At 39.8% G+C, this 59,577-nt stretch overlaps 1 pseudogene; it reads right to left on the bottom strand.

Annotated features, from left to right (window-relative positions):
- Nucleotides 1-272: 272 nt before the first annotated feature.
- LOC149768575 (uncharacterized) lies at nt 273-52,411 on the bottom strand (annotated as a pseudogene).
- Between the last annotated feature and the right edge of the window lie 7,166 nt (nt 52,412-59,577).

The following is a 59,577-nucleotide window of genomic DNA, read 5'->3' on the forward strand; positions in this document are numbered from 1 at the left end:
CCATTTGTCAGGATTAAACATTAAAAATTTAAGGACATATTTTACTTCAGCTGTTTTTGACAGGGTAAAAAATCCAAAACTGAGAAGATTTAGCTGGTTGTGTGCACATAAATAGACAGACACTTTATACCACGATATTAAGATAGGATAACTCCTCCCAAGAAACCAGACCCAAATTGATGTACAAGGCATGTATGAAGGTTAAATTACAAGAATAAAATAATGCATAAAAGGAACACCCAAATCTAAGTACAGAGCTTCCACATGATTAAGGTGCCTGCAACTAACATAGCCAGATACTAAAAATGTTACACCAAGCCACAACCAAGTAATGGATTCCTCTCACATACATGGAGCACATATCTGGTAAAATGATTGCTAAGAGGGTTGGTTATGACGCAAAACCTTAGAACCTCAAGAAGACAGGGGAAACAACTTCAGAAGCATGCTTGTAAATAGAAAACCAATACAAATTTTATTTGTTATCACTATTATTTATCAAAATACCATAAATTCATGTGTTATGACATTCATGATATGTGAAAACAATAGTCTTCCAAGAACATCATAACAACCACTAAAGCAATTAGATGGATAAGCAAAAAATGGCAAGGTTATAAGGGAAAAATAACTTACATAACCGTATCCTATATGTCAGCATGTGCGCTTGTTCCAACTTCCAACCATTTGATGCTTGGTGTTTATAGAGAAAGTCCAGCATCCTACCTCCAGATTATGCGCTGGCTGGATCCATAACTTGCCCACCATACAGCACTGGATGGGGAATATGTCATAACAGACAAGCCAAATCCTCTGTACAAACCCCTGATTCCATCAAATTTGAGAATTTTATGAGCTACATCCAGTCCACCATTAGACTTTGCATAACCAGAGTATCCTTGTGTTGGGAATCCGCCCATGCAGAAAATTAAAAAAAAATTCAGATGCAGCGGAAGTGGCATGCGTGGGATCAACGTTCATCTCATGAATGTTATTCAAAAACCGTCCGTAGATAGATTAGGATTAAAAATTTTTTAACTAATTATGAAGATCAGATCTTCACCTTGTGCGGGTAGATAATCACCGCAAACTGAAGTTCGTGGTTTAGAATGAAGGTTCGCTTGAAGCCGTTCACGCGTCCGGCCTCTACGGGTATCCACACGAAGCAGAGGACCAATCCAAACACTCCAATCTTCCTGGGGTGCTAGCTCCCTTGCAGAGATTGGTTTTGATGGCTAATCTCCTCCCTTTTGATCAACCCTTGATTGTGCTTGGGAGGAGGAAGAAGAAGGATGAAACTTGAAGAAGGATCAAAGCACCTTGCAGCCTTTTTCTTCCCCTTGCGTTGGATGAAGGAAGGGAAGAGGATGAGGCTGCCAACACCACCTTGTTCTTCCTCCTTGCTTGCGGCTGATCCAAAGGAAAGGGAGAGGGGCTCACGGCTAAAAACAAGAGGGCTTGAATGCCCTAGGTGCTGCCCCTTGATCCCTTAAATAAGTAAGTGGAGCTCCTAACTTTTAGGAGCTCCCTTGAAAATTTTCCAAGAGGGGCGCCGGCCCCTCTTGTGTTGCCGCACCAAGGAGCCCCTCCCTCATGGTTAACCCTAATCCTCCTCTAAGGAGGATTGGGATGCCCTAATATGGCTAAGCCCTATCTAATTAGGCTTAGTCCAAGGGTGAACCAATTTTGGGTTTGATCCATGCAATGTCCTAATCCAATTAGAACTCATTGAATCATGACTCAATTGAACCCTTCAATCCTAATCTAATTAGGAGTCATCTTGATTCATTAGATTAATAATTAATTGGGATTTAAAAAATCCTAATCCAATTAGAACTTATTTAATTTTAGTCCTAATCCAATTAGGACTCTAATTTGTATCCGAAGTCCTAATCCAATTAGGACTTCTAGGAATCCTATTCTAAGTAGGAATCCAAATTAAATTCAAAATCCTAATTCAATTAGGATTGTAGGAATCCTACTCCAAGTAGGACTCCCAGTCCTACTCCAAGTAAGACTCCCAGTCCTAATCCAATTAGGACTCCAGGAATCCTACTCCAAGTAGGATTTGTATTTAAGTTCAATTAATTAATTTCTATTGTTCCTTCTTCTACTGATTATCAATTGAATTGATTACTCGTGATTCATAATCACATTTCAACCATCGGATCTGTCAATACCTCTACTATGTGTGACCCCGTAGGTTCTCTTCTGACTGGTAGTGAGATATATTGCGATCTCTATCACAATATCATTGAAAACTCCTTTCAATGGGTTGGAACAATTCCAACTCAAGTCATCAGGGTTTATCGATCATCAAGATATTTCCTGTGAGTCTCACCATCCACCAGTGACACCTAGCAGCATGTAGTGGCTACCTAGTAGAATGGAATGATGAACCTCTAGGTGCAGTTATCGTATGATACAGTCCTTCTACCGTAGATCCCTACAGGATGGAGGTCATGGACAACTCGTCAAACCCATCGTCTGTCATATGTCAAGATTTATTCGACTTAAGTTCGAGAGTGGAAAACTCTTTATCCACTGTATATACTGCCCTGGCTGAGGTCTTACGAACTCAGTCTTATAAATCACATAGAATCTCTCGTTATCTACCAACGTCGATAGATTCCATATAGGTGCATACCCTACTCCTATAGTGAACCTATTGCAGCCAATCCACACTGCATGGACCCGTATGTCTAGAGACCATATATACGTGCAGTCAAACTGCAATAACCTCACTGTGAGTAGCCAAAGCACCGCAGGTCAAAAGACCAATCACACTACTGCAACATCAAGCAAGTCACTGACGAGTGGATAGACATCCAAGTGACTTCTTGTCTTGGTCACGCTCAGTACCCTTGTTCTTTAACAAGCACCTGCACTATTACTTCAGTGTCGCCACACTGTGGACTCGAGTCTTGTCCATCCCCAAGAAAAGCAATGTGTGCACTGATCTCATTGGATCGATCACCATCTTTATGATGATCCATCGATCAGGAGCATTTAAAAATTAATCACCAATGATGTTGGGAACCCGCCCATGCCGTTGATATTTCAAAAACAAAATCAGATGGCAGCGGAATCGGCATAAGCGGGATCGACATTCATCGCATGAACGTGTTTCAAAAACCGTTCGTAGATAGATAAGGATTAAAAACTTTTAATCTAATTAGAAGATCAGATCTTCACCTTGTGCGGGTAGATGATCACCGCAAACTGGAGTTCATGGTTTTAGGATGAAGGTTCGTATGAAGCCGTTCACACGTCCGGCCTCTACGGGTATCCACACGAAGCAGAGATCCGATCAAAGCTCTCTTGTCTTCCCGGGGTGCTAGCTCCCTTGCAAAGACTTCTTTTGATGGCTGATTTCCTCCCTTTCAATCAACCCTTGATTGTGCTTGGGAGGAGGAAGAAGAAGGATGAAACTTGAAGATGAATCAAAGCCATTGCAGCCTACTTCCTTTTCCCTGCATTGGAAGGAGGAAGAGAGGAGGAGGAGGCCGCCAATGGCTTCTTCTTTTCTTCCCTTTGCTTGCGGCTGAACCAAGGAGGAGGAGATGGAGGCCACGGCTTGGAAGGGTGAGGATTCAATAATACTAGGGCGCCGACCCTTGCTCTCCTTTTAAAACCATCTAGGGCTCCTACAATTTAGGAGCCCTAGAGTTATTTCCTAAGAGGGGGCGCCGGCCCCCTCTCTTCATGCCGCACCAAGGAAGCAAAAGGGGAGGGGCTTGCGCCCCTCCCTCTTGGTAAACCCTAATCCATATTAAGTAGGGTTTGAAATGCCCTAATGTGGTCAAGCCCTAATCCAATTAGGCTTAGCCCAAGGGTGAACCAATTTGGATCCAATCTAGGTAAGTCCTAATCCAATTAGAACTTAAATCAATTTTGACTCAGTTGAACTCTTCAATCCTAATCCAATTAGGAGTCTTATTGATTTATTAGATTAATAATTAATTGTGACTTAAGAAACCCTAATCCAAATTAGGACATATTTAATTTTAGTCCTAATCTAATTAGGACTCTTATTTGAATCCGAAGTCCTAATCCAATTAGGATTTCTAGGAATCCTATTCTAAGTAGGAATCCAAAGATGAATTCAAAATCCTAATCTAATTAGGATTGTAGGAATCCTACTCCAAGTAGGAATCCCAGTCCTACTCCAAATAGGATTTCCAGTCCTAATCCAATTAGGACTCTAGGAATCCTATTCCAAGTAAGATTCGTGATTTAAGTCCAATTAATCAATTCTCATTGTTCCTTCTTCAACTGAATATCAATTGAATTGATTACTTGTGATTCCTAATCACTATTCAACCATCGGATCGGTCAATACTTCTAGTGTGTGTGATCCTATAGGTTCTATTCTGACTGGTAGTGAGATATATTGCGATCTCTTATCACAATATCATTAAAAACTCCTTTCAATGGTTTGGAACGATTCCAACTCTACTCATTAGGGTTTATCGATCATCAAGATAATCCCTATGAGTCCCACCATCCACCAGTGATACCTAGCAGCATGTAGTGGCTACCCAGCAGAATAGAATGGTGAACCTCTAGGTGCAGTTACTATGTGATACAGTCCTTCTATCGTGGATTCCTACAGGACGGAGGTCATGGACAACTTGTCTAACCCCATCGTCTGTCATATGTCAAGATTTATTCGACTTAAGTTCGAGAGCGGAGAACTCTTTCTCTACTGTGCAATCTGCCCCGGCCGAGGTCTTACGAACTCAGTCTTATAAATCATATAGGATCTCTCCTTATCTATCAAGGTCGATAGATTTCTTATAGGTGCATACCCTACTCCTACAGTGAACCTACTGCAGCCAATCTGCACTGCATGGACCCATATGGCTAGAGACCATGTATGTGTGCAGTCAAACTACAATAACCTCACTGTGAGTGGCCGAAGCACCGTAGGTCAAAGGACCAGTCACACTACTGCAACATCAAGCAAGTCACTAACGAATGGATAGACATCCAAGTGACTTCTTGTATTGGTCACGCTCAGTACCCTTGTTCTTAACAAGCACCTGCACTATTACTTCAGTGTCGCCACACTGTGGTCTCGAGTCTCGTCCATCCATAAGGAAAGTAATGTGTGCACTGATCTCATCGGATCGATCACCGCCCTCATGATGATCCATCGATCAGGAGCATTCAAAAATTAATCACCAATGATCCATGGCTCAAATTCTTGACTCTTAAGAATATGCATCATCATCTTATTAATTTTTGGACGATTCATAGACACATAAACAATATGAATGAAAAAGATGCCTTTTATTTATTCAATAATAAAGTCAAATACAAATTATGTCCCCGAATTAATAATGTGTCAGCCAAAATTGGCTTCTAGGGCATACATCTAACAATCTCTCACTTGCACTAAAGCCAATCAGTCATATATTTTAGTCCCATCTTCTCAAGGTGGACTTCAGTCTTTTGCTGCTATTTAGTGAACGGGTCTGCCACGTTGTCCGCGGAGTCTACTCTCTGCACTTCGACATACTTCTTCTCAACATAGTCGCGTATGAGATTGAAGCGCCGCTCTATATGCTTGGACTTCTGATGAGACCTTGGCTCCTTAGCAAGAGCTATGGCGCCATTATTATCGCAGTAGAGTGTTATGGCATCTGATGACATTACATCCAATTCCGCAATGTATTACTTGAACTAGAAGCCTTCCTTAGCAGCTTCAGAGGCGGCGATGTATTCAGCTTCCATAGTAGAATCAGCAATGATCGGTTGTTTAGAACTCTTCCAATTTACCGTACCACCATTGCACAAGAACACATATCCAGATGTTGACTTCCTATCATCGACATCAGTCATGAAGTCTGAATCTGTGTATCCTTCTACCTTCAACTCTGATGATCCTCCAAAGATCAAGAATAAATCTTTAGTTCTTCTCAAGTACTTAAGAATATTCTTCACAGCTGTCCAGTGTTCTTCACCTGGATTTGACTGATATCTGCTTATGACACTCACAGCAAGAGCTATATCAGGTCGTGTACACAGCATGGCATACATGAGGCTCCCTATTGCCGATGCATAGGGAATCTTGCTCATGCGTTGAATCTCTTCAGATGTGTTGGGGCACATCTTCTTGGAGAGATGAATTCCATGCCTAAGGGGTAAGAGACCCCTTTTGGAGTTTTCCATGCTGAACCTTTTCAGCACTTCCTCTATATACATTTTCTGTGATAGGCCAAGCATCCTTTTAGATCTATCTCTATAGACCAAAATATAGGATGCTTCCCCAAGGCCTTTCATGGAGAACTCTTTTGACAACCAGACTTTGACCGAGGTTAGCATGGGAATATCATTCCCTATCAGGAGGATGTCGTCCACGTACAGTACGAGAAATACGACAACGCTCCCACTAACCTTTTTGTAAACACACGGTTCCTCTTCGTTTTTGATGAAATCAAACGTTTTGATTGCGTCATCGAAACGAGTGTTCTAACTCCGAGATGCTTGTTTTAGTCTATAAATAGACCTTTGCAGCTTGCAAACCTTGTGATCTCTATCACTGGAAGTGAAACCCAGAGGCTGTTCCATATAGATATCTTCTTCAAGATATCCATTTAGGAAAGCAGTTTTCACATCCATCTGCCAGATTTCATAATCATGAAATGCTGCAATGGCAAGCAATGTTCAGATGGATTTCAGCATGGCTACAGATAAAAAAAGGTCTCCTGATAGTCAATGCCTTCGCGTTGACTATATCCTTTCGCCACCAGCCTTGCTTTATAGGTCTCTACCTTTCCATCCGAACCTATCTTCCTTTTGTAGATCCATTTATATCCAATAGGTACAATACCTTCTGGTGGATCTACTAAGGTCCAGACTTTGTTGGAATATATGGAGTCTAATTCTGACTTCATAGCTTCTAACCATTTTTCGGAATCGATATCAGATATCGCCTCGTTGTAGATTTTGGGATCCTGTATGTGATCCCTATCTCCCACTAGGAACATTTCCTCGGTATCCTCTTCTAGTATACCTAAGTATCTATCGGGAGGATGGGAGATCCTACTTGATCTTCGAGGTGGTTGAGGGACATCGTGTACTGGCTCTGTATTAATGGGTTCGATAGGATCCATGACTCGTTGCTTTTCAGGGACTTTCTCTTCAAGCTCAATTTTCCTCCCACTGCCTCTATCAAGGATAAACTAGTTTTCCAAGAAGATGGCATGACGGCTCACAAATACATTGTGCTCCTCTGAGACGTAAAAATTGTATCCTAATGACTCTTTAGGATATCCTATAAAACGAGCACTTATGGTCCTAGCCTCTAGTTTGTCCGCCTGTAGTCTTTTGACGTGGGCCGGACATCCCCAAATCTTGAGAGGGCCATGACTTGGTTTCTTACCATGCCATATCTTATACGGTATGGTAGGAACGGATTTAGAGAGAACTCTATTAAGTAGATATACTGCGGTAAGTAAGGCATCTCCCCAAAGAAACATCGGTAGATCAGTGAAGCTCATCATGGACCGGACCATATCCAATAGAGTCCGATTTCTCTTCTCTGACACCCCGTTGAGTTGAGGTGTACCCGGAGGAGTCCATTGTGAGACTATGCTATTGTCCTTGAGATTGTCCCGGAATTCTCCACTAAGGTATTCTCCTCCTCGATCTGATCGAAGAGCCTTAAGGAGTTTTCCAGTTTGTTTTTCTACTTTATTTCTGAACTCTTTGAACTTTTCGAATTCAGATTTGTGTCTCATAAGATACACATACCCATACCGTGAATAATCATCGGTAAAGGTAATGAAGTACGAATAACGTCCCCTGGCTAGCACATCGAATGGGCCACATATATCTGTATGTACCAGGGTAAGTATTTCAGTGGTCCTCTCCCCATGTCCTACAAAGGGCAATCTGGCCATTTTTCCTTGAAGACAGGACTCGCAAACTGGATATGACTCGAAAGTCAATGAGCCGAGAAGCCCATTTTTATCCATTTTGTTCATTCTGTTCTCTCCAATATGGCCAAGCCTGAGGTGCCACAAATATTTTTGGTTTATCTCATCCCTGGATCTTTTGGATCCTTTGGCATTCACTTCTTGCTCAGACACATATATAGATACATCCATATGCAAATGATAGAGACTGTCAATCATAAAACCACGTGCGACTATTTTATTTCTGAAATAAATAGAACAGCAGTCTTTGTCAAATGTAAAAATATGATCTTCCTGTGCTAGACATGAAACAGAAATCAAATTTCTGCTAGCAGCAGGTACATAATAGCAGTCTCTAAGTAATAAACTAAAATCAGACGGTAGTCGCAGATGGTAGGTGCCCACAGCCACAGCAGCAACTTTTGCCCCGTTGCCTATCCGAAGGGTTACTGCACCTTCCGCCAGCCTTCTATTTTCTTTAGACCCTGCATGGTAGTGCATAGATGAGCACTAGAACCAGAATCTATAACCCAACTAGAAGTAGAAGAAACCGTTAGATTAGTTTCAATTACGAGCAAGTCTATACCTTCTGAAGGTGTGTCACCTTTCTTGTTCTTCAGGCTCTCGAGGTATGAAGGACAGTTCCTCTTCCAGTGGCCGTCGATATTGCAGTGGAAACATTTTTCTTTGTCATTGGCCCTTTTCTTTTGAACTTCCTTCTTTGGCTTCTTATCTTTCTTCTGCTTCTTAGCAGGCTTCTTTTTCTTCCAAGCAGACTTTCTCTTGGAACCAGAAGTCAACTCAGCAGCAAGGACATTGCCCCTTAAACCTTTCAAGGCTCCCTCAGCAGTTACCAACATATTTATCAGTTCAGTCTTAGTGCATTCAATCTTATTCATGTGGTAGTTTACTATAAACTGACCAAATGAATCAGAAAGGGATTGAAGGATCAGATCAACTTGCAATTCCTTGTGCATGTTCATACCGAGCTTCTCAAGCTCCTCTAGGTCCTTGATCATAGTCAGACCATGATCATTGACGGACTGCCCCTCGCGCATCTTTGCTTTGAAGAGCCTCTTGGACACTTCAAAACGAGCTGTGCGACTCTGCTCACCATACAACTCTTGCAGGTGTGCCAGTATGTCCCTAACAGTCTTCATATTTTCATGCTGGCATTGTAGTTCATTGGACATGGATACCATGATATAGCACTTGACTCTAGTGTCATCGTCTGTCCACTTCTCATGCGTCGTACGCTGATCAGCGGTCGGACGTGCTGGTAATGCGGGGATGTCATTGTCGAGCACATAGCCTATTTTCTCGCAACTCAAAACAATTTTGAGATTCCTAAGCCAGTCTCTGTAATTGGTACCGGTCAATCGGTTGGTCTCAAGAATACGGGTCAAAGGGTTTGAGGCTGACATTATGATCTGCAGAGAGTAAAGATTCTAGTTAGACTTTTGTACTTGATCCTAATCTGTTCTAAGATCTTTTAGAACAAATGTAACTCCCACTATTTTCTCGAATTCCTCACACTCCCCTGGTAGGAAAACGGAAATCCCACACGACTAGGGTTTCTAGTGGGTACTGCAGTCCCACTGATTTACATGCCACCTCACCTAACAGTTATTGGTGACACATAGATTGATGAATGTACAACTCTTGTACAATGCTTCTCAAGCATGTTGCAGTGCAACTTGGTCTCTAAGCCATGAAAACCTCACCTAACAGTTATTGGTCCCATTTCTTAGTTAAGTCAGACCCACCGTATAACCGTAGGAATAAAGTCGTCATTGGGTCCTCACCTAACAGTTATTGGTGCCCAACCCCACCTTTATCCTACAATATCTCATGTCTATAGAGAGGTCCAGTCCCCCGATGCAACTTGTCCACTGTGTCCAGCCGAGACAAATCAACATCAGAAAGACCTTAGCAGCTCTACTACAGTGGAAGACCTATTGACTTAATATTGGTTAATCAGATCTTAGTGTTTGCAACTTGAGCTCTTCATAAGAGGTAATCGAACAATTGGCCAGGTAAGCAGGTGGGAGGCTCCCCTTACTCAGAGAGTAAGGTCCTAATTAAGTAACCACCTTTCATGCTTTTCTAGACACCAATTAGATCAATTAATCTAATATGACTCGCTCATGTTAGTTCACTCTCGACTTGATTGAGGAGGTTTTAATTTAGGTCTCAATTAGGTTTGCTACATCACATGTAAACCTATCTATCCGACTCTTATTCACATCACATGCAAACGGCACATTGCAGGCAGTTATAATCGCAGCAATAATTAAAGCTAAACTTTAAATGGATGATGATCATGGATTCTAATTAGGTCGTATTACAAGCACATGCACGTCAATCGATCAATTGGTCTTCAATTCTTGAATTGGTTCCAAGCCTCCTTGATTCGATCCTCGACCAACTCTTGATCCAATCGCCATCAACCTCTTAGACCCCTGTTCATCTCATGCATCATCTTTGACTTGATCGTTGACGTACATCACATCACAGAAATACAACCAGATATAAAATAAAAATAATAATAAATTACATCTCCCTTTTAGGAGGCACGCAGGCCTCTCAAAATATTAAATAAGATGCATGCAAGCATCTGAAAAATTACATGACATTGCAGATCACATCGCAGGTCTTTACATTTAATACCAAAAGGGTTTGAATCCTATGATCATCACCATATGCAACAATTATAATTTTCAGATCTGAAAATTAATTGATTATCTTATGACATAGGTTGCTGATCATGCTAATCATGATTCTAAACTTTGTAATCCCATTAACAATGCAATTAGAATCATCTTTTTATCACATAAAAATCAGCATGCAAAAATCAGCACCCTAGAAAAAATATGCATGCAGAAAATTTTCAGCATGCATGATCATTCAATTTTCAGATCTAATAAGCCTATTAATAATTAATTCTTACCTTAATCTACGATGCCTAGGCTCTGATACCACTGTTGGGAACCCGCCCATGCCGCTGATATTTCAAAAACAAAATCAGATGGCAGCGGAATCGGCATAAGCGGGATCGACATTCATCGCATGAACGTGTTTCAAAAACCGTTCGTAGATAGATAAGGATTAAAAACTTTTAATCTAATTAGAAGATCAGATCTTCACCTTGTGCGGGTAGATGATCACCGCAAACTGGAGTTCGTGGTTTTAGGATGAAGGTTCGTATGAAGCTGTTCACACGTCCGGCCTCTACGGGTATCCACACGAAGCAGAGATCCGATCAAAGCTCTCTTGTCTTCCCGGGGTGCTAGCTCCCTTGCAAAGACTTCTTTTGATGGCTGATTTCCTCCCTTTCAATCAACCCTTGATTGTGCTTGGGAGGAGGAAGAAGAAGGATGAAACTTGAAGATGAATCAAAGCCCTTGCAGCCTACTTCCATTTCCCTGTGTTGGAAGGAGGAAGAGAGAAGGAGGAGGCCGCCAATGGCTTCTTCTTTTCCTCCCTTTGCTTGCGGCTGAACCAAGGAGGAGGAGAGGGAGGCCACGGCTTGGAAGGGAGAGGATTCAATAATACTAGGGCGCCGGCCCTTGCTCTCCTTTTAAAACCATCTAGGGCTCCTACAATTTAGGAGCCCTAGAGTTATTTCCTAAGAGGGGGCGCCGGCCCCCTCTCTTTATGCCGCACCAAGGAAGCAAAAGGGGAGGGGCTTGCGCCCCTCCCTCTTGGTAAACCCTAATCCACATTAAGTAGGGTTTGGAATGCCCTAATGTGGTCAAGCCCTAATCCAATTAGGCTTAGCCCAAGGGTGAACCAATTTGGATCCAATTTAGGTAAGTCCTAATTCAATTAGAACTTAAATCAATTTTGACTCAATTGAACTCTTCAATCCTAATCCAATTAGGAGTCTTATTGATTTATTAGATTAATAATTAATTGTGACTTAAGAAACCCTAATCCAAATTAGGACATATTTAATTTTAGTCCTAATCTAATTAGGACTCTTATTTGAATTCGAAGTCCTAATCCAATTAGGATTTCTAGGAATCCTATTCTAAGTAGGAATCCAAAGATGAATTCAAAATCCTAATCTAATTAGGATTGTAGGAATCCTACTCCAAGTAGGAATCCCAGTCCTACTCCAAATAGGATTCCCAGTCCTAATCCAATTAGGACTCTAGGAATCCTATTCCAAGTAGAATTCGAGTTTTAAGTCCAATTAATCAATTTCCATTGTTCCTTCTTCAACTGAATATCAATCGAATTGATTATTTGTGATTCCTAATCACTATTCAACCATCGGATCGGTCAATACTTCTAGTGTGTGTAACCCTATAGGTTCTATTCTGACTGGTAGTAAGATATATTGCGATCTCTTATCACAATATCATTGAAAACTCCTTTCAATGATTTGGAACGATTCCAACTCTACTCATTAGGGTTTATCGATCATCAAGATAATCTCTATGAGTCCCACCATCCACCAGTGACACCTAGCAGCATGTAGTGGCTACCTAGCAGAATAGAATGGTGAACCTCTAGGTGCAGTTATTATGTGATACAGTCCTTCTATCGTGGATCCCTACAGGACGGAGGTCATAGACAACTCGTCAAACCCCATCGTCTGTCATATGTCAAGATTTATTCGACTTAAGTTCGAGAGCGGAGAACTCTTTCTCTACTGTGCAATCTGCCCCGGCCGAGGTCTTACGAACTCAGTCTTATAAATCACATAGGATCTCTCCTTATCTATCAAGGTCGATAGATTCCTTATAGGTGCATACCCTAAATCTACTGCTGCCAATCTGCACTGCATGGACCCATATGGCTATAGACCATGTATGTGTGCAATCAAACTACAATAACCTCACTGTGAGTGGCCGAAGCACCGCAGGTCAAAGGACCAGTCACACTACTGCAACATCAAGCAAGTCACTGACGAGTGGATAGACATCCAAGTGACTTCTTGTATTGGTCACGCTCAGTACCCTTGTTCTTAACAAGCACCTGCACTATTACTTCAGTATCGCCACACTGTGGATTCGAGTCTCGTCCATCCATAAGGAAAGGAATGTGTGCACTGATCTCATCGGATCGATCACCGCCCTCATGATGATCCATCGATCAGGAGCATTCAGAAATTAATCACCAATGATGCATGGCTCAAATTCTTGACTCTTAAGAATATGCATCATCATCTTATTAATTCTTGGACGATTCATAGACACATAAACAATATGAATGAAAAAGATGCCTTTTATTTATTCAATAATAAAGTTAAATACAAATTATGTCCCCGAATTAATAATGTGTCAGCCAAAATTGGCTTCTAGGTCATACATCTAACAAATGATACATGGCTCAAATTCTCAACTCTTGAGAATATGCATCATCATCTTATTAATTTCTTGGACGATTCATAGACACATAAACAATATGAATGAAAAAGATGCCTTTTATTTATTCAATAATAAATAGTCAAATACAAAATTATGCCCTAGAATGAACAATATGTCAGCTAGATTGGCTTCTAGGGCATACATCTAACAATCTCCCACTTGCACTAAAGCTAATCAGTCATATATCTAAGTCCCATCTTCTCAAGGTGGGCTTCAGTCTTTTGCTGACTCAGTTGCCTAGTGAACGGGTCCGCCACGTTATCCGCGGAGTCTACTCTTTGCACCTCGACATACTTCTTCTCAACATAGTCGCGTATGAGGTGGAAGCGTCGCTCTATATGCTCGGACTTCTGATGAGACCTTGGCTCCTTAGCAAGAGCTATGGCGTCATTATTATCGCAGTAGAGTGTTATGGCATCTGATGACATCACATCTAATTCCGCAATAAATTTTTTGTACCAGAAGCCTTCCTCAGCAGCTTCAGAGGCGGCGTTGTATTCAGCTTTCATGGGAGAATGAGCAATGATCGGTTGTTTAGAACTTTTCCAATTCAACGTACCACCATTGCACAAGAACACATATCCAGATGTAGACTTTCTATCATCGATATCAGTCATGAAGTCTGAATCTGTGTACCCTTCTACCTTTAACTCTGATGTTCCTCCAAAAACCAACAATAAATCTTTAGTTCTTCTTAAGTACTTAAGAATATTCTTCACAGCTGTCCAGTGCTCTTTACCTGGATTCGACTGATATATGCTAGTGACACTCACAGCAAGGGCTATATCAGGTCGTGTACACAGCATGGCATACATGAGGCTCCCTATTGCCGATGCATAAGGGATCTTGCTCATGCATTGAATCTCTTCAGATGTGTTAGGGCTCATCTTCTTGGAGAGATGAATTCCATGCCTAAGGGGTAAGCGACCCCTTTTAGAATTTTCCATGTTGAACCTTTTCAGCACTTTCTCTATGTACATCTTCTGTGATAGGCCAAGCATCCTTTTAGATCTATCTCTATAGACCTTTATCCCCAAAATATAGGATGCTTCCCCAAGATCTTTCATGGAGAATTCTTTTGACAACCAGATCTTGACCGAGGTTAGCATGGAAATATCATTTCCTATCAGGAGGATGTCGTCCACGTACAGTATGAGAAATACGACAGCACTCCCACTAACCTTCTTGTAAACACACGGTTCCTCTTCGTTCTTGATGAAATTAAACGTTTTGATTGCATCATTGAAACAAGTGTTGCAACTCCGAGATGCTTGCTTTAGTCCATAGATGGACCTTTGCAACTTGCAGACCTTGTGATCTCCATCACTGGAAGTGAAACCCAAAGGCTGCTCCATATAGATATCTTCATCAAGATATCCATTTAGGAAAATAGTTTTCACATCCATCTGCCAAATTTCATAATCATGAAATGCTGCAATGGCAAGCAATATTCGGATGGATTTCAGCATGGCTACAGGTGAAAAGATCTCCTGATAGTCAATGCCTTCGCGTTGACTATACCCTTTCGCTACTAGCTTTGCCTTATCGGTCTCTACCTTTCCATCCGAACCTATCTTTCTTTTGTAGATCCATTTGCATCTAATAGGTACAATATCTTCTGGTGGATCCCTAAATTCCAGACTTGGTTGGAATGCATAAAGTCTAACTTTGACTTCATAGCTTCCAGCCATTTCTCAGAATCGATATCTGATATCGCCTCGTTGTAGGTCTTGGGATCTTCTATGTGTTCCCTATCTCCCATGAGGAACATTTCCTTATTATGATCTTCAAGCATACCAAAGTATCTATCAGGAGGATGGGAGACCCTACTAGATCTGCGAGGTGGAGGAGCAACGTGTACTGGCTTTGTTTGAATGGGTTCTATAGGATCCATGACTCGTTGCTTTTCAGAGACTTTCTCTTCAAGCTCAATTTTCCTCCCACTGCCTCTATCAAGGATAAACTATTTTTCCAAGAAGATGGCATGTCGGCTCACAAATACATTGTGATCTCTGAGACGTAAAAATTATATCCTAATGACTCTTTAGGATATCCTATAAAACGAGCACTTATGGTCTTAGGCTCTAGCTTGTCCACCTATAGTCGCTTGACGTGGGCCGGACATCCCCAAATCTTGAGATGACCAAGACTAGGTTTCTTACCATGCCATATCTCATACGGTGTAGTAGGAACGGATTTAGAGGGAACTCTATTCAATAGATAAATTGCGGTAAGTAAGGCATCTCCCCAAAGAAACCTAGGTAAATCAGTGAAGCTCATCATGGACCGGACCATATCCAATAGAGTTCAATTTCTCCTCTCTGACACCCCGTTGAGTTGAGGGGTTTCCGAAGGAGTCCATTGTGAGATTATGCCATTCTCCTTGAGATAGTTTCGGAATTTCCCACTAAAGTATTCTCCTCCTCGATCTGATCGAAGAGCCTTAAAGGGTTTTCCAGTTTGTTTTTCTACTTCATTTCTGAATTCTTTGAACTTTTCAAAAGATTCATATTTGTGTCTCATAAGATACACATTTCCATACCGTGAATAATAATCGATAAAGGTAATGAAGTACGAATAACGTCCTATAGCTAACACATCGAATGGGCCACACACATCGTTATGTACTAGGATAAGTATTTCAGTGGTCCTCTCTCCATGTCCTACAAAGGGCAATCTAGTCATTTTTCTTTGAAGACAAGACTCGCAAACTGAATATGACTCGGTAGTCAATGAGCCGAGAAGCTCATCTTTATCCATTTTGTTCATTCTGTCCTCCCTAATATAGCCAAATCTGAGGCGCCACAAATATTTTTGGTTTATCTCATCCCTAGATCTCTTGGATCCTTTGGCACTCACTTCTTGCTCAGACACATTTACAGATACATCCATATGCAAATGATAGAGACTGTCAATCATAAAACCACGTACGACTATTTTATTTCTGAAATAAATTATCACGCTCCGAACCCAGCATCCGGGTCCGATACGCGATCGGCCGCATAAGCCCTAGAGCAGTACCCTAAAGATCATGCAAGGCCTATGATTAACAAAAATTCCAACAAATCCATAAGAAATTGATAATTCAAATAGACAACTCCGACATGTCCAAATAAACAAATTAGTTCAATTACAAGATCTTCAAATGTTCATCAACATCAAAGAAGGATAAACAAACTAACAACTAATGACTATGGTACTTGCACTCTGCGCCCATTCCATCCAAATCTATGCATCCTGCAACTCTGGTAAAGAAAAAAAGAAGAGGAGGTGAGCTTTACAACCCAGTAAAATCCCTACACATCCATACCAATACAATAATAATATTAATTTAGAAACCACGACAAACCTATACCTGCACATATCATAAAATCATATACCGACTATCGAAAGCTCGAATAATCAGTATGAATATGCAAGTCAAATGTCAATAAAAGTCCAGCCACTCAAGTATGAGACGTCATACGATATCTCAAAATCTTCAATTAATGTTTTCAATGCTTTTTCTTTACATTCTCTATTAACTTGATCCGGATCAATTATCTTTCCGACTTTGGGCTACATCCCGATCACGTTTCCGGCTCGTGACGGGGCAATCGATAGTATCACATTTCCGGCCGGTGATGGGGCAATCGATAGTATCACATTATCGGCCTGTGATGGGGCAATCGATAGTATCACATTTTCAGCCTGTGACGGGGCAATCGATAGTATCACATTTCCAGCCTGTGATGGGGCAATCAATACTAACGAGATAAGCCCAAAGTCCCTACTCATTTAACCAATTCACATACACACATCAATTCCTTTTTCCATCTTATATCCAGCCTAGACTAACCAAGGTTACGTTTCCGGCCCGTGACAGGGCAATCAATATAACATGGTTAGTCCATCCACCATATCCATTAGTCCAATTATTTAAATGTAAATTATGCTCAGGATTGTATCCGTCATAATATCAATTACAAATAAATATAACCAAAATACAATTTAATGCCATCATATCATAGGAACCCCATTTATAATTCCAAATATGCAGGTATAGGTTATACGCATACATGTATCCACCATAGTACCAATCATAAGACAACACGATCAAAATATAATTTAATATAAAACTATTTCTGCTTTGTCTGGATCATAGCATATCAAACATATATGATGTAAAAATATTTATATCATGCAGGATTGGCGTACAAGGATTCTTACCCCTTGTTGAAAACTCAGACAACTAATCACCCATCCTCACGGCGATCTATGAACCGGAATGCGCAGGACTCCGCTTAGCATCCTCTCGTCCAATAGATTGTCCCCCTACAGAACCAAATCATCATTAAAAAAATTACTCAAGATATATGACAACCCAGAACCCTCAAAACAATGAGTCAATAATTTTCTATGAGGAACTACTGAACTCAATCACTTGTTGCCGTTACTCAACAGTTGATCTCTTCGGATCTAAGTTTAGGGAGAGAAACCCCAACAGAGAGATGAACTATAGAGAGAGAGAAGGGAAAGCCAAAGAAAGAAGAGAGCACTGAGTGGCTTTTCCTCCCTCCCTCTCTCCCTCCTTCCTTCTATTTCCTCCCCGTGGGTGTGCTCGATCGGTGGCGGCAGTCCCTGTGGGCGACGACCCCAGCGATCCACGGCCCCAATGTGGTGTCGGCCATGCGCCGCCCAATGACGGCAGGCCATGTGCCACCCCTGGCGATGAGCCACCGAACGGGAGGAGAAATAAAGCGGCCACTCCTTGTCTCCAAATCCAACGCTCGCCGGCCGGATTCAAGAGGAACAAGGATCCAAAGATTGAGAAAGGAGGAGGGACGACTCACCTTGCCTCCGGCGAGATCCTCCCGGCCGGATCGACGGCGACTGATCCGATCGGGGGACTCCCCCCCCCTTTTTTCCTGTGTTGGGCCGCCCTTACTCAGAGGCCGGCCCAACCCAATGTGGGCCTTCACCTTCCCCCCCTAAAAAAAAAAATTTCGTCCTCGAAATTGACATACATGAGGTTTCAAAAAGCTGCGGATACTTGACTTTCATCTCTTCTTCGAGCTCCCAAGTCGCCTCTCTTTCCGTATGATTATTCCATTGTACCTTCACAAAAGAAATGGTTCGATATCGTAGTACCTGATCTTTTCTATCCACAATTCGTACCGGAAACTTCTCATAGGTCAAATCCTCCTGAAGATGTAATGGCTCATATGCTACCACATGACTCGGATCTGGGACATATTTCTTCAACATTGACACATAAAAAACATTGTGCACACTGGATAAAGTCGGTGGTAAAGCCAGTCGATACGCCACCTTCCCAACCTTGTTCAAAATCTCAAACGGACCAACATACCTAGGGCTCAATTTGCCACGAACCCCAAATCTCATCACACCTTTTATAGGTGACACTCTCAAGAAAACATGATCTCCAATTTGAAATTCCAGTTCTCTCCTTCTATTATCAGCATAACTCTTTTGGCGACTCTGAGCTGTACGGAGTCGTTCTCTGATCACTTGTACCTTATCAACAGTCTGTTGTACTATCTCTGGGCCTAACAATTTTCTCTCGCCCACGTCATCCCAACAAATAGGAGATCGACACTTCCGGCCATACAACGCCTCAAAAGGAGCCATTTGTATACTTGCTTGATAGCTATTATTGTAAGCAAACTCTATTAGTGATAAGTGGCCATCCCATGCTCCTCCTAGATCCATAACACAGGCTCTCAACATGTCTTCCAAGATCTGGATGGTTCTTTCTGACTGTCCATCGGTTTGGGGGTGGAAAGCTGTGCTAAAGCTCAATTTGGTTCCAAGAGCCTTATGAAGACTCTTCCAAAACTGTGATACAAATCTATTATCTCTATCTGACACAATGGTAACTGGGACCCCATACAACTTCACAATATGCTCTATATATAAGCCTGCCAATCTCTCTAAGGAGAAACCAACTCTGAAAGGCAAAAAGTGTGATGATTTGGTTAGCCGGTCAACAATTACCCACACGGCATCATTACCTCGTAGGGTTTTTGGCAAGCTAGTCACAAAGTCCATGATGATATGCTCCCAGTTCCATTGAGGAATAAGTAGAAACTGTAACGGTCTCGCAGATCTCTGATGTTCTGCTTTTACCTACTGACATACTAGACACTGAGCTACAAATTGAGCAATATCCTTTTTCATACCACTCCACCAAAAATGTTTCTTTAAATTCTGATACATCTTTGTGCCTCCTGGACGCATCGTATAAGCCGAGCTATAAGCCTCCTCTAAAATTTCATTCCTTAATTCTGGAACATTAGGGACGCACAATCTGCCACCGAATCTTAAGGAACCATCTTCATGCACATGAAATTCGCTTTGGACACTAGATTCTACTGTTCTCCTTACCCTCTATAATTCTGAATCCTCTTTTTGAGATGACTTAATCCTCTCAATCAAGGTAGGCTGTTGATGACCCAAAGATTGATTTAAAGATTGATTTTGATGATCACAAAATCTTGAAGTATAAATACTAATGTTTGTGTTGCAAGAAGAAAGATTATTTATTTTGCAAGGAACATAGCAAGTTGGAAGAATTCAAGAAGGCCTCCAAAGCTCTCAAGAAAAGTTAGAAGAAAGCCACACCTCATTGGCCCAAGATTCAAGTTCAAAGGCTTCAATTTAGAAGAGCAAGTTTTCAGAAAAATTCAAAGGAAAGGCACTCGAGTCGACTCCTACAGTTCCGAGTCGACTCCAAGGAGCAACAGACAGCCGGACAGAAAGATTCATCTCAGAACCTGTCAACGAGTCGACTCCTGAAGAGCGCGAGTCGACTCCGATGCTTGCCGAGTCGACTCCAGGGTAGTACGAGTCGACTCCAGGGAGTCACAGACAGAAAGACAGAGAAGTTATTTTGGACCCTGAGAGCCGAGTCGACTCCGGAGGAACTCGAGTCGACTCCAATGGTTGGCAGGTCGACTCCAAAGAAAGCATGAGTCGACTCTCAGCGGAACACAAAGAAAAAGTCAGAGAGCATTTTTGGGACTCTGAGATTCGAGTCGACTCCCGCAGTACGCGAGTCGACTCCGAGACTCCGCGATCATCAACAGACAGAAGATCAAGTTACTGCCTCTGAGATTCGAGTCGACTCCCAGACATCTCGAGTCGACTCCAAGACAGCTTCACATCAAAAGGCAGAAGACCAAGTTTCGGAAACTGAGAGCCGAGTCGACTCCGAGGAAATTCGAGTCGACTCCAAGACTGGACGAGCCAAAAGACAGAGGATTGGGAGTTCGGGCTCTGAGATTCGAGTCGACTCCCAGGACAGTCGAGTCGACTCGAGTGGACAAAATTCAAAATTGGATCCACGGACTTCAGTGGATGAGCCGACTCCAAAATTGCCAAGTCAGCTCCAGAAGTTGGCGAGTCGACTCCAGGTCAAGACGAGTCGACTCCCAGTCGTGAAGGCAACTTTAATTCAAATTTGGAACAGTTGCCGAGTCGACTCCGGAAAAGCTTGAGTCGACTCCCGCTACAGCCGAGTCGACTCCTGATCGCGCGAGTCGACTCCAACCCACCAACGGTCATATTGTCAGGAAGTGCAGACTGTGTCCAACGGCTCTATTTTTGTCTCTAACGGCTAGATTCTTGTTTTCACGCCATCTAAAGCTATAAAAACAAGAGGAGAGCTAGGAGAGAAGGTATGGAAGTGGGAGAAAATATTTAGGAAAGAGATTACAAGGGAAATCTCCCATAAGCACAAAAAGGGCCATTCAAAGTGAAATAGAGAGAAGAAGAGCATCCAAGTGAATCCCAAAGCTTCCTCTTCATCCGTGTGCTGCCTCGGAAATCCTCTACTTCGTGCCAAATCAGAAGAGGGTCAAGTAAAGAAGAAGCCGAGCTCCTTCATCTTCAAAACTCGGTTGAGGGCTTCTCTTTACACTATTTTATTTATATTGTTATATTTGCTTGTGTAAGAAACTTTGATTTGTTTTAAACTTTGTTTTTAATATCTTGTAACTTGATTCAATCAAGGGATTGAATCAAGGGGTTAAGGTTTGTTGGTGAGCCAAAAGGAAAACCAACGGTAATAGGTTTGTTGGTGAGCCTAGGTTGAAACCAACGGTGTAAGGGTTCGATTGTGATCCCGGAAAAATAATCGGGATGGTTCTAGTCGGTGAGCCTGGAAAAACCGACCGAGTTCGTTGTGACCTCGTAAAACAACAAGTTGGGTTGTGAGCTTGTAAAACAACCGGCTGTAATCTGTAGGATTATAGTAAAATTTCCAAGAGGTCTTGGGGAGTGGATGTAGGTGCTGGGGTGCACCGAACCACTATATGTTTCTTGTATTTGTAATGCCTCTTGTCATTGTCTAACTAACACACTTACTTACTTAGATAAATTGCTTGCTTAACTCTTATCCGCACATCCTTTAGTTGCAAGCATATTCAATCAAGTCACATTCTATACATCAAACTGCTGCTAAGTTTAACTTTCACTGTGCATCTATACAACTTAGCATAATTAATCAAAAACTTTAAGAAGTAGGTTAAAAGATTTAAAAGACCCAATTCACCCCCCCTCTTGGGTTGTATCTACTGGGCAACAAGTGGTATCAGAGCAGGTGCTCTATAGTTTCTTGCCTTGTGTTTGACCTAACCGTCAAAGAGTCAAAGATCATGACAACTCAAATAGATAGTTTTCTAGGAGAGGGACAATTAATTGATAGACCTCCACTATTTAATGGCATAAACTATACACATTGGAAAGCACGCATGCGCATTTTTATACAATCACTTGATTATAATTTATGGAGCATTATAGTCAATGGAACACACACAAACACTAGTCATAATGAAAAAATGGTTCAACAAAATTCAAAAGCCATGAACCTATTATATTGTGCATTAGATAGGAATGAGTTTAATTGCATATCTTCTTGCATGACTGCTAAAGAAATATGGAATATGCTTGAAGACAAATATGAATGCACTAACAAATCTAAAACATCATATGTAGAAGAAGAGCAGTATCATATTGCAAGTTCATGTTTCATGGCACATGAGGTACATGCTGAAACTGAAAGCAATTTTACATTTGATGAACTTCACGATGTCTTTTCTGATTTGTATTTAGAATATAAGAAACTTATTTGTAAGAACAAGAACTTGAAGAATGAAAATCAAATTCTAATAGATGAAAAACTGAAACTAACTAGTAAAATTAAAATCTAAAGAAAATCAAGAACTAAATCAGAAAAACCAACTTCTCACTGAAAGCCATGATAAACTTAAGAAAAATAATGAATTGCTTTTAGAAGATAACAAAAGATTAACTAAAGAAGTTGACAAATTAAAACCTGTTGTTGAAAGATTTACTTTGAGCTCTGAAAAGTTGAATCTAATGATAAATAATCAAAGAGCTGAATTTGATAATATTGGATTAGGATGTCAACCTTGGTACACCCAAAAATCTTTCAAGAATATGTTTGTTAAAACAGTTTCTAATCATTTTAAAATAGATTCTTATAATGCTGATAAACAGGAACAAAGGTTATGCAAAATCTCTTTTGTTCCTAAATCTGTACATTACAAATTTGATAAACCTAAAAGGCGAAAACAGAAAACTGAAGGATTATCTACCACTCATGTTAAATCCATGTTTGTTAAATTTAATAAGAAGATGCAGAAATACACTTCTTGTAGTCCTAAAATCTGCAAGCCTATGGACAAAATAGCTATTAAGAAAATATGGGTTCCAAAAGGAACAATAATAGCTAACCTGCAAGGACCCAAAAGAGCTTGGGTTCCTAAGTTGAAAATCTAAATATTTTCTGCAGGTGTGTCTAGCACTCAAGGCTCCAACAAAAGATGTTAAATTGGACATTGGGTGCTCTAGACATATATTAAAGAATGAAACTTAAATGTAATCAAGAAAAATAATTAAAATAGAAGAAATAACTTCAAATTTCTCCATCTTTCTACATTATACTTTACTTATTGTTGGATAAGTTGCTAGATGATTAATCAATTTATTAAGAATAACTCTATGAATTCTCTATATGCTTGATTGAGAGCTTTTATCCATGGCATTATTGTTTATTGATCATAGATATGAAAATGTGTACTTGGTATGCCTTTGAATATTGCACTATAAATACCAAGATTAAAGAAACCATCATTGGCATATAATATCAACTCATGCGAGTTTGGATTTAATTTCAAAAGACTTTGGCATTGGCTTACTTAGAGTATCTTCTGAAAGGTCAAAGTTTGCTATGCATGTTAACTAAGGAAACAAACAAAAATCATTTCTAAATCTAAAGATGTTGTTTCCATCACTAAGTTTTCTAAAGCTTACATTGGATTTGTTCTTGGAAAATAAACTTGAAATATTTTCTGTATTTGCTGAATCGTGTGAAAGTGCTTCAAATGATAAAGGTTTCCAAACTATGAATCATGGCACAGTGGTGAAAACCAAAATCCTGATAAAAGTTATACAGAAAATAATATTAAACTCGATTATTTCAGCTCCAAGGACATCATAAGAAAAATAGGGGTAATAGAATTCTTGAAGAAATGAAAAAGACAATTGTGTATGATAGTCATCTACTTAAATAATTTTTTAAAAAAAAAAACTATCATCACTGCTTGTCATACATACGATTTCTATTAGATCCAGTTTTGATGAAAACTCCTTATGATCTTCTGAAAAATGAAAAATGAACCATTGCATATCTTTCATATTTTTCAGTCGTACATACTATACTTGATATGCTCTTATGAAAATAATGCCAAATCTGATAAAGATACTTCTATCCTTGGATATCATTCATCAAGCAATGCATATAGAACATTCATGAAAAATTCTAGTTGTAGAGGTATCAATTCATTTTATTCTTTATGAGACTAATGATTTATTATCAAAATACTAAAAACAAATTATATATGTATATGGTTAATCTTTTACATATAACAATCAGAAAAACTTGTTAATAATTAGAACCAAAATTGGATTTTTCAGATATGCACTTAATGAAGAAAAATTGATAACTACTAAAAGACTAAATCAAGAAAAGATGAAATAGATCTTGATAAGATTTTTGCATGATTAGAAGTAAAGATCACCATTATCATTTGTTTGCTTCATGAGCTTTATAATCTGTCAAATGAATGTGTAGAATTCACTCCTATGTGGTTATTTCATTAAAAAGAAGATCTATGTGAAATAACCACCATATTTAAAAATTACACATTACATATATGATAAAGCAATATGTGATTTGGAACAAGCATCAAAAGCATGATATATAAAAGCTTAAGTAACCTTTTTGATAGAAAGTATTAGTGATAAATCTATACATCAAAAAGAAGGGCTTGTGGCATCTAATTTGCTCAAAGTATGCATTGATGACATCATTTTTGGTTCTACTAATGAAGAGTTATATGAAGATTTTACTTAGCTCATGTAAGGTGAGTTTGAAATATATATGATGAATGAATTAACATCTTCTCTCAAACTCCAAATTAAGACAAACAAGAAAAGGGAGATCTTCATTGACCAAAGTTAGTCCACAAGAAAAACTCTTATAGAAGATTGGCATGAAGAAGGTATATCTATGACCCCATCTTGTAGAATTTGAAAAGGATGAGCAAAGTAGATCTATTGTTTAAAGCTGTATTGAAGCATGATAGAATAATTATTTTATCATACAGCTAGTAGACCTGAATGTATGCTTATTATGTGACCTTATGCAAGACTTCAATCCAACTTTAATGAATCATATTTTGAAAGAAACAACCGTTTAAGATAAGTTGATTAGAACTTAGCTAACATGTCTTATTAATAATTATCTTAAGCAAATAGAATCTAAACTAAATTGATTTTGAAAATAAGAAATTAATTTGACCTTGATAAATCTTTCTATTGACTCACATGCTTATCCTTGAACTATCTTGGTTAATGAAACTATCTCTTTAGTTCAAGTGATATGTACTTACTTATATTTAGGCAATCTCTTGAGTAAAGTGACTCAATATTCAACTATTGTCTTATCTTATATTGAGTCATCTAGTTAGAAATATGTTAGATGAATGGTTTGTATCTTAAAGAAACTAAAGACTTTTCTTCAAGAAAGAAAAGGAGTTTGTTAATAATGCAGAATCCTTGAGCAAGAAAATGAGTGAATTCAACTTGAAGGACACCTCCACATAAGATACAACAAACATTCACATGCAAACAAGAGAGAGGATCTTCTTCAGCCAAAAGTTCACACGTAAGAAATCTAGTAGATATTTGCTGAAGAATGCAGAATGAATTGGTAATTCTAGATACTTCTCTCATAAATTAATTGAGCAAAGTCAATAACTTAAATCCTATTATGGCATGATTAAGGTCTTTAATTATTAATTTTTGATATCATGTCTCTATATATATTGATTGACTTATACTCTTAGAAATTGTTTCATGGTTTGCCCAAACTAAAATATATCTTTGCCTATGTCATAACCATGAAATATACAAGTTTATGCTTGAACTTTTGATTTAAAATAACTTGTGAGGAATGATGAATCCTTGAGCATAATGAAAATATTGTTTGCATGATATACATCTATATGATACATAAGATTAATTCTTTATTATGCTCTTTCATGTAAATTACTTGAGAATAACAAAAAGAGAGAGAGATAAAGAAAAGAAAATGGAAATTATTCAAGAGAAGTAAAATCTAAGTAAAGGCAAATACTTCAATCTTAAGGAAAAGCAAAACAAGCATAATATATTCGGCACATTTGGAAGGGATAAAATCCATAATTAATTACACTTAAACAGGGAGAGTTTGAAGTAAACATTTTAACCTTTCTATATTGCTCATCATAGGGATGGTGCCAATGGGGAGGCTAGTGGTAGTACCCGGCACTATTTGACCCAACTATTCGGTGTAGGGCATATTAGGGACGGCACAAGAGGGAGGCTAGTGGTAGTACCTCGTGCCCCTTCCCAACTTCACCGGATAGGGAGCAAATAGAGTATAGAGCATAAGAAAGTTATAAATGAAAGACAAAGTTAATGAAATTATATAAGAAGAATCAAGTCAAATTTATTAATCACTTGAAAACACACTTTAAGGATGAAATCATTGCAAGATAATACTTAAACAGGAGGAGTTTATTTGAAAAGAATTGATTTTGATCCTTGATATGCTTGTTCTTATTATTTTAATGCATGACTTAACACATAATATATCTTGCATGTGGCATGATGTCTTGAATTATGGGTTCTCAATATTTTGTAATGCTTCATACTTGGACAATTTGATTGATTGTTTGAAATACTACATAAAATTTTTATTTGGTAAGAAAATTCAGATTTGTTGTTCACAATCATCGTTAAAATGTGAAAGTTGAAATGAGAAGAGAAAGATATCTCTATTTAGGCAAAATGAATTGATCTTGATCTATCTTTCTACTTGCCTAACTTTGATACATAATATCCTAATACTTGTTAAAATATCCTCCATTTTGTATCGAAACTCATTACTAAATACAAAGATTCTGAAAGTGCTCTAATGTTATTGAAATATGTGTTTTCAATCTTAGTAATTTAAGATGAGCTACAAAGTAGAAGATACATATCTCAAATTTTGAGAGCCTTCTTGGAAATTCTTATGAAAATTCAGAATCTGATTTTGTATAAAAGCTTAAACTCAATATGATTTCTAAATAAAATCTTAATTTAAGAAAAACAGAATTAATTTTGATGTCTTGGCTGATTGCTCCGATACGCATCCGAAACATATCCTTTCTTATCATTAAAATCTACTAATATTGGTCTAAATGATCAATGATCTTGATTGCAAGCAAATATTTTTAAATATATGATTTTATTTTGATATTAAAAATATTTATTGTGCTTCATGTATACATTGCTGAAAAACTATGATTAAGAAATTGAGTTCTATAAATATATATATTTCAATGATCATCTATATGTTTTTCTCTACTACATTATTAAAGACAGAATAGAGTGAATGATCTTAAAGCAAGAAATATTTCAGCTCACTCGAATGATTCTAAAAGAAAGAAAATGTAAATGCCTTTGAAAGAAACTGAGCTTCAAATGAATCATTTTCTAAATAATATTTCTATACATTTTTCTCTAAGATTAGGAGAAAGCATAACTTGTTCTTAAAGGTTTAGAAAGAGTGATTACTAAAAATTTTGAATAATTCTAGATCACTCTACATTCTTGATATCATAAAGTTTCAGGTTTATTCACGTTTAACATTAAAATCTGAAATTCAACAAAAGAAAAGAATGATTAAAGAAGTATGCATCTTTTGAGGGGGAGCTTTAGATATCTTATCCTAAAGTTACTTCAATTTGAAGCATACCTTGATGGATTGATTTTGATGAACCTCCTTATAATGCAATACTTGCTTTAATTATAAGTTTATGCCTTGAGAAGAGTTCTATAAAGGTTGTCTTATCTCATACCTTGAGTCTTATGAAAATAAGCTGAAACTTATGGAAAACATATTTTTGAGATTGACAATTTTATTGAACATTATCTTCAAACTCTAAACTGTTAAATGGAATAATTAATTGAGGGGGAGAAAGAAAATTTCAGAAGGAGAGGTATTATGGAACTTAATCGCAAAAATCTTTATGATATACCTTGAGGATTGTTATTTGGTTAGTATATCTTATGCATCAATCATGAACCAAATTGCAATTCAAATAGTTGATCTTAAGAGCCTCTAATTTAATGAAAAAGGGGGAGAATAACGTGTTGAAGTTTCTTGAGTATCTCTTAGAAAATCTATTTTGAAATTCACTAATGAGTCCTGATTGGCTTGCTCCTTAGAACTTAAATTTTGTGCCAATTTCTATTTTTATGTATCAAATTGTGCTTATTTTCTAAAGGAATAAAAGAAAGTCTTTAAGAGAGCTCTAAGATATATCAAAAATTGCATGAATCCATATTTTAGTATTTGTAATGAACAAGCTTTCATACTTATTATTGAAGAGAGGTTAGATTTCCAGTCGTGTTTTTGCCTTGAATATCATTTATGGTACTTTTTGAATTAACTTAAGAAAGATTCCACCTACACTTGATTAGAAAACTATCTTTGGTATCAAATTAGAAAACTTCTTGAAATCACATTCGATGTGTTCTGCTCTGAAATTATCTTAATTGTCTCTGATCTATGCTCATTAATCTGATTCTAATATTATTGCCTTGAGTTATATGATTCATATCCTTGCAATAATTTGACATGCAAATCAGAGTACAATAAGAAAAAGAAATATTTGAGTATTCTTATCTTTGTGCTTAATGTTTCACTATCTTTTTGATGTTGTCAAAAAGGGGGAGAAATATCTAAGTATATGCTCATAATGCTTTGTGTTTTGCATTGAACACCAACTCAGCTTAAATTGAAATATGTTGATTGTGTTAAGCTGATTAAATCTAAAGCATTATCATGAAGTATGTTTTTAAATATATATGTTTTCTACTTCATGCAACTTAGCTATGTATTACTTCTAGAACACAATATATTTTATATTGCATATACTCCAAGTTTTGTCATCATCAAAAAGGGGGAGACTGATGACCCAAAGATTGATTTAAAGATTGATTTTGATGATCACAAAACCTTGAAGTATAAATACTAATGTTTGTGTTGCAAGAAGAAAGATTATTTATTTTGCAAGGAACATAGCAAGTTGGAAGAATTCAAGAAGGCCTCGAAAGCTCTCAAGAAAAGTTAGAAGAAAGCCACACCTCATTGGCCCAAGATTCAAGTTCAAAGGCTTCAATTTAGAAGAGCAAGTTTTAAGAAAAATTCAAAGGAAAGGCACTCGAGTCGACTCCTACAGTTCCGAGTCGACTCCAAGGAGCAACAGACAGCCGGACAGAAAGATTCATCTCAGAACCTGTCAACGAGTCGACTCCTGAAGAGCGCGAGTCGACTCCGATGCTTGCCGAGTCGACTCCAGGGTAGTACGAGTCGACTCCAGGGAGTCACAGACAGAAAGACAGAGAAGTTATTTTGGACCCTGAGAGCCGAGTCGACTCCGGAGGAACTCGAGTCGACTCCAATGGTTGGCAGGTCGACTCCAAAGAAAGCATGAGTCGACTCTCAGCGGAACACAAAGAAAAAGTCAGAGAGCATTTTTGGGACTCTGAGATTCGAGTCGACTCCCACAGTACGCGAGTCGACTCCGAGACTCCGCGATCATCAACAGACAGATGATCAAGTTACTGCCTCTGAGATTCGAGTCGACTCCCAGACATCTCGAGTCGACTCCCAGACAGCTTCACATCAAAAGGCAGAAGACCAAGTTTCGGAAACTGAGAGCCGAGTCGACTCCGAGAAAATTCGAGTCGACTCCAAGACTGGACGAGCCAAAAGACAGAGGATCGGGAGTTCGGGCTCTGAGATTCGAGTCGACTCCCAGGACAGTCGAGTCGACTCGAGTGGATAAAATTCAAAATTGGATCCACGGACTTCAGTGGATGAGCCGACTCCAAAATTGCCAAGTCAGCTCCAGAAGTTGGCGAGTCGACTCCAGGTCAAGACGAGTCGACTTCCAGTCGTGAAGGCAACTTTAATTCAAATTTGGAACAGTTGCCGAGTCGACTCCGGAAAAGCTTGAGTCGACTCCCGCTACAGCCGAGTCGACTCCTGATCGCGCGAGTCGACTCCAACCCACCAACGGTCATATTGTCAGGAAGTGCAGACTGTGTCCAACGGCTCTATTTTTGTCTCTAACGGCTAGATTTTTGTTTTCACGCCATCTAAAGCTATAAAAACAAGAGGAGAGCTAGGGGAGAAGGTATGGAAGTGGGAGAAAACATTTAGGAAAGAGATTACAAGGAAAATCTCCCATAAGCACAAAAAGGGCCATTCAAAGTGAAATAGAGAGAAGAAGAGCATCCAAGTGAATCCCAAAGCTTTCTCTTCATCCGTGTGCTGCCTCGGAAATCCTCTACTTCGTGCCAAATCAGAAGAGGGTCAAGTAAAGAAGAAGCCGAGCTCCTTCATCTTCAAAACTCGGTTGAGGGCTTCTCTTTATACTATTTTGTTTATATTGTTATATTTGCTTGTGTAAGAAGCTTTGATTTGTTTTAAACTTTGTTTTTAATATCTTGTAACTTGATTCAATCAAGAAATTGAATCAAGGGGTTAAGGTTTGTTGGTGAGCCAAAGAAAAAACCAACGGTAATAGGTTTGTTGATGAGCCTAGGTTGAAACCAACGGTGTAAGGGTTCGATTGTGATCCCGAAAAAATAATCGGGGTGGTTCTAGTCGGTGAGCCTGGAAAAACCGACCGAGTTCGTTGTGACCTCGTAAAACAACAAGTTGGGTTGTGAGCTTGTAAAACAACCGGCTGTAATCTGTAGGATTATAGTGAAATTCCCAAGAGGTCTTGGGGAGTGGATGTAGGTGCTGGGGTGCACCGAACCACTATATGTTTCTTGTGTTTGTAATGCCTCTTGTCATTGTCTAACTAACACACTTACTTACTTAGATAAATTGCTTGCTTAACTCTTATCCGCACATCCTTTAGTTGCAAGCATATTCAATCAAGTCACATTCTATACATCAAACTGCTGCTAAGTTTAACTTTCACTGTGCATCTATACAACTTAGCATAATTAATCAAAAACTTTAAGAAGTAGGTTAAAAGATTTAAAAGACCCAATTCACCCCCCCTCTTGGGTTGTATCTACTGGGCAACAGCTGTACCATAAGATTAGCAAGTCGTACCTGAGGATCATGCAGTCTACTTCAATCTCATATCTCTCCAGGTCCAACAAAATATTTCATTGTGTAGTGATCAGAGCCGCTAATTTACTTGAAGATTTCCTGCTTAGAGCATCGGCCACAACATTTACTTTTCCCGGATGGTAATTGATAGTTAGATCATAATCCTTTAATAGCTCTAACCATATCCTTTGTCTCAAATTCAGCTCCTTTTGAGTATAGATATACTTCAAACTTTTGTGGTCCGTAAAAATTTCACAATGTTCACCATATAAATAGTGCCTCCATATTTTTAAAGCAAAGATCACAGTTGCTAACTCCAAATCATGAGTAGGGTAATTCAGCTCATATGGTTTCAGTTGTCTAGAAGCATAAGCTATCACTTTCTCATTCTGCATAAGAACACAACCAAGGCCCCTGCGTGATGCATCACTATAGATGCTGAAGCCTCCTGTTCCAGATGGAATGGCCAATATCGAGGCTATCACCAATCGTCTTTTCAACTCCTGAAAACTCTGCTCACAATCCTCCTTCCATTCAAATTTTACTTGTTTTTGGGTTAGGCGAGATAGAGGCATGGCAATACAAGAGAATCCCTCAATGAATCTCCGATAGTATCCCGCCATTCCCAAAAAGCTGCGCACCTCGGACACATTAGTAGGTCTACTCCAATCAACTACTGCCTCTACTTTCTTTGGGTCGACAGAGATGCCATCCTTGGAGATCACGTGCCCGAGAAAGCTGATATTGTTTAACCAGAACTCACATTTCTGCAACTTGCCATAAAGTTTGTTTTCTCTAAGAGTTTGCAATACTATCCTCAAATGTTTCTCATGCTCTTGTGGGCTTTTTGAATAGACTAGAATGTCATCAATAAACACTACCACAAATTGATCCAGGTAGGGTTTGAACAACCGATTCATAAGATCCATAAAGGCTGCTGGTGCATTTGTTAACCCGAAGGGCATAACCAAAAACACATAGTGTCCGTATCTAGTTCTGAATGCTGTTTTCGGTATGTCTTCAGCCTTTATTTTCAACTGATGATATCCGGAGCGTAGATCAAGTTTTGAGAAGATTTGTGCCCCTTGCAACTGATCAAACAAATCATCAATTCTCGGTAAAGGGTATTTGTTCCGCACTGTTACTCCATTTATCTCTCGATAATCTATGCAAAGCCGGAAACTGCCATCTTTCTTTTTCACAAATAGTACAAGAGCACCCCAAGGGAAAACACTAGGCCTGATGAAACCCTTGTCCAACAGCTTCTGTAGTTGCTCCTTTAGCACTTTTAATTCAGCTAGAGCCATCCGGTATGGGGCCATAGAAATCGGTCCAGTGCCAGGAATCAAATCAATGGAGAATGCAACCTTTCTATCAGGAGGTAATCCTGACAAATCCTCTGGAAAGACATCTGGAAATTTCCTCACAATAGGAATGTCTTCTAGTTTGAGTTCTTCCAGCTAGGTGCCCATTACCATGGCTAAGAATCCTTCATCACCTTTCCGAAGGAGTCGCTTGGCCTGTATGGCTGAGATTATTTTTGGCGGAGGTAACACTCTATTGCCACTAAAAGTAAACTCTGGCTGACCAGAAATTTGAAATTTTACTGTTTTCTCGAAGCAATCAACAGTGGCATGATATGCTGCCAACCAGTCCATCCCAAAGATCATGTCGAAATCCTTCATCTCTAGGACTAGTAAATCTACTTTCATTTTCCTGCCTTCAATATTCAAGATACAATCTTTGCAGACAGAGGTAACTAAGATTACATCTCCATTAGGGATGGAGACACACAGTTCAGTCTCTAGTGGCAAAGGAATCAATGTACTATTTCTTCCGACAAAATCACCAGATATAAAAGAATGAGTAGCTCCAGGATCAATCAAAATTTAGGCATTGGTGGATGAGATTTCAATTGTACCTGTCACCACAGTGTTAGAGGCGTCGGCATCCTGTTGTGTAAGAGGATAGACTTGTCCCTGAGTTCTAGGCCTCTGCTGTCCTCCTCGTTGTTGTTCATTCTGAGTTGCTTGGTTGGTTGGAGCTCCCTGAATAGGCTGAGATGCCTGTCGAGTTTGTTGCTCTCTGCGATTAGGACAAGTGTCTGCCCTATGGCCTTGTTGGCCACATGAAAAACAATTTCCATTAAACCAGCGACAGTCTCTTTGATAGTGGGGGCCGCCACATCTATAGCATTTTACAGTATCCTTGCGCTGAGTTTTATCATTCACAGTAGTTTCTTTCTTAGGCTTGAATTCAGTATTTCTGCCATGCTTATTTTGTAGCTCAGCTTGTCTGTTCCTCTTTTTCAAAATTCTTTCCCTCTTCTTGAGTGTCATTTAAGCCCTTTCAACTACCAAAGCTTTGTTAACCACGTCCTTGTAGGAAGAAAGCTCGAAGGTAGACACCTGTTGTCTGATTCAGACTCTGAGTCCACTTTCAAACTTCTCAACTCGTTCTCTTTCATTCTCCACCTGTCCTGGAGCATACCTAGCTAGTTCCTCAAACTTGGCAGCATACTCTGCGACCGTCATGTTCCCCTGCTCTAATCGGATAAATTCTCGAAATTTCTGCCGTCTCACACTTTGGGAAATATACTTATTACGGAAAAGCTCCTTAAGTCCTTCCCAAGTCAAAGATGTAGCGTTCTGTCCCATCTTTCCTCTTTCCACATTCCACCAAATATCTGCTTCTCCCAGCAGCATAAATGTAGCAAAAGTGACCCTATCCTCATCAGGTTATCTCAGGGCATTGAAAACTTTTTCCATTTCATTCAGCCAGGTCTCGGCCTCTAAAGAGTCAGAAGTGCCTTTAAAAGCTGAAGGTGCAAACTTTTTAAATTCTGCCAAACTGACATGATGCTCCTGCTGACTTGTAGCCCCCTGTAGATACTGAGGAGTCACCTGCTGCTGCTGATGTTGTAACTGTTGCTGCATAAATTGTTGCTGCTGTTCCATGAAGCGTTGTTGCATCTCCATCATTCTCATCATGTCTGAACGGAAAGTAGCTTGTTGTTGCATCATTGTTTGCATCATCTGAGAAGCACTCAGTGGTTCATTAGGCTGAATTCCAGGCTCACCCGAGGTTCCTGTCCTTGGAGTTTCCGGGGTTCCCATTTCCAGAGCACTACCAACAGGGTTGACGTGCTGTTCTTGCGGGTGCATACTCCTGGCCGGCGAGGATGGAGCACCTTCTTGTTGTTCGGAGGGCGTCCAAGCAGCAGAGCCATCGGCAAAGTGAGTCGACCTCCTATTACGCCCACGTCCACTCCCTCGTGCCATATCAACCTACACAAGTTACTTTTAACATTTTAAGATTGCAAAGAAAATGTATCTAGAGGGTACTTTAATAAGTCATTAGATATTTTTCCCCCACTCACACTCACCTGAACCTAAACCTTAGGATACCTAAACCTTAAGCTCTGATACCACCCTGTCATGCCCAGAACCCAGCACCCAGGTTCGGTACACGACCGGCCGCAAGAGCCCTAGAGTAGTGCCCTAAAGATCATGCAAGGCCTATGATTAACAAAAATTTCAATAAATCCACAAGAAATTGATAATTCAAATAGACAAATCCGACATGTCCAAATAAATAAATAGGTTCAATTACAAGATCTTCAAATGTTCATCAACATCAAAGAAGGATAAACAAACTAACAACTAATGACTCTAGTACTTGCACTCTGCACCCATCCCATCCAAATCTATGCATCCTGCAACTCTGGTAAAGAAAAAAAGAAGAGGGGATGAGCTTTACAGCCTAGTAAGAATTCCTACACATCCATACCAACACAATAATAATATTAATTTGGAAACCACGACAAACCAATGCACATATCATAAAATCATATATTGGCTATCGAAAGCTCGAATAATCAGTATGAATATGCAAGTCAAATGTCAATAAAAGTCCAGCCACTCAAGTGTGATACGTCATACGATATCTCAAAATCTTCAATTAATATTTTCAATGCTTTTTCTTTTCATTCTCTATTAACTTGATCCGGATCAATTATCTTTTCGACTTTGGGCTACATCGCGGTCACGTTTCCGGCCCGTGACGGGGCAATCAATAGTATCACATTTTCGGCCTATGATGGGGCAATCGATAGTATCACATTTTCGGCCTGTGATGGGCCAATCAATAGTGTCACATTTTCAGTCTGTGACGGGGCAATCGATAGTATCACATTTCCAGCCTGTGATGGAGCAATCAATACTAACGAGATAAGCCAAAAGTTCCTACTCATTTAACCAATTCACATACACACATCTATTTCTTTTTCCATCTTATATCCAGCCTAGACTAACCAAGGTCACGTTTCCGGCCCGTGACAGGGCAATCAATATAACATGGTTAGTCCATCCACCATATCCATTAGTCTAATTATTTAAATATAAATTATGCTCAAGATTGTATCCGTCATAATATCAATTACAAACAAATATAACCAAAATACGATTTAATGCCATCATATCATAGGAACCCCATTTATAATTTCAAATATGCAGGTATAGGTTATGCGCATACATGTATCCACCATAGTACCAATCATAAGCCAACATGATCAGAATATAATTTAATATAAAACTATTTCTGCTTTGTCTAGATCATAGCATATCAAACATATATGATGTAAAAATATTTATATCATGCAGGATTGGCGTAAAAGGATTCTTACCCCTTGTTGAAAACTCAAACAACTAATCACCCGCCCTCACGGCGATCTATGAACCGAAATGCGCAGGACTCCGCTCAGCGTCCTCTCGTCTAATAGATTGTCCCCCTACAGAACCAAATCTGTTGGGAACCCGCCCATGCCGCTGATATTTCAAAAATTTTCAGATGGCAGCGGAATCGGCATGCACGGGATCGACGTTCATCGCATGAACGTTGTTTCGAGACCTTTCGTAATTAGGTAAGAATTAAAACTTTTAAAACTATTAGGAAGATCAAATCTTCACCTTGCACGGGTAGATGATCACCGCAAATCTGAATTCGTGGTTTTTGGAAGAGGGTTCGCTTGAAGCCGTTCAAACGTCCGGCCTCTACGGGTATCCACACGAAGTAGAGGACCGATCAAATCTTTCTTGTCTTCCCGGGGTGCTAGCTCCCTTGCAAAGACTTCTTTTGATGGCTGATCTCCTCTCTTTCAATCAACCCTTGATTGTGCTTGAGAGGAGGAAGAAGAAGGATGAAAATGAGGAAGAAGAAAAGAACCCCACGCAGCCTTCTTTTGTTCCTTGCGTTGGATGAAGGAAGGGAAGGGGAGGAGGCCGCCAACACTTGGAGATCCTTTTCCCTTGCTTGCGGCTGAACTAAGAGAGGAGAGGGGCTGGCGGCGGCAGCAAGAGGGGGAAGAGAGCACACACCTAGGGCGCCGGCCCTAGGTCCCTTTTTATAAGCATCAAGGGCTCCTACAAGTTAGGAGCCCTTGACAACCTTCTTTCTTTGGAGCGCCGGCCCTTTCTCTCTTCTTGTCGCCCTAACCAATTGGAGAGGGGCTGATGCCCCTCTTACTTGGTTGGCCTAATCCTCTTCCAAAGAGGATTAGGTGCCTCTCTCATGGTTTAATCCTAATCTAATTAGGATTAGCCAATTTTGGGTTCAATCTATGCTAGTCCTAATCCAATTAGGACTTAAATGAACCATGACTCAATTGAACTCTTCAATCCTAATCCAATTAGGAGTCATGTTGATTCATTAGATTAATAATTAATTTAGACTTAAGGAATCCTAATCCAATTAGGATGTATTTAATTTTAGTCCTAATCCAATTAGGACTCTATTTGAATCCGAAGTCCTAATCCAATTAGGATTTCTAGGAATCCTACTCCAAGTAGGAATCCAATTTTAATTCAAAATTCCTAATCTCATTAGGATTGTAGGAATCCTATTCCAAGTAGGAATTCCAGTCCTACTCCAACTAGGATTCCCAGTCCTAATCCAATTAGGACTCTAGGAATCCTACCCGAAGTAGGACTCTTGTTTCAAGTCCAATTAATTAATTCCCTTTGTTCCTTTCTTCAACTTCTTATCAATCAAATTGATTACTTGTGATTCCTAATCATGATTTCAACCATCGGATCGGTCAATACTTCTAGTGTGTGTGACCCCATAGGTTCTATTCTGACTGGTAGTGAGATATATTGTGATCTCTATCTCAATATCATTGAAAACTCCTTTCAATGGGTTGGAACGATTCCAACTCAACTCATTAGGGTTTATCGATCATCAAGATAATCCCTATGAGTCCCACCATCCACCAGTGACACCTAGCAGCATGTAGTGGCTACCCAGCAGAATGGAATGATGAACCTCTAGGTGCAGTTAACATGTGATACAGTCCTACTATCGTGGATTCCTACAGGACGGAGGTCATGGACAACTCGTTAAACCCCATCGTCTGTCATATGTCAAGATTTATTCGACTTGAGTTCGATAGTGGAAAACTCTTTTTCCACTTTATATTACTGCCCTGGCCAAGGTCTTAGAACTCAGTCTAACAAATCACATAGGATCACTCCTCTTCTATCAAGGTCGATAGATTCCTTATAGGTGCATACCCTACTCCTACAGTGAACCTACTGCAGCCAATCTACACTGCATGGACCCATATGGCTAGAGACCATGTATGTGTGCAGTCAAACTACAATAACCTCACTGTGAGTAGCCGAAGCACCGCAGGTCAAAGGACCAGTCACACTACTGCAACATCAAGCAAGTCACTGACGAGTGGATGACATCCAAGTGACTTCTTGTCTTGGTCACGCTCAGTACCCTTGTTCTCTAACAAGCACCTACACTATCACTTCAGTGTCCCTACACTGTGGACTCAAGTCTCGTCCATCCAGAAGGAAAGTGATCTGTGCACTGATCGGATCGATCACCGTCCTCGTGATGATCCATTGATCAGGAGCATTTAGAAATTAATCACCAATGATACATGCCTTAAATTCTTAACTCTTGAGAATATGTATCATCATCTTATTAATTCCTTGGACGATTCATAGACACATAAATAATATGAATGAAAAGATGCCTTTTATTTATTCAATAATAAATAGTCAAGTACAAAATTATGTCCCTAGAATCAACAATGTGTCAGCCAAATTGGCTTCTAGGGCATACATCTAACAAAAAATCATCATTAAAAAAATTACTCAAGATATATGACAACCCAGAACCATCAAAACAATGATCTCTCCAGATCTAAGTTTTGGAAGAGAAACCCCAACAAAGAGATGAAACTAGAGAGAGAGAGAAGGGAAAGCCAAAGAAAGAAGAGAGCATCGAGTGGCTTTTCCTCCCGCCCTCTCTCCCTCCTTCCTTCTATTTCCTCCCCGTGGGCGTGCTTGGTGGCGGCAGTCCCTGTGGGCGACGACCCTAGCGATCCACGGCCCCAACGTGGTGCCGGCAATGCACCGCCCGACGACAGCAGGCCACGCGCCACCCCCGGCGATGAGCCACCGAACGGGAGGAGAAACAAAGCGGCCACTCCTTGTCTCCAAATCCAATGCTCGCTGGCCGGATTCAAGAGGAACAAGGATCCAGAGATTGAGAAAGGAGGAGGGACGACTCACCTTGCCTCCGGCGAGATCCTCCCGGCCGGATCGACGGCGACCGCTCCGATTCCTCCCGCGGCAAGGTAAAACCCAATCTTTTTTTTTTGTGGAAGGGCCCTCGGTTGATGCCCTAGGCGAAGAGAGAGAGGAGATCTTCCCGATTTGGTAGGGTTTTTATCACCCTTAAACCTCCCTTCCGATGGATTCGAGAGGGGGAGGAAAAATTTTGAAACAGGGGAGGGAGATTACTCTGATCGGGAGACTCCCTCCCCCTTTTTCCTGTGTTGGGCCGCCCTTACTCAGAGACCGGCCCAACCCAATGTGGGCCTTCACATAAATAGAACAGCAGTCTTTGTCAAATGTAAAAACATGACCTTCCTGTGCTTGACATGAAATAGAAATCAAATTTCTGCTAGCAACAGGTACATAATAACAGTCTTTAAGTAATAAACTAAAACCAGACGGTAGTCGCAGAGGGTAGGTGCCCACAGCTACAGCAGCAACTTTTGTCCTATTGCCAATCCGAAGGATTATTGCACCTTCCACCAGCCTTCTACTTTCCTTTAGACCCTGCATAGTAGTGCACAAATGAGCACTAGAACCAGAATCTATAATCCAACTAGAAGTAGAGAAAATCGTAAGGTTAGTTTCAATTACGAGCAAGTCTAACATACCTTTTGAAGGTGTGTCTGCCTTCTTGTTCTTCAGGCTCTTGAGGTATGAAGGACAGTTTCTCTTCCAGTGGCCATCGACATTGCAGTGGAAATATTTTTCTTTGTTATTAGCCTTTTTCTTTTGAACTTTCTTCTTTGGCTTCTTGTCTTTCTTCTGCTTTTTTACAGGCTTCTTTTTCTTCCAAGTAGACTTTCTCTTGAAACCAGAAGTCACCTCAGCAGCAAGAACATTGCCCCTTGAACCTTTCAAGGCTCCCTCAGTAGTTACCAACATGTTTAATAGTTCAGTCTTAGTGCATTCAATCTTATTTATGTGGTAGATTACTATAAACTGTCCAAATGAATCAGAAAGGGATTGCAGGATCAGATCTACTTGCAATTCCTTGTGCATGTTCATTCCGAGCTTCTCAAGCTCCTCTAAGTCCTTGATCATAGTCAGACCGTGATCATGGACAGACTGCCCTTCGCGCATCTTTGCCTTGAAGAGTCTCTTGGACACTTCAAAACGAGCTGTGCGACTCTGCTCACCATACAACTCTTGCAGGTGTGCCAGTATGTCCCTAGCAGTCTTCATATTCTCATTCTGGCATTGGAGTTCATTGGACATGGATGCTATGATGTAGCACTTGACCCTAATGTCATCGTCTGTCCACTTTTCATACGTCACACGCTGATCAGCGGTCGGACGTGCTGGTAATGTGGGGATATCATTGTCGAACACATAGCCTATTTTCTCGCAACTTAAAATAATTTTGAGATTTCTAAGCCAGTCTCTGTAATTAGTACCGGTCAGTCGGTTGGTCTCAAGAATACGGGTCAAAAGATTTGAGGCTGACATTGTGATCTGTAGAGAGTAAAGATTCTAGTTAGATTTTTGTACTTGATCCTAATTTGTTCTAGGGTCTTTTAGAACAAATATACCTCCCACTATTTTTTCGAATTCCTCACACTCCCCTGGTAGGAAAACGAAAATCCTACACAACTAGGGTTTCTAGTGGGTACTGCGGTCCCACTGATTTATATGCCACCTCACCTAACAGTTATTGATGACACATAAATGGATGAGTGTATAACTCTTATACAATGCTTCTCAAGCATGTTGCAGTGCTACTTGGTCTCTAAGTCATGTAGACCTCACCTAACAGTTATTGGTCCCATTTCTTAGTTAAGTCAGACCCACCGTATAACCATAGAAATAAAGTTGTCATTGGGTCCTCACCTAACAGTTATTGGTGCCCAACCCCATCTTTATCCCTACAACATCACATGTCTATAGAGAGGTCCAGCCCTCCGATGCAACTTGCCCACTGTGTCCAGCCGAGACAAGTCAACATCAGAAATACTTAACAGCTCTACTACGGTGGAAGACCTATGGACTTAATATTAGTTAATCATGTTTTAGTGTTTGCAACTTGAGCTCTTCATAAGAGGTAATCGAACAATTAGCCAAGTAAGCAGGTGGGAGGCTCCCCTTACTCAGAGAGTAAGGTCCTAATTAAGTAACCACCTTTCATGCTTTCCTAGACACCAATTAGATCAATTAATCTAATATGACTTGCTCATGTTGGTTCACTCTCAACTTGATTGAGGAGGTTTTAGTTTAGGTCTCATTGGGATTGGTCTACTAGATTGCATCATATGTAAATTTATGTACCCCGCTCACATTCACATCACATGCAAACGGCACATCGCAGGCAGTTATAATTGCAGTAATAAATAAAAACTAAATTTAAATAGGTGATGATCATGGATTCTAATTAGGTCATATTACAAGCACATGCACGTCAATCGATCAACTGGTCTTCAACTCTTGAATTGGTCCCGAGCCTCCTTGATTCGGTCCCTGATCAACTCTTGATCCAATCGCCATCAACCGCTCAGATCGCCGTTCATCTCATGTACTGTCTTCGACTTGATCGTTGACATACATTACATCACAGAAATACAAACAGATATATAATAATAATTTACATCTCTTTTAGGAGGCACGCAGGCTCCTCAAAATATCAAATAAGATGCATGCAAGTATCTGAAAAATTACATGACATTACAGATCACATCGCAGGTCTTTACATTTAATACCAAAAGGGTTTGAATCCTATGATCATCACCACATGTAACAATTATAATTTTCGGATCTGAAATATAATTGACTACGTTATGACATGGGTTACTCATCATGCTAGACATGATTCTAAACTTTGTAATCTCATTAACAATGCAATAGAATCATCAACTTATCTCATAAAAATCAGCATGCAAAAATCAGCAACCCTGAAATTCTGTATGCAGAAAAATTTCAGCATGCATAATCTTTCAATTTTCAGATCTTATACGCCTTTTAATAATTAATCCTAATCTTAAACTACAAAGCCTAGGCTCTGATACCACTGTTGGAAACCTGCCCATGTCGTAGAAAATTTAAAAAAATTTCAGATGTAGCCGAAGTGGCATGCGCGGGATCAACGTTCATCTCATGAACATTATTCAAAAACCGTTCGTAGATAGATTAGGATTAAAAACTTTTTAACTAATTATGAAGATTAGATATTCACCTTGTGCGGGTAGATGATCACCGCAAACTGAAGTTCATGGTTTAGGATGAAGGTTCGCTTGAAGCCGTTCACGCATCCGGCCTCTACGGGTATCCACACGAAGCAGAGGACCAATCCAAACACTCCAATCTCCCTGGGATGCTAGCTCCCTTGCAGAGATTGGTTTTGATGGCTGATCTCCTCCCTTTTGATCAACCCTTGATTGTGCTTGGGAGGAGGAAGAAGAAGGATGAAACTTGAAGAAGGATCAAAGCACCTTGCAGCCTTTTTCTTCCCCTTGCGTTGGATGAAGGAAGGGAAGAGGATGAGGCCGCCAACACCACCTTGTTCTTCCTCCTTGCTTGCGGCTGATTCAAAGGAAAGGGAGAGGGGCTCACGGCTGAAAACAAGAGGCCTTGAATGCCCTAGGTGCTGCTCCTTGATCCCTTAAATAAGCAAGTGGAGCTCCTTAAAGTTAGGAGCTCCCTTGAAAATTTTCCAAAAGGGGCGCCAACCCCTCTTGTGTTGCCACACCAAGGAGAAAAAAGCGCCCCTTCCTCATGGTTAACCCTAATCCTCCTCTAAGGGGGATTGGGATGCCCTAATGTGGCTAAGCCCTAATCCAATTAGAACTCATTGAATCATGACTCAATTGAACCCTTCAATCCTAATCTAATTAGGAGTCATCTTGATTCATTAGATTAATAATTAATTGGGACTTAAGAAATCCTAATCCAATTAGGATTTATTTAATTTTAGTCCTAATCCAATTAGGACTCTAATTTGAATCCGAAGTCCTAATCCAATTAGGACTTCTAGGAATCCTATTCTAAGTAGGAATCCAAATTGAATTCAAAATCCTAATTCAATTAGGATTGTAGGAATCCTATTTCAAGTAGGACTCTCAATCTTACTCCAAGTAGGACTCCCAGTCCTACTCCAAGTAGGACTCCCAGTTCTAATCCAATTAGGACTCCAGAAATCCTACTCCAAGTAGATTTTGTATTTAAGTCCAATTAATTAATTCCTATTGTTTCTTCTTCTACTGATTATCAATTGAATTGATTACTCGTGATTCATAATCACATTTCAACCATCGGATCGGTCAATACCTCTAGTGTGTGTGATCCCATAGGTTCTATTCTGACTGGTAATAAGATATATTGCGATCTCTATCACAATATCATTGAAAACTCCTTTCAATGGGTTGGAACAGTTCCAACTCAACTCATTAGGATTTATTGATCATCAAGATATTCCCTGTGAGTCTCACCATCCACCAGTGACACCTATCAACATTTGTGGCTATCCAGTAGAATGGAATGATGAACCTCTAGGTGCAGTTATCGTATGATACAGTCCTTCTATCATAGATCCCTATAGGATGGAGGTCATGGACAACTCGTCAAACCCCATCGTCTGTCATATGTCAAGATTTATTCGACTTAAGTTCGAGAGTGGAAAACTCTTTATCCACTGTATATACTGCCCTGGCCGCTTACGAACTCAGTCTTATAAATCATATAGGATCTCTCCTTATCTACCAAGGTCGATAGATTCCATATAGGTGCATACCCTACTCCTACAGTGAACCTATTGCAGCCAATCTACACTGCATGGACCCGTATGTCTAGAGACCATGTATACGTGCAGTCAAACTACAATAACCTCATTGTGAGTAGCCGAAGCACCGCAGGTCAAAGGAGCAAGTCATTGATGAGTGGATAGACATCCAAGTGACTTCTTGTCTTGGTCACGCTCAGTACCCTTGTTCTTTAACAAGCACTTGCACTATTACTTCAGTGTCGCCACACTGTGGACTCGAGTCTCGTCCATCCACAAGAAAAGCAATGTGTGCACTGATCTTATCGGATCGATCACCGTCCTCATGATGATCCATCGATCAGGAGCATTTAGAAATTAATCACCAATGATACATGGCTCAAATTCTCAACTCTTGAGAATATGCATCATCATCTTATTAATTTCTTGGACGATTCATAGACACATAAACAATATGAATGAAAAAGATGCCTTTTATTTATTCAATAATAAATTCAAGTACAAAATTATGTCCTAGAATTAACAATGTGTCAGCCAGATTGGCTTATAGGGCATACATTTAACACCTTACACCATCAACCTTTGGCTAACCTATCATCAGTCCACATTGATCACAAATATACTTGGATACTAAATTGTGCTTTAATGTAATATTATTAGCCCAGCAGAGCATGTTATACACCCAATGGATTTGCAACAATTAGCAGATATCTGATTACATTAACTCTATAAATCTCTCTTGCAACATCATCTCATCATTAAACTGACATTTCCAGAGGAACATCTACTTAAAATATATTAAAGAAACAGGGCCTGTATCAATTAGCTATGTATAAACCTAGTCAGGATCACCTAAATTGGCTCAATTTACTGTTCAAGCAGCTGGATTGTTATGAGGAGATGTAATTGAATCACTTCCCAACTATGCGACAAACATAGTTGCAGAAATGTCCCATACTTCGATCTTAGCTAAAGTTCCTTTTCAAAAAGTGCTTTGTTTTTAGCTAAAGTAAAGTGAAAAAATATCAGAACCTGTATACACATTAAGTATAGACCAGAGATTCTGAAGGAAAAGTTTACAAAGTACAGATCTGCTGCTCCACTTCTTCAAAACAAATCTCATCCAGTATGCATGCAATACATGGTTAGGTAGTGATTGATGTTAGGAAGTATGAATATTATTACAGAACAGCATCTTCTGGACTCAAAGAACAATAAAAACATTCATTAGTTTAATCATGTATGTACCTACGTATGTGCAAGAATAGGGATGACACTTCCTGAATGTGGTTATAGCCATGGACAGCAATATTTCTTTATATGGAAGAAAATATGTATTGCGCCCAAAAAGAGAAATTACATAACAAGAAAATAGGTGCCCAAAATTGGTGTAAGCATTGTCTTAACCATTTGGGTCAGATTTATGAAAAAAGAACTATAACTGTTACTGGAAATTGGACCCGGGAGCGGCCGTCGGCTGAGAAGGAGGAGCTCCTGCGTGAGATGGCGGGTGGCGATCCATCGACGGGCGGCGTCCTCCGAGAGACCTGCAAAAAGCCGGTGGCCGGGGTTTCCGGCGTCGGCCCTCCGATGCCTAAGTCAGAGGGGGGCAAATGTATGGGGGGAGAGGAAAAATGTCTCCGGAGTTTCAGAGTCCAACCCCCTCTAAGATGGAGGGGTTCTCCTTTTATAGAGTGGTACAGGATTACCTGTGATGTGAGGGGGTGAACGGGTTACCGTCATGATTGAGCATGTCGTATGAATTAATGCACGATCGTGTAAATTAATGCATTGCCGTAGGAGATCAGGTCAGAGCCAATGAGTCGTCGTGGCTGATCGGACGTGGCCGAGCGGGTCAGCTGTTTGTCGTGAGGGGCTTGAGATCCGTAGATAGCATGCGCATTAATTGTTGAGTGAACCGGAGATCAGCAGAGGCCATGCGCATTGATTGTTGACAGCGGTAACAGGGCATGGTCTCTGGTCGAGCTGCAGAAGGATGTAACTGCGGTGAGTGGATGGTAAGGCCGGGCTTCCGAGGTCGAGAATGTTGAGGTCGGGTGCCCGGGTCGAATGTCTCGAGGTCGAGCGCTTGGTCGGGCGCCAGGCTGGGAGTCTCGAGGTCGAGCACTTGGTCGGGCGCCAGGTTGGGAGTCTCGAGGTCGGGCGCCTCTGGAGCCGGAGCGTCTTCAGGTCGGGCGCCTTCAGGTCGGGCGCCTCCAGGTCGGGCGTCTTCAGGTCGGGCGCCTCTGATCACGTGCTGGCGATGTGCTCACGTGCTTTGGAGTGATTTATTTTCTCCCAACAATAACCAAAATTTATAGGAAAATATTAAATGTAAGAGAATGTAGGCAATATAATTATCTTACAATTTTAATTAAATGAAATGTACTGGAATGAGTGTTCAAAAATTCTCGTGCAATAATATTCATACATGTTTTACAAAAGATAAGCATTTTGATAAGAAACAAATCTATATTTGCAAAATCCTCCATTTCAAAAGAAGAAATTATTTCAAATGTTGCTCCCATTTCAAAAGACACTAACAATTGAAAATGTACAGAAGAATAACTGATGAAAATCACAAAGAAACACACTCTAAGAAAGAATTAAACCACATAAATATTCATATATTGTCCAAAGATGATAAAGGAGGAAAAGAGATTTTTTCATTACTATGGGCATAATTTGCATTTATCAGATAAAAATAACTCATGGTAAAATAAAGAAGTAAGCATAAATTCTTCTCATTGTACCTGATAGGAAAGTTCTCCAAATACAAAGCAATGTCCAGGCACTGAGTATTCTGTACATTAATCCCAGAAATCAAGGACAGCTGTTATAGAGGATGCATCTTGGTTAAAATGGGCTAGTGGAATATTAGTACATCATAAAGTTGGGATTGCAGGCTATGGTTACACTGTTACAGACTTACGGTGTTGTAAAGCAATTCAGCATCTATATACCTACTTGTACTCTACAACCAAAATTATGAATCAGCACACTTATATTAGGTGGGGCTTTCACCCGTCCTACTTTCTCGAAAAAAAACAAAACTATGATATTCAGCACATTTACAACTTACCATGCACTGCAAGAGGCAGATCATGATGTACACGAATTTGTAGATAACAGAATCTAAGAAACCGATTCTGATACTAGACTAACAATAGTATTCAATGAGATCAGTTTTCAAGTTGAAATACATGACTACGGTTTTCAGGTTCCTTGTTATGTTTCTTAATAGAGAAGCAGAAAGATTTGCTTGACTTCAACACTTTGAAAAAGAAACTAAAAGTTATAACTGTAAAAGCCAAAAAAAAAACCTCATACCACATCAATAGGAACAAATACAGCCTGGGCCGCAACGAGAAGCTGCCATGCCTGCAATTCCATTCGCTATGGCAGCCTGTACTGGTTCAGAGAGCTTAAATGGTTCGACCACCAGCTTGAGCGAAGCTACTTTTGTTGTTTCCAAAGAAGTAAGGAAAATAATGCTGACAGGAACAGTGCCAATGATAACTGTGCCGAATCCACTATATAAGCCTGGGATACCATCGACCTTTAGAATATTTTTGTGCAAATGCATTATTCTGTGCAACATTTTTTGAAGAAACCTGTATCTTGGTCTTTATGACAGAAGTTGGATCAAGGTCTGCTGAACGAGTCGGAACCGACCGGTTCAGCTTGTACCGTACCAGTACCAGCCGGCATCGGTACGATACAACTATAGAATTCAGTTCTGACGCCAAAGGGGTCGGAACCGAGTGGTTCCTTACTCGTACCGGTGCCAACCGCACCAGTTTGCACTGGTACTCGCAGTTCGCACCGATACTCGCAGGAAAGAAGAAGAAGAAGAGGAAAGAAGAGGAAGAAAGAAGAGGAAGAAGATGAAGAAGAAGAGAAAAAGGAGAAGACTACCTGTCAAAGGGAGGAAGAAGACCTCTCTTGCGGGGAAGAAGACTATCGGGCCTCTTTCTTCTACCTGAGTACCTCGCGGGGAAGATCTCCCTTGCTCGCTGGAGAAGGGGGAAAGAGAGGAGAAGAGAGGAGGAGAGAGGGAAAGAAAAGACAACAGAAAGAAGAAGAGGAGAAGGAAAAAAAGAAGAAAAAAAAGGAGAGGCCGAGGCAGCGCTCGCGCGCGGGGGCGCGGGCGCGAGTGGGGAAACGCATTTTCGACTCGCGCCCACGTGCGTTCCACGCGGTGCAAACTATGTGCCCACGCACAGCGCGTGGTTCCCCATGCGAGACAACGAGCCGCACCACGTGTCTATGCGTAGCGTGCAGGCTCGCCACGCGGGGCAGCCCGCGTGGGCTTTTAATGCCACTCTGTGGCATAACACAGCGTCCGTGCGTTTTCTTTTTTTTCGAACCGGTTCGGTACCAGTACCGGTTTCCACCGGCACGTTGGTTCGGTCAGTACCGCATACCTTGGGCTGGATACAGGGCCACTATAACACCACTAAAGAGGCCAGCGTACAACTTGGTTTTGTCAAGCCTGCAGGATTGGATAGAATAAGTAAGTGTGTGGACTTGGTTTAAGCACAAATGTTGCACAAAAACAGTTTTTAGAAACATACACATTAATTTCAGTTATATACTAGTTATGATGGAAGGCCTTTGAATAAATAGCACAAGCTGTATGAGTACTTACATGGTAGTTTAGTTTTGTGAGGATTCATTATTGGTGGCAGCACAACAGAATATGTAAAACACAATAATAAAAGTAACAAGTAGAGCACCGAAGAACATTCCTGATTGTCTTCAAGAATAAGTGAACAACTATGACAACAGTATGCACATCGAGAAGCAAAGAAGAAAATAATCAGGGAGGAACTGAGCAATGAAACAGCATTCATTATATCCTTCACCAATTTATAGAGCTTTTGGCTGAAACAAATCACATATTTAAAAGGTTGACAGGTAATAAGAGACAACAATCTTTTGAAAACAAATATAAAAGTAAACAAGTAGCATGAAAGAGAAGAGTGTGACTAAGAGTGATCTGATTAACTCAAGAAATGAAGTTTTACACCAGTAGCAGTTTATAAGCAACAAATTTGCTAGATATTACAATTAACAGAAGAAAGAAACCACGAAAGCAATACAAAATTGAACAACATGGACATGGGGATAACCTCAATATATAATCAAGTCATGAAGTCAACACTAGGCAGCTGACGTATACAATTTATTTTTTACACAAAAAAAGAGTATGCAATTTACATGCATGAGGTTAATCTTAACCACAAATGGTTTTCCATTTTAAGCCAAGTATGATGTGCCATGGTTGGAGAATGTTCGAGAAACCTATTTCACGTATAATTATCAATTCATTGTGAGTTGGTGAAAGATTCTTTGCCTAAGCATCTTTAGGCAAGATAAAGGCAACATCATGGATGACATTGTCAAAAGGCATATCTGCCTCATTGGTCACAAATAGCAAGCTCATGAAACTGAAGGACAGCACTCTTAACAAAGCAGAAAGAAGGCAACATGTTTATTCCTTTAAAAATCATTTCAAAAAACATCAGGATCGAATGGGTAGCTTTCTATCATTTTACAAGAACAAATGTTTGTTCATAAAGATAGCGCTTAGGCATTTCCATGCATGAATCTTTTTGAGAGCACAGTTCCATGCTCCCATCGTCCCACCCAAATTCAACTCTTGCAGCAGCTCTTGGTCTAGAAAACCTAAAGTCTGATAATATGAAAGAGATGTAAAAAGAAATACCATCTAGACCTCAAAGCTATTTCCTTCCATATCAAAAACAACCTTTCTAATTGTTCATTCAAAATCCTATTCCAACACAAGAGCCTCACTTGTTAACAAAAATGCACAGCATTAGACAGTTAGCTTATAGCCCCTGACCAGGACACAAGAAGTAATATTCAATAAAGTAGACAACCACATCGCACACGATCATCAAATATTCTCTATCTTCAAAATTATACTACCTTCGATTTTTCTTTTTTAATAGTCCTTCAAATACAATGAATAGCAAAAGAGCTGTTCATAAATCCAACATATTTTATATGTCTATGTGTGTGTGTATATGTAAATTTATGTTACCTACCCACTCCATTTTTAAGCTGTCTGGAAGTGTTGACACTTCTGGACATATGGACATCACACAGCATGAAACGCTGCACCTGAACACTCCACTTTGAAGTGTCCTGCTAACAACAACAAAAAGTGTTCAACACTTGGCACTTTTTTTTTCTTTAGGAGTGCCATGCAGGGGACTCAGAGTTTAGGTGAAGCGTCCAATTATTGTTGACACTTCAAGCGTAGTGTCCCTATGTTCTTAGTATAACATATCAAGATTACATGAAAATTTTAAGCAAAATGTCGATGTGATTTTAATATGAAACTATCATAATTATATAAACACTTTTAAGTGAAAAATCATTATGCTTTAAATATAAATATATCATGGTTCGTTATCAATTTATGTATCTCAACATATCGTAAGTAACTTTAAGTGTGCCTAGCAAATAGATTAATTAACTTGCAATCTCACAGCTATCACTAATTTATTTGTTGGCATTTATAATTCTATTTTTTTGAATAAGCATCAAAGAATCACAAACACATGTGTGTACATATGTAAGTATAATATTTAATGTATATGTATGTGTGCTTGCATGTATGCATGTGTATGTTATGTATGTCATGTCTCTATTACTAGATTTTTGGAGCATGTGCTTGTGATGAAAACCAACTGGTAGATTTTGGATTCATTAAATGAAATGGTTCAAAATTTTACCAACCAAGTTAGTCAAAACTCAAGTAGAAGCCTTACAAAGTGGTCCTTCGTGACTCAACCCACCAATTGAACATGCTTGGCCAACTTGAATAAGTACCAAAACAAATAGCTTTGGGGCCAAAGTTCCATTCTTAAACAATTGGTAAGAAAAGATTGCAAAGCAGATAAAAATCTGTTGCGTGGTTTAGGTAAAGGAAAAGCTCACAGTTAATTATTCTAGAAAATGCATATTTGTTTAGATATGAGTTAAGACAATGTAAGGAAGATGTATAAGCAAGTAGTGATTTATGTCATAAATGGACATATTAACTGTATTACTTATTATCCTCATGAATTGAAACAGACTACAGAAGTTATAATGAGCCGTCATTGGTTTCACTTCTTTGCTTTGGCTAGAAAAGAAGACTTGGGTTCAGAAAGACATTGCACTGGATGAAAAGTAGGATTTCATTTAAGACAAACTGTAAAGAACCTATACGTAGTCATGCTACTTTACTACTTTGAAACAAATTGGTAAGAAAAGGGGGGTATATTGTATGGGTATGAGTGAGTGAGAGAGAGATCATAGGCTATGGACAAAGCAACAACAACAAATATGAGATAAGCATGATAAAGATGACCAAAAAAGGATCAAGGTTAATTTGCTTCAAATGATTGGAAAAGAATAGCTTGGAAAGAATGCATCTAAAGAAAGTGTTTTGGACTAACAAAATAGTTGCAATGATCAGCGATGTCCAAAAGACAAAATCAATGGAAAGGCAGGCATGCAGAAGGATCTGTGGAAGCTTATTATGATGAAATATCTACTTAGACCTATATGTTTCACGAGCTGAACCTAGTGATTAGAAAACAGCTAGTTAGATATTTTTGAAGGCTGCAGCAGCACTTAAGGAGTGAAATTGCTAGTCTTCTTTGCAGTTAAACAACTATTTCTACTTATGGGCACAGGTTCTCTGCACTTGATCCTCCAGCAAAGTTATGATTTTGCCGTACAATATACTATCCTGACAAAAAAACATTCATTTCTTTAGTTCTTCTGCAATATATTCTTCATCACCTGTGGTTAAAAAGCAAGAGCAAAAGGTGGTCTACCGGTTCATAGATGCGAAGAAACAGCAAAAACGAATCAATGAACAAGATACCAATAGCACATAACATTAAACCAACAGAAATGCAGGATACTATTTACTCAATGAAAAGAAGAAAAAAGGAATTAATGAAAGAAAAGAAGAAAAAGAATTGATGAAAGACTAGTCTTAAACAACATATGAATGCATCAAGCAATAACTAAATTGGGAAAAATCATCACCAACGAAATCCAACAGAAGTAGCAACTTCTAAGAATCAACACGCAGCAACTTCTTATAAGCTACACTACATAATATCTAATATTCAAAAAGAAAAAACAAAATCTGATCTTATGATGGAACTCAACCAACATCGGCATGATCGCAAACAGAAGCAATCTGGAAAATAAGAAGCCAATATTTTCAGACATAACAGGAAAGCTGAACTACAAAAACATGTTAATGAGAACTTTCATCAAGAAAAAAATTAATGAGAACTCTATCGGATGAGTGAACTGATATCAGAGAAAATATCATATGATAAGTCTATAAAGAGAAGAAAGAAAAGAAACCCACTTTTCATAAAATAAAAAAAAGAAAGAAAAAGAAAAGAAACCACTGAAATCCTCGTTACGTGCAAAATAAGATAAAAATTACCGTACAAGGAAAAAAAAGGGACACAAAGGACCAACGTGGAAAATGTATTGCTCTGAAAAATCCATCAAACCAATTAAAATCTTGATATACGCTAAAACACGATGAAGAATACGGTGCAAGAAGAGATATAAAAGGGGGAAGAATGAAAACAAACAATGATGATAAATTAAGCACGTAATCAAAAGAAACGATCCAAGGAAACGAATCAAGGATCAACGATTACCGAGAGAAAAAAAAACGAAAGAGAGAACGATCCTTACTTGTCCCAATTGATGTCGGTTTGGTCGAAGGCGGGGACCTTGGGAGGAGCGATCGCCCTCGAATCGATCGCTTTCAAACGTGGCCAAGATGAAGGAGAATGGAGGGAAGGAGAGACGCCCTCGGTTTCCTTTTGAGACCAAGAAGTACTCGCGAAGGAGAGATCGCACTCGGTATTCGTCGTGCAACAACGTTCAGGGCGCACTACAATATGAGAGAAGATTGACAATGCTGCGTCAGCATATTGGATACAGTGCTTCCCCATCTATTAGGTTGCCATGTGCCGAGCTTCTGATCATTATCTATTTTGATCCCTACAACTTCTAACTCCAATTATTGCAGCCCTTTTCACTGCTTCGAAAAGTTGTGGCTTTCGTAACTTCAATCTTAAAATATTATTCGGGCCTAAGAGACGCCGATGAGAGAAAATGCCATACAGAGAGGGCCTAGGAGATCGTCGGTGCAAGGAGATGCTATGCATGGAGTTTCTCGCAAGTTGGAGCTCACCAAACGACCATCATCAAGAGATGCCATACAGAGTCCAATGTATCAGGAAACAGAACAGAAATACTCATCACAAAAAAATTTACCTTTCCTAGCACTTTTTAGAGCCTCTACCGATACTTATTCTGACGCTGACGCTTTCAAAAGCGTCACAAAAGCATCAGCTAGGTGAGAATGAAAATTATTTTTGCCGACGCTTTTGAAAAGCATCGGCAATTATAATGGGACCTTTGCTGGTGCTTTAAAGCATCGACAATACTTATTCTAACGACGTTTTAAAACATTATTAGAATTATTATTTTTAAAAAAAATAATTAAAAGGCCAAATTAATTTTTTTGGAGGCAAAAAAAAATCTAGATCTAGTCGGAGAGAGATATTAACAGAGCCAATTTTCGATTTCCTTCTCCATTCCAATACCAGGATAACCCTTTTGATTCTTCTTTTGATTAGCTAGAGAGAGAGAGAGATTAGCTAGAGAGAGTTCCTTTTGATTCTTCTTCTTCCAATACCATAAGATAGATAACCCCAGCAAGTTTTTTCAAAAAAAAATAGACAAAGAATAACACAAAAAGAACAATTTATATGATGTTTGTTTTACAAATTACAGTAGAAAGCATATTACAACATATTTACAAATTACAATAGGAATAACACAGGATAAACAGAAATATTACAACAAATTACAACATACCCCCTAACCCCAATCACAACCTCATCATCTCCAACCTCCGCCTTTCCTCTTCTCGCTCTCGCGTCGGCGGCGGCCGCTTCTCGCCCTAGCATCTTCTCGCTCTCGTGTATGTAGCTACCGAAGAACCACCTGAAGCTCCCTTGGCGGCCAGAGATCAACGGAGCGTGGGGCCAGTGCTCGTGGTGATGTTGCCGGAGAAGAGGGTGGCAGATCTGGTCCGGGCAGCGGAGACATACGCCAAGCAGGGTCCGGACGACAGAGCGTGGGGCCGCCGATAATACGCACTCCCTCCTCCTCTTTTCCTCTCTCTGACCCGCACTAGGGTTTCCATTGATTGGGGGCATTTTATAGCAAAACTTGGCCTCCAACGACGCGCCCCCATGGCCTCCGACGACGCACCCCCATGGCCTCCAACGATGCAGCTGGGCGTCATCTTGGACCATTAGATTCCGACGACGCTTCTCAGCATCGTCTAGCCCAAGCTTAACCACACCACAATCACAATATTAAGCCTTAACCAATGGTTTAGAATGTGCAGTAGAGAGTTGTTTGATTTTTTTCCTTTTTTTTTTTTGTAGAAGAAAATGAGCTGCAGCTTATAAGCGTCGTACATTACAACTTGTAAGAAAACCAAAGAAAACACCAAAGATGGAAAAGTAGAGTGTTGAAACCAGAACAGTGAGCCTTTGGCTCCCGACGATGCTTATAAGCGTCATCTTGAATCTTTGGCTTCTGACGACGCTTATAAGTGTCGTCTTATATATGGTTTAGGCCATAGAATTTGGACGACGTGTTTAAGCGTCGTCAGCTAATTTTCCCATTGGCCTCCGACGACGCTTAGAAACATCGCCTTATAATTTGCTTGGACGACGCTAATAAGCATCGTCTTAGTTTGATTCCTGCCGACACTACTAAAAAGCGTCAGCAAATTTTGGCGCTGGAGCCAAAATTACCGACGCTTCTATCTAGCGTCGGTAGGCATATGTCGGCAGTGACCCTTTTTCTTATTATGACTCAATTCTTCCACTGCCCGACCATCATCAGGAGATAGAAACATGATCCAGTCTTTGAGAGATAGGGCTAGGCAGAGAGTGAAGGAGAAGAGCAGAGTCAGGCAAGTTCTATTTGACCTTTTCAGGTCCAAGGTGGACGGAGGACAATAACTCGGAGGTGTCCGCCTAATTTTCTTTGCTAGATGTCAGAGTTGGGATGGCGAAGAATGCAGACTTGATTCGGGCAATGTCAAAGACTGAGGTGCAGGGGGCCATTTGGACCCTCGTGGAGTACAAAGCCCTGGGGTCGAACGGCTTCACCCTAGGGGTGGCAAAATATGACCCGACCCGCCAACCCAACCCGTGTTCGACCCACCATAAACAGGTTTGGGTTTGGCTTAAACGGGTTCGGGTCGTAAACAGGTCGACCCATTTAACCTGTTTATTAATTGGGTCGGATACGGATTTTAGATGTTTAACCCGTGTAACCCGTTTAACTATTGAGCTGATAAATAACTAAGATAAGGGCCACAATCCACAAAGCCCAGGGCCGACCCAACTCCCCGCCTCAGCCCATTTTCTTTGCCTCGGCCCAACTCCCCGCTCGGCCCAATCTCAATGCGAGGGCCACCAGCCGTCCACTGCAGCACTGGCTTCACTGCTCCACCCATCCACCGTCCGCGACTTTAGAATCAGATGGATCTTTTAATTGAGACTTCTCTGTTGTTAGGGTGAGGACTGAGGAGTGAGGACCTAGGGTTTATGCGTCGGTGCCGCCCAAGCTCTATTCCCTCTTTCAGCATCCCTCTCGAGTGTCTCCCCTCTCCTCTCCAGCTCTCCTCCGGAGTCCGGACTCTTCGTCTTCCAAGCCCTCTCCTCCGGACCTTCGCCTTCGCCCTCTCCTCCCCCGTGTCGACAACTTCGGCCTCCCCGTCGACGGCGACCGCGGCGGCTCAACGGGTCTTGGGATTTTTTTGGCTCCCATCGCCTTCCCTCTCCCTCTTCCGTTCGAAGTCTTCCGTGCGTGCGAGGTCGGATCCTCTGCTCTACCGAGGTAAGAAAGATCCATCTTTTCTTCTTTCTTCCCTTAATCTTTCCTCTTTTCTTCTCAAATCTGATACGGATTCATCCCTTCCTTCGTTTATTTCTTCGATTTCTAAGTTTTTTTTTGTTGTTCTCTTTTCTATTGTATTCTAGGTCATCGGTCGATGCAGGCTTTATAAGTGATTCATTTTGGTATAGTTTCTGGTTTTATTTTTTGGGTGAAGTTGATGATTTCAATATTATTTTTTTGTTCTTCCGGCATTGGTTCTCCTAGAACCTAGATGCTGATATTTGTTTTTTTTTTTTCCTTTTTTTGTGGGCTTTCGACTATAATATGATGTTAGGGTTTGGGGTTTACTTCATGTGGCAGAATATTTATGTTGTATGCGTGATTGCGTGGTTGTGATTTTCAGTCATTTTAGTTAATTAGAATTTGTTGCTTAGCAATGCATTCCTCTTTTGTTGCAGGAGCTTGTGACCGAGTTTCAGGGCACATCTAAAGAAGGTAATAGATGAGAAAGCCTTTTGTTTTTCTGTCATCTGGATTAAGAAGCAGTGTATTGATGCTTTGTTGTTAGTTGTATAATAGAATCAGAACCAGTAAATGTGCCAGGCCAGTGCCTTCTTATTATTATTAATGTTCAGCTGGAAATGGATGAATCTTTATAAGGGTTTTTTTTTCATATCTACAGTCATGTTTATTGCACATATGACATATCCACCTTAATATACTTATATTGGTCAGTTCTCAAACATTGTGAACTATGCTGCTGTTGATCTTTCTATGTCCTTCTAGGCATGCCATCCAAATGTAATAATTATGCAATGCTGACAATTTTATCAGCATGAATTTCAGCACAACATGTCTTTGCTAGCGATGACCTCTAACAAACAAAATTTAGCGTTCTTATTGAAATACAAAACATAGCCATCACATTTTTCAATATAAATTTGAATGGAGGACACTCAGATTTAACAGTATCTTAACCATCCATCTTTATTTTTTTTCTGAATATTAGTGAGTCAGTTCCTTGCAGAAGTACAGGGTGTTTGATAATGTTCTTGCAGTGCTTCATGGAAGAACAGCTTTCACCTCCTTCCTATCTGCACCAAACACCTGAAACATAACAAGTTCAGTTTAATCATAATGTACCAATAGTTCTTTGCATAACATGAAGGGTTTTAGCATGTTATAATGCGCAGCGGAAGCTAGGGATTTTAAAAATTTCTTAATAAAGTTCCTATGCATGAAACCCTTTTAAACCTAGATCACCTTAATGATTACAATCAAATGATATAAAATAAATGCAGAATTAGTAGAATACCTCAAACGCTAATCCAAAGTGTACAATCTCCACGAGGCATCCAAGTGTCCGCCCTCCAATGGTGATCCACACGAAAACTTGATCAAGACTTTAGCTCCAAAGACTTTTGATCCTTAATGCAGAATTCTTCTAAAGAACTCTAATGGCTTGCTTTCCTTCCTTTCTATTTTCCTTTAGCATTCTAAAATCACTTCTAATCCTTTTGTCCTAAAGAAGACCACCTTGTCTTGGCTTAGGACACACTAGAAGCAATGCTAGAAAGAAAGAAACTAATGTAAGAAAGAAAGAAGAGAGGAGTGGGGTGGAATTGAAATGATGAAACCCATGGAGTGCTAACCTATTTATAATAGGTGTAGGGATGCATCTCCAAGGGATGCATCCCATCCACACATCCTCTCATGAAAGGGCATCATCTAAAGGGCCATATCAAATAAGAGGGGGTGCAGATCAAGTGAGGAGGTGTATCAAATGATATGTCCTTTCATGTGGTGCCATATTTTGACCAAGTCAACATCACATGCTAATCACATGTCCATCACGCCTCACCTCTTGATCTTTCATGATGATGATCCAAGGGCTCCAAAGCAAGGCGCCATTCACTTGACCCATTATGTCTTCATCCAATGGTGGGATTAAGATCCAATGGTCAATTATGGTAGCCATCCTCTAACCCAATCCAATTGGGTTAAACCAACACTCCATTATGTCTTCATCCTACGGTAGATCAAGATCTAACGGTCTAGATTGAATGATTTATTAAATCTAATCCAATTAGACTCAAACCAAGCCAATTAGGTGCCAACTCTTGGCTAATCCATATTAGAATATGATCTAATCAAATTAGATCAATTAAGAATCAGATTCGAATCCAATTCGAATCAGATTCGAATCCAATTCGAATTAGGAGCTAAGGTTTGCAACACCTGCTAGGATATTTATCTTGCAAACATGATCTAATCCAATTAGACCCTTGATAAGTTTTCTTGTGTGTGACCCATTGGGTTCCATACTTAGCCAGCAATAGGTGTGAGTGCGAGTTGACCCAACTTGATTTAATCGATTTAAGTCCAAACTGCGCGAACCCAAACTTAACAATTAGAATCCTTTCTAATTGGTGATCGAATTAAACTCTTTAATTTGATCAAACCTATAAAACAAGATTGACGTCTAGCAACGTGTCATGTCTATCCGAAAAATATGGAATTTGGTAGAAATACCAAAAATACCCTTCAGTGGCAAGTTACCATGCAATTCAATCCTTTAATCAAACTGCATCCCAAATATGTATATGAGTATGAATATATGTCAAACTCAATTTCATATTCATATTTTTCTCAATCTTTTAGTGATAATTCAAATAATAAAATATTAGAAACTCTTTCTAATTTTCATTCTGCTTTGATCAAAGGCTTTCTGAATTATCATATAATTAGAATAAATAGGATGCTATCTTCTCTTACTAGAAGTGATTAATTCCTTGTTGATCTACTAATAATCTTCGTACACAATTCACCATATCCAGAAGACCTCGTACATAACTTATTGTCATGAATGAGTGTAAACCAAAATATGGGTTCATGTGCACAAGATACCATGGTGATCTCAGGTCATAGGATCAGTTGCACAACTCCCACTAAAAGAATCATCTTTTGACATTTAAGTAAGACTTCATAAGATTTCTCTTTGTAGGTCAATTCAGTGAACTCATTCCTCTAATGAGCACCCACATCTTTGTATTAGTGTCTCCACACAAATGATTGTGAGATCAATCATCCTCTGCATCGAGCATACATAAGACATGCCAGTTTTTCCGGTAATCATTGATCCCCGACTCAATGTACCAATGACTGGAAATATTTAAGATTAGGATTTTAGGATTTTAAGTCTCACTAGTATGATCTCATCATAGTCTTAAAACCATTGCCCTAATCTAAGGAGTTTATCATAAATATAATCAACAACATATGATAAAACATAACGCCTTTATTCATATTTAAATGTCATATACATGATTTGGACAAATCAAAAGAAAAAACCTTTCGCAATACATATTGCGATTAGCTTGTAGGGCATCTACTCTTTCATAACACACCAATCATTATTCCTCCTAACCCACTACCTCATTCAATTTTCTTTGACAATTATCTGAGAACTGTTGTGTCATTTGAATCGGCTGCTTTTCAAATTATGTTTCCGTTCTCTTTTCAAATTATTTTCTTTCTAAATTGGTATTCTGATATAATTTTAAATTATATGATATAGATGGATAAACAGTTCGTGAATATAGAGTTAGAGAGTGATGGTGATAGGGCAAATGAATCGACGCCCTTAGGTTCTAATACAGTTGTATGAGACTCCACACATGGAAAACGTAAAAGAAAGTTGACTTCTCCTGTTTATCAATATTTTCATATAAATGAAGCAACTGAAAAATGCAGATGTATAAAGTGTGGTGCAGAATATTCATTTGGTGGTAAGGCTGGGACCGAAAATCTAAAACGTCATATAGAGAATTGCAGAAAGAACCGTGACATAGGACAGATGATCTTATCACAAGCTCAATGGTCCATGTCAATGTGTTCTACTAAGTTTGATCCTGATAAATTTCGTGAATTGCCAACACTTGCAATTATTAAGCATGATCTACCATTTCAGTTTGTTGAGTATGAAGGCATTAGATCTTTATTTGCTTATGTTCGTGAGGAGGCCAAGTTAGTATCAAGGAATACTGTAAAGGCTGATTTGTTGAAATTATATAAAAAGGAGAAGAAAAAATTCTTCATTCAATTCCATCTAGAATAAGTTTAACTTCGGATTTGTGGACCTCCATTACTACTGATGGATATTTATGTTTAACTGCCCATTTTATTGATG

This window comes from Phoenix dactylifera, chromosome 1, assembly GCF_051530095.1.
Source record: "Phoenix dactylifera cultivar Ajwa chromosome 1, Ajwa_hap1_PhDact_Kaust_v1.1, whole genome shotgun sequence".
Taxonomy (NCBI): domain Eukaryota; kingdom Viridiplantae; phylum Streptophyta; class Magnoliopsida; order Arecales; family Arecaceae; genus Phoenix; species Phoenix dactylifera.